General features: G+C 44.0%; 2 protein-coding genes across 2 annotated transcripts; one reads left to right on the forward strand and one right to left on the reverse strand.

Moving 5' to 3' along the window:
* The first annotated feature begins 16713 nt into the window (after positions 1 to 16713).
* Positions 16714 to 21743, forward strand: LOC124665557 (uncharacterized protein DDB_G0286299-like). The gene is made up of 2 exons (XM_047202954.1): positions 16714 to 18387; positions 21443 to 21743. The coding sequence occupies exon 1, from the start codon at positions 16714 to 16716 to the stop codon at positions 18355 to 18357; it is 1644 nt and encodes a 547-aa protein (XP_047058910.1). The 3' UTR covers positions 18358 to 18387; positions 21443 to 21743.
* A 7821-nt stretch (positions 21744 to 29564) lies between these two features.
* On the reverse strand, positions 29565 to 34250 carry LOC124660259 (GDSL esterase/lipase At1g28570-like). Its single transcript, XM_047198065.1, has 5 exons — positions 33989 to 34250; positions 32887 to 33096; positions 31409 to 31557; positions 31053 to 31329; positions 29565 to 30051 (listed from the first exon to the last, which is right to left on the reverse strand). The coding sequence occupies exons 1-5, from the start codon at positions 34248 to 34250 to the stop codon at positions 29744 to 29746; spliced, it is 1206 nt and encodes a 401-aa protein (XP_047054021.1). The 3' UTR covers positions 29565 to 29743.
* Positions 34251 to 72089: the final 37839 nt, after the last annotated feature.

Consider the following 72089-nt stretch of genomic DNA (forward strand, 5'->3'; position numbering starts at 1 on the left):
CAATTGGTATAAGATCAATACTGCGAGATGGAGTAGAAGATGTCTCGTCCAGTTGATCAAGACCTATAATAGACTACATTTTTAAATATCAAAATAGCCACAGTTGGTATAATAACCACAGCTGGTATCAGTTTGTATTACAAATAGTCCACGATTTAATTAGTTGCAACAAAAGTTTGTGAACAAATAAAAATCCTGTCAGCCAAATAGCTAGATCTATAAACATTTAGTCTAAGGATTCACATTGGATGTCCACAATTGAGTGGATACACCACAAAGATTCTTCGTAAAACCATAGAGGAATATAAATCGTAAACTAAACTTATACCAATATTCTAATCATCAGTCCAATAGTTGGAAGAAAAGGAGTTGAAGAACCTAAGTAAACTCTAAGGGGTAGAGTAAAGATTGAGTTGGATTACAATGACTCAATACTTTGAGCAAGATAGAAGAAGAAGGTCTGAACTGAGAGGAAGTTCGATCTTATTTTCATAAGATTGTTGAACATTACTTTCAGAAGGATGTCAGACCAGAAGCCGAGGTTTATACCTCGAGGAAGTAAGAAGTGGACTATCACTTGAGAAGTGAATAGTATTTACTCAGAAGTACGAAAGATCAAGTAAGTTAAGCATAAAGAAGTTGGACGAAGAAAATATCGGAGACCAAATACAGCTTGAGAAGGCCAAAGACCGAAGGATATTTACTATACCAAACCTAAAGATTAATAGAATGATTCCTTTCAGGAACCTAAATAACCCAAAATAGTTATAGGTATCAATTATAAACCATGATTGGATGGACTAAATGAGCCTAATCCATTCCTAGGGAAATAAACCATCACGAACATTTCCATGTTAAGTACCTTACAAGAACCATTATTGCAGTTTTGGTAGTAAGGGAAAACAAAGACCTATTTACCAATTAGGAGAAGGTTATCAAATTAGTCTTCGTTAAGACTAGCAACAACGAAGAAGTCCTAATCATTGAATCTTCAATGAGAAAGGAAACAAGCTTATAGAGTTGGAAGAGATCAATGAATCAAAGTAAGAACCATGGTTCGGAGACAAACCCTAATGGATTCCGGGAAGAATCTGGACAAGGGATATATTCAATTATATCCAGTGAGATCACCATGGAGTTCGAGAAAAGAAGTAGTCTGCATAAGTCAGAACCACACTTCGGAAACGTGAGAGAGTTCAAACTTCGAGGACGAAGTTTAGTTTAAGGGGTAGAGACTGTAATATCCCAGGTAATGGGGTTACAAAAATAGAGGAAATAGATGTGTGCATTGCATTCATGCATAGAAAATCCGGGGAATTTTCGCGCTTTAAAGTAAAACAGTCCATGATAGTCGAAGTTTCACTTGACCTTGGTGGAATTGAAGTAGCTCATCAAGTCAAGCGCTAAAAACCTCAATGTGACTTTGTTAAAACCTTGTTTTGGGAAGAGATGATTTGAACAAAGGGGTTAGATCAAATGGAATTAATAATCAACACAACAACACTTTACTCAATGATCAATTGCTTGATCTTATTAAAGATCATAACATGGTAATCTTTCCCATAACATATGAACATTTATTTAACTATAAATCAAGTAACAATAAAATGAAGAAACCATTCTTCACTTATCTTTTCCATATCTTAAAACTAATCCATGATCCTACCATACACCTCATGGTATTGATTCCACTTAAAACATGGAATCATGACAAGGAGAGCAACTCTAGAAATATATAAATCCTTCTCCATTCCAAATAGTTAAGCATCAAACCTATAGAGGTGAAAGTTCTATTTTAATTATTAGAAAAGCAATAACAAACCTTGAGCTAAACCCTGGATATACATCCAAGTATTCAAATCATCATCTTTAAGAGCAACCCTAGGATGTTAATCAAAACAATCCCTAGAGAGAGAAACCAATTAGGTTAAACATAGATTTTGATGATCACATCAATCTCTATGGAGCCTAACCTCAGGTTAGTATTAAAGTCCTTCCCAAATGAGAGAGAACTATCCATGTGTCCTGATGATTAAATCATCAATTTTTTAGAAGAATCCTAACAGAATATCTCGGACATTCTCCTGGGATATAATCCATTGAGACAACCATGACCATGTCCACCTAAGGAATTATAAGAGAAGTACTATACCTTAGTTGATCAAGACAATACTTGATCATGGAAGTGAGAAACCTATTTAATGAGAGATACATTAGGAATTCAAACATTGATCACTATAAATTGAGTGATGATCATAAACCCTAAGAACTTGAGGTAGAGTTATTAAGAATAAGTTGATCATGCCTAATCCATAATCATGTTCTTGAGGTATTGAGGATAAACCCTAATAGGATAAGTAGATATCATTCACCACATAAAATCATAGGGAGGTAACTAGTAAGCAACCCTAGGCTTATATCCCAACCTTAACTTGTGAACCACTTGGTGATCATAAGTAGAATCCTAGCACATCTATATTTCATTCAATTCTCAACTAAAGAAACTAAGAAAACTTTAGAGTTAAACTCTATACTTTATATGGTGAGAAACCATACATCCATATGACCAAAGTTAACTATAAAAAGAACTATAACCAATTTAGTTACTTCAATGATGAATTAAGAATTCTACTAGAAGTCCAATGGTATAAGATAGAGCCCATTCTCAAATCCTTAGTGATTAGAGAAGCACATAAGATATGAAGCAAGTAACCATATTACCATGGTTAGGGGAGACTAAAACCTAGAAAATACAACATGGTGTCATCTCATCTCTACAACCCAGAATTAAATCTCAACCCTAGTTTGTGTATCACTTGGGTGATCACCAATAAAACCTAAACCACAATTAAGATTCAAACCATGTGTCCTTAGGTAATCAACATTTGAACCCTAATAATTCATTAATCAAATCTTATGCTTCAATTATTAGACATAAGAAACACCTAATGCTCAAATTCCATAATTTAAACACATATGTGGAGATGAAACACTTATCCACCACTTATCCTTATAATTAATATCAAATCATGATTGAAACAATACTTATATCAGATACTTCCAAGGATAAGGTTTATGTTAATCTCAGAAGGGTTAAAATTAGAAACTATTAAACCCTAATAAGTTGGGCACCCATAAATAATATGTAAGTCATTCCATCTTAAATAGAAACCAAGTCTTATGAACAAACCCTAAAATATCTTGAGTTAAAAGGTATCCAAAACCTAACAATACAAACAGATGGAGACAAAATAAGAAAATAACATTAGAATGGGGATATAACATCACATAACATCATGCCTAATGGCTATTTTGAATCACCCATTAGTATGTAACATAATCCAATATGAAATAATTGTTTCAAACAAAATGAAGATGTGTTAGTCATCACACAACATCAAAAATGGATTAACATATAAAAACACCTGCAAATATAACAGAATTCAAATATGAATTCAAATGGTCAAATTAAAAACAGAAAATAAATAAGAAAAAAAGAGAGAAGCTTACCTGGACTTGGCCAGCCGAAGCAGCCCAGCTAGGAAGGCCCAAAAGCAGCCCAGGCCCAGTCCAGCAACACAACCCACCAGCAGCCCACTTACCCCTTCGCTCCAGATAAACACGAGGAGGGGAGCGTCGTCTTCGTCTTCTCCTCTGGGGCGCACAGGGGCTCGCCACCGAGCCAACCATCGCCACGTCCCGCGTTGCCGCCGGCGTTGTTGACCGCCAGCACACGCCTGGGACCCTATAAAATGCGTAGAAGCCCTCAATTTCCTCTCTTTCTGTCTCAATCGACCAAAACATTGGAACCCTAGCTCGCCGGAGACCACACCGCCACACCGATTCCGGTCACCCCTGGAGCCGCCGTTGGGCTCAATAGGAGCGCCTTGATGTCCTCGTTCATCTGGTAAGAGGGCGCGTCAAGGGGAGCTCGGAGGTGGGCGAATTCGGCCTTTCCCTTCCGCAGTACCGCGGGGAAAATGTCGACCGCCGCGACGCCTTCGTCTCCAATCAACGCCGACAACCCTACATCAAGCTTCCAGGTGATCTTGCGCGTCTTTTGAGAATCCTATCAAGCCCTAGCTCGCGCCGTAGCTCGCTCTCACCATCGGCCACCGTGTGCCGCCGTCGGACATGAACGCCACCGCCGCTCCGGCGACCATTAGGGAGCGGCGCCGCCACTATCTTGTTCGTCTCGTCGCCCTGGTTCTAACGAGCCCGCACATGACCCCGCGGGAGACCGCACGCGCCAGCGACGATCCCGTCTGGCCGCCGGCCAGCACCCCCTGGCCACCTTGGCGATTTTGACTTCGGTCAAAGCCACCGTGGCAGGTGACCTGGCCTATGGCCCACGCGTCAGTGACCCTGGGTGAAACTCACCCGGGTGCACTCAATAGTTTCTCTGTTTTAAATTTAAATTCCAGAAAATACTGCAGCTTCAAATAATTCTAGAAAAATCATATTAACTCAGAAAAATAAAAATAAGACATCAAAATTCTTATAAAAGTAAATTCTATTTAAAAATATAATATGAAATCTTTATTTTTAATAAAAAAATTAATTGTTTAATACTTGTTATTTAAAGCCTTTAATTTTAATTCTAAATTCAGTTAAAATTCAATAATTAGGGAAACTTTATACAATAAATAAAAACCAGGTAAGTAAATAAGGAAAACATCAAAATTAATTTTCCTTTTCTATTAACTTATTAAATCCTTATTAGGAGGATTTAAAACCTGATTAATAATTACCCTAAATTATTAATTGTTTAAAAGGAATAAAATGCCAAATTCAATATCAATTAATTTACAAGTTATTAATAACTTCAACTTTAAATTGAAGTTATTAACCATAGAACTATATGGTTAATAGCAAACCCTAGTTCCATATTGATTTATATTACAACCCCATAATTTCATGAAGGATCCTAAAACCCTAATACCATTTAGAACCTAGCTCCATTATTTTATGTGTGAAACCTAAATGGTTTCCAAACCCAAACCCCAAGTAACATGTGATCATGTTACTTCACCAATAAACATAGATTCATATTTAGCAACTAAATACTAGTTCAAATCCACATAAAATATGGGAACCCTATCACTACTAATTAGCATCCCATATGTTCATTTAAATCAAACCTAATTCTTATTACCAAGGATTTTATCTTTACTCTTCCATGCTTAGCATCACACCATTGTGATGAACTCCAATAGTATCTATACCCAATGTCTACCATTAAATAGCCATAGTCCACTGAACCTACAAGTAGTTCATAATTATGAACCATCTTACTTAGGAACCAATTATTCCTTACTTAGTGAATCCATTAAGCAAACCCTAGACAACCTCAACCCTAATTGCAATACTTCTTATTACTTAAGAAGTATGTTCTTCAAAAGTTATTCTTTTGAAGTAAATAAAGAATCATCATCAACCACCGCTTATAAGGACCTATAAACCCTAGCTAGCTATTCCCAATAAGATGAACCAATCTTGATAGCAACCATGTATAAATAATTGCTTAGGAAGCCTAGGCCTAACTCAACCTTACAAGCCCTAGGTGTTAAGGAATCCAACTTTGTTGGGATTCATCTACTACTTACTCCGAAGCGAGTGGAAACCAAAGTAAACCATAGAATCCCACAACCCTAATTATCATACTTGTTCTTTATTAAAGAACATGTTCTTCAAAAGTTATTCTTTTGAAGTATATGATAATTAATCATTAACCATGCCATGTAGTGTTAAAACCAACCACTATTCATTACATGTTAAGATTATACCAAATGTTATAGTTGTGTGCTATTAATCTTATTGTTATTATATATTGCAGACACTCGTTCATGATACCATGTAACCACACCTGAATAAGAACCTTGTTTGTGAATCACCGTAAAAGTGCAACACATTCTAAACAAATCATTTCAATTCACTAATCCTAAATCATCGGGGTTAGGTCACGCTTAGAGCGATTGCATCTCATACTTATGCATTATTGCATCCTTGCCAATCTTTTAAACATCGTCCTTATCGGACGATGATGCTATTTCAGAATTTGGAGTTATTACGTATCGAAGACCTTGTCCGCATAATCTTGCGAGTCAAGAAAGGCAAGTTCATCACTTGCTCATGTCATTTGAGTATTTCTATCAAATTACTTGCAAAGTATTATGGTTATCACTATTGCATAAAAATCAAAACCACTACTTTCATAACTATGAATATGACTATGTGGTGGGCAATGGAACCATGGATTGTGTTGATATGGTGGAGGTTCCATTGCACGGGTTTATATCCATCTAGGATTAAACAACAAATGTCGCCAGTGATTCTTGTGCCGTAATACCCGTGTTAACCATAAGATCCGGAGTGGGACGAAGTAGTCAAAAGTGTTTCCACCTCTCGTTCATCAACGGATGCGCTTTACCGTAGACACTTGTATCCGTCGGGGCAAGCGGTTGGTCGGGGAAGCCTTAAGTCCCCACGGCATAGTCCGTAGACACTTGTCGCTCGAAGTGCAAGCGGTTGGCTGGGGAAGCCTTAAGTCCCCACGGTATTGCGGTCTATGATGGGTTGCGTCTACCGGCGAAGGAGTTTGGTTAACGAGTCCCAAACTGTTGTCGTGGTCGGGGTCCACCCGTGAGTGGGAATAATGGGACCGGCGAGGACCCGGTGGTCGGGGTATGCAACAAAGGGTGGGTGTTCGAGGTAGCGGAGGAACATGATTGGCTAGACCTTATACCGGGCCTCACACCAAAGGAAGTGTGGACAGGAATGTACACCTGGTTGGCACCAAGGTTAAGATCTCTTATGGGTAAAGCAACACACCTCTGCGAGTGTAAAGAACCGTGACATGTCACTCCCTGTTCGGGATATGGAACTGCGAACGCGGCCGGAAAGGAGCTCCATGAAGTTCTAGTAAACCGGTGAAGGCTGACGGACATAGTTCTTCTGAATAAAAGCAACCTTTTGAAGAAATGATTATGAAAACCTGCATTGGTATTAGACTTTCTGGTCTAATGTCGTAGCTAGTGCATTAAACACCTCTTTTCTATAATGAACTTGTTGAGTACGCTCGTACTCATCCCACCCTTAAATCCCCTGCTTAGATATGGAGGCATCGAAGGAGGATATACAGTGCAACTCGAAGGCCGAGGAGTCAACAACTACTTCAAGAGACGAGGAACCCGTCGGAGGAGTCGAATACCACATCCAACAAGAAGAAAACCTAGTTTAGCCATAGAAGGGAACTAGCTTCCTAAACCTAGCTCCTATTTAGCTAGAGTCTATTCTTAGCCTCTGTAGTTAGTGAAATACTCTACAAATAGAGTTCGTGATAGGATTAGACTACGAGTCGTTCTTTTGGAGTTTATTTGCAGATTTACCTCATTGTAAAGTAGGAGGCTATGCTGATCTTATGTAATAGAGTCAGAGTTGTAATTCTATAGACATGCCTTGGACCCGCATATGTTTCTGTTGTACCACTCTGAGCGATATAATACTAGTGGAACGGTGTTTCATTGATGTTGTATCAGACTTGCATACTACACCATGCAGTGGTATGCCGGGTCACCACACCAACGCTCCAAGCAAAGTACATAAGATGTGGCCGAATAAAAATATAGTTTCAGGGGAGGAACCTGATAATGTTGTCGATGAAGAAGGGGATGCCTTGGGCATCCCCAAGCTTAGACGCTTGAGTCTTCTTAGAATATGCAGGGGTGAACCACCGGGGCATCCCCAAGCTTAGAGCTTTCACTCTCCTTGATCATATTGCATCATACTCCTCTCTTGATCCTTGAAAACTTCCTCCACACCAAACTCGAAACAACTCATTAGAGGGTTAGTGCACAATAAAAATTAACATGTTCAGAGGTGACACAATCATTCTTAACACTTCTGGACATTGCATAAAGCTACTGGACATTAATGGATCAAAGAAATTCATCCAACATAGCAAAAGAGGCAATGCGAAATAAAAGGCAGAATCTGTCAAAACAGAACGAGTCCGTAAAGATGGATTTTATTGAGGCACCAGACTTGCTCAAATGAAAATGCCCAAATTGAATGAAAGTTGCGTACATATCTGAGGATCACTCACGTAAATTGGCATAATTTTCTGAGTTACCTACGGAGAATTAGACCCAGATTCGTGACAACAACGAAATCTGTTTCTGCGCGATAATCCAAATCTAGTATTTACTTTACTATCAAAGACTTTACTTGGCACAACAAAACACAAAACTAAGATAAGGGGAGGTTGCTACAGTAGTAAACTACTTCCAAGACTCAAATATAAAACAAAAATACTGTAGTAAAAACATGGGTTGTCTCCCATAAGCGCTTTTCTTTAACGCCTTTCAGCTAGGCGTAGAAAGTGTATATCAAGTAACATCAAGGGATGAAGCATCAACATCATAATTTGTTCTAATAATAGAATCATAGGGTAACTTCATTCTCTTTCTAGGGAAGTGTTCCATACCTTTCTTGAGAGGAAATTGATATTTAATATTACCTTCCTTCATATCAATAGTAGCACCAACGGTTCGAAGAAAAGGTCTTCCCAATATAATGGGGCAAGATGCATTGCATTCAATATCCAAGACAACAAAATCAACGGGGACAAGGTTATTGTTAACCATAATATGAACATTATCAACTCTCCCCAAAGGTTTCTTTTTAGCATTATCAGCGAGATTAACATCCAGATAACAATTTTTCAATGGTGGCAAGTCAAGCATATCATAGACTTTTTTAGGCATAACAGAAATACTTGCACCAAGATCACATAAAGCATTACAATCAAAATCATTGACTCTCATTTTAATGATGGGCTCCCAACCATCCTCTAGCTTTCTAGGAATAGAAGTTTCAAGTTTTAGTTTCTCTTCTCTAGCTTTTATGAGAGCATTTGTAATATGTTTTGTGAAAGCCAAGTTTACAGCGCTAGCATTGGGACTCTTAGCAAGTTTTTGTAAGAACTTTATAACTTCAGAGATGTGGAAATCATCAAAATCTAAATCATTACAATCTAAAGCAATGGGATTATCATCTCCAAGGTTGGAAAAAATTTCAGCAGTTTTATCACAGGCAATTTCAGCAGTTTTAGCAGTTTCAGGCAGTTTTGCGCGCTTTGCACTAGAAGTAGAAACATTGCCAACACCAATTACTTTACCATTAATAGTAGGAGGTGCAGCAACATGTGAATCATTAACATTACTAGTGGTGGTAATAGTCCAAACTTTAGCTACATTTTTCTCTTTAGCTAGTTTTTCATTTTCTTCTCTATCCCACCTAGCACGCAGTTCAGCCATTAATCTTATATTCTCATTAATTCTAACTTGGATGGCATTTGCTGTAGTAAGAATTTTATTTTCAATATCCCTATTAGGCATAACTTTCGATTTCAAAAGATCAACATCAGAAGCAAGACTATCAACCTTAGAAGCAAGAATATCAATTTTATTGAGCTTTTCCTAAACAGATTTGTTAAAGGCAGTTTGTGTACTAATAAATTCTTTAAGCATAGCTTAAAGTCCAGGGGGTGTGTTCCTATTATTATTGTAAGAATTCCCATAAGAATTAGCATAACCGTTACCATTATTATAAGGATATGGCCTATAGTTATTACTAGAATTGTTCCGATAAGCATTGTTGTTGAAATTATTATTTTTAATGAAGTTTACATCAACATGTTCTTCTTGGGCAACCAATGAAGCTAACGGAACATTATTAGGATCAACATTAGTCCTATCATTCACAAGCATAGACATAATAGCATCAATCTTATCATTCAAGGAAGAGGATTCTTCAACAGAATTTACCTTCTTACCTTGTGGAGCTCTCTCCGTGTGCCATTCGGAGTAATTAATCATCATATCATCAAGAAGCTTTGTAGCCGCCCCCAAAGTGATGGACATAAAGGTACCTCCAGCAGCTGAATCCAATAAATTCCGCGAAGAAAAATTTAGTCTTGCATAAAAGGTTTGGATGATCATCCAAGTAGTCAGTCCATGGGTTGGGCAATTTTTAACCAAAGATTTCATTCTTTCCCAAGCTTGAGCAACATGTTCATTATCCAATTGTTTAAAATTCATTATGCTACTGCTGCCGCCACCGACGTCGTCCCTGCCTTTCGGCGGTGTGGGAGTGATGCGTGTAGCTGACACGTCCGTTGGGAACCCCAAGAGGAAGGTGTGATGCGCACAGCGGCAAGTTTCCCTCAGTAAGAAACCAAGGTTTAATCGAACCAGTAGGAGTCAAGAAGCACGTTGAAGGTTGATGGCGGCGGGATGTAGTGCGGCGCAACACCGGAGATTCCGGCGCCAACGTGGAACCCGCACAACACAACCAAAGTACTTTGCCCCAACGAAACAGTGGACGTTGTCAATCTCACCGGCTTGCTGTAACAAAGGGTTAACCGTATTGTGTGGAAGATGATTGTTTGCAAGAAAACGAGTAAAGAACAAGTATTGCAACAGATTTGTATTTCAAGTATAAAAGAATGGACCGGGGTCCACAGTTCACTAGAGGTGTCTCTCCCATAAGATAAAAGCATGTTGGGTGAACAAATTACAGTCGGGCAATTGACAATTAGAGAGGGCATAACAATGCACATACATGTCATGATAAATATAGTGAGATTTAATTGGGCATTACGACAAAGTACATAGACCGCCATCCAGCATGCATCTATGCCTAAAAAGTCCACCTTCGGGTTATCATCCGAACCCCTTCCAGTATTAAGTTGCTAACAACGAGACAATTGCATTAAGTATGGTGCGTAATGTAATCAATAACTACATCCTCGGACATAGCATCAATGTTTTATCCCTAGTGGCAACAGCACATCCACAACCTTAGAACTTTCTCGTCACCGTCCCGGATATCAATGGAGGCATGAACCCACTATCGAGCATAAATACTCCCTCTTGGAGTTAAGAGCAAAAACTTGGCCGAGCCTCTACTAATAACGGAGAGCATGCAAGATCATAAACAACACATAGGTAATAACTTGATAATTAACATAACATAGTATTCTCTATCCATCGGATCCCGACAAACACAACATATAGTATTACGGATAGATGATCTTGATCATGTTAGGCAGCTCACAAGATCCAACAATGAAGCACAATGAGGAGAAGACAACCATCTAGCTACCGCTATGGACCCATAGTCCGGGGGTGAACTACTCACTCATCACTCCGGAGGCGACCATGGCGGTGAAGAGTCCTCCGGGAGATGAATCCCCTCTCCGGTAGGGTGCCGGAGGAGATCTCCGGAATCCCCCGAGATGGGATTGGCGGCGGCGGCGTCTCAGTAAGGTTTTCCGTATCGTGGCTCTCGGTACCGGGGGTTTCGCGACGGAGGCTTTAAGTAGGCGGAAGGGCAACGCGGGGGCCACACGAGGGCCCCACACCATAGGTCGGTGCGGCCGGGGCCGGGGCCGCGCCGCCCTAGTGTGGCGGCGCCTCGTGGCCCCACTTCGACTCCTCTTCGGTCTTCGGAAGCTTCGTGGCAAAATAGGACCACGGGCGTTGATTTCGTCCAATTCCGAGAATATTTCGTTACTAGGATTTCGAAACCAAAAACAGCAGAAAACGAAGAATCGGCTCTTCGGCATCTTGTTAATAGGTTAGTTCCAGAAAATGCACGAATATGACATAAAGTGTGCATAAAACATGTAGATATCATCAATAATGTGGCATGGAACATAAGAAATTATCGATACGTCGGAGACGTATCAGGGAGCGACCTTGGCCCCGGGCTCTACATCGACACCGCCCGGGATGCCCTTCCACCAGGTCCGTTTCCCTCCGTCGCCGTCACCGCTTCCGGCTTGGATCGTGATACGTCCATTTTGCATCACTATTTTATATTATAATTTACTGTTATTCATTGATATATTTCATATTTAGAGATGATACTTATGTTATTTCATCTATTTTGCATGTTTCATGATTATCGGAGAATCGCGCACCGGAGTCAGGATTCTGCTGGAAAAAACACCGTCAGAATGCAATATTTCGGAAGATCAACAATTGACGGAAATTACACGGAAAATCTTATTTTTCCAGAAGACGGAGAGAGCCAAAAGGAGGAGCCAAGGAGGGCCGCCATGGCCCCCGCATAGGCCGGCGCGGGCCCAGGCCTGGCCATGCCGCCTTGTGGGGAGGGGGCCCACAGCCCCCTCTGGCCTCCTCTCCTTCGCGTACTTCTTCGTCCCGAAAACCTAAGCTCCAGGGGATAATCGCGAAGAGTCATAGCCGCCTCTGCGGGGCGGAAAACACCAGAGAGAAAAGAGCTCTCCGGCAGGCTGAAATCTGTCGGGGAAATTCCCTCCCGGAGGGGGGAATCGACGCCATCTTCACCGTCATCGAGCTGGACATCATTGGGATCATCATCACCATCATCGCCGCCATCTCCACTGCTGCACCTCGTCACCGCTGTAACATCTAGGGTTGAATCTTGATTGTTTGGGAGGGGAAACTCTCCCGGTATTGATTACTCCTTGTTATTGATGCTATTGAGTGAAACCATTGAACCAAGGTTTATGTTCAGATTATTATTCATCATCATATCACCTCTGATCACGTTCCATATGGTGTCTCGTGAGTAGTTCGTTTAGTTCTTGAGGACATGGGTGAAGTCTAAATGTTAGTAGTGAATTATGTTGGGTAATATTCAATGTTATGATATTTAAGTTGTGGTGTTATTCTTCTAGTGGTGTCATGTGAACGTCGACTACATGATACTTCATCTTTATGGTCCTAGGGGAATACATCTTGTATTCGTTTGCTAATTGCGGGGTTGCCGGAGTGACAGAAACCTAAACCCCCGTTGGTATATCGATGCAGGAGGGATAGCAGGATCTCAGAGTTTAAGGCTGTGGTTAGATTTATCTTACTTTCTTGTATTTGCGGATGCTTGCAAGGGGTATAATCACAAGTATGTATTAGTACTAGGAAGGGCGGTGCATTAGCATAGGTTCACCCACACAACACTTATCAAAACAATGAAGATTAATCAGCTATATGAAGCGAAAGCACTAGACTAAATTCCCGTGTGTCCTCAAGAACGTTTGGTCATTATAAGTAAACAAACCGGCTTGTCCTTTGTGCTAAAAAGGATTGGGTCACTCGCTGCAATTATTACTCTCGCATTTTACTTACTTGTACTTTATTCATCTACTATATCAAAACCCCCTGAATACTTGTCTGTGAGCATTTACAGTGAATCCTTCATCGAAACTGCTTGTCAACACCTTCTGCTCCTCGTTGGGTTCGACACTCTTATTTATCGAAAGTACTACGATACACCCCCTATACTTGTGGGTCATCAGATCGCTATCCGCCACGTATCGGCGGCGGTGAGGCTGCATGCTGCTGCGCGCGGCCTCCTAGTGCGTCGGCGTGTGCGGGAGATGCGTGATCTGCAGCTGCAGCTCCTCCAAGTTGCGCTTCGTTGCGCAAGGGACCTCGATCTCGTCCGCTGCGTCGGGGATCTTGGGCGTGGGGGAACCCGCACGGGCCGCGGACATGTTGTTTCTCCCGTGGGCAGCGACCTCAAAGTCTGCGCCATCGACAGTCATCCGGCGGGGAGAAGGCATGGTGTCACCGACAGGAGCGCCACCGCGTAGCACCACTCCATTCCGCCGCCGGCCGCCGCGCGAGCTCCTTTTGTCCCGCTGGTTTCCATGTGATCCAGGTGGCTGTACAGGTGCACGTCCGACGGGCGGATGGTGTCCACTTTATGTTCAGGGGTCAACAATAAAGCGTCCTAGTCCATTTCAGGTTGAGAGTAATAAAACAAGCCGAGATGTAAAAGGCTCGTTTTTAGGTGTTAGGTTTGTGTTGCGTTGAGTCATGGTTTGTTTAGGTTACAGCTCGAGGACAAGCTGCATGTCCAGGTGGGGTGTAGTGTTAGAGTACGTAATGGGCTTTGGCTGGCGCTATAGCCCATTAGTCTTAGGGTTAATTAGAGATAAGGGTCGCTTTCTTAGGGGTCAAGTAAACCTCTCTAAATAAGCAGAGGAGACGTATCAATCTAATTAAGCAAGAATTAAGAAGAAAATCTCTTTCCTCTTGCCCGACCGTGGGCAAAAGGCTCCGGCCGGTCTTCTCGCGCCCTCGCAGCTTTCTCTCTCCCTCCCAAACCCTAGCAGCCACATAACACTGAGGTTTGTCATGTGTTTGTTAAGATATGTTGAGCTGTTGTTTGGTAGCATGTGTCTTTTTAGGCATGCTCAGCTTCAGTTTGGATGCAATTGTTCTCGTCAGATTTAGCCTCAGGTTATGTTTCATTTGCAACAACCGCTTACCCAGCAACAGTAGTACAGTACACAATGCACGCAATTTGGTGGAAAGGAGATGGTCTCAGAAATTTGCCCCTAAAAACGTATTTGTTCTTGTCAGATTTAGAGCATCTGTAGCACAGAGCCCGTAAACAGCCGAACTAAAAAGCGGGAGTTTGGTTCACCGATCTTGTGTTTATGGATCGAGAAAGAGGCGGCGCAGAACAGAATCTGTTTTACAGTTTTGGTTTACGGACTCTGTTCCGCGACAACAGCTTCAGAACCTGTAAAGGCAGGATTTATGATAGAATTGGCATATGATGAAACTACCAAATGCAAACAATTCATGCATAGTTCATAGGTTTACATCAAATGACACAATTATAGCAAATCGTTCGTAGTTCATGGCAGAAAGTTGCTCAGTCTCCTCACCATCTCCTCCAACCACCGGCATCAAACAGAGGTAGGACCGTCGTCACCATCATCGCCACCACCTCCATGCGTCACCGATGCACCACCACTTTCCCCTTCACGAGCTAGTCTTTGTCTCTCCATGATCTCCGCCGAGGCGTCCTTCCACCACTCCATTTGTTGCTCATTCATGTTCTTTGTGTTCATCATCATGATCTCCCTCTCGTCAGCCAATAGGTACTTATTGCTTTGGATTTCTTCACATTGATTATCATTGTTCTTTGCTTTCTCTCGGCTGGCTTCAACCTTGACAAGACTCACCTCTTTCTTCTTCTTGATGATTGCAAGCTTTGTCCCCAAAGTCTTGGCCGCTAACACCTCATTCGACTTCATCATTTGATCAAATTTGTCCCTCAACAATGTTGCCTCCCCCTCGAGCTTCAGCCTCTCTTTGGTCTTCTTGTTTCCCTCTGTCTTGTCATTGTTTCGGTGCTCTTTCTCATCCTCGGTATCGTCCAACGTAACCATTGCAGCTTTCTTGGGTGCCCTATATTGCCATTTGGGGAGGTGTTGAAGCACATCAAAGCAATGTCTCATTGTGAAGCTCTTGCCCTTGTTGCTGACCATGTCTCTATACCTAGCATTGGCAATGCGGTCCTACGTTTACAAAATAAAGATGAAATCGTCTAGGTGTGGTCACCAAACCAAACACAAATTATGCAAACAGAAAGCAAGCAAATTCACTCACATATTCATCCACAATTGCGCTGCTAGGAGGATTCGACACCACTTGATCCATTATTGTCGCCCACCGGTTCCATGCCGGTTTAATCGCGTCCCAACGATCTTGGAGGGATCGGTACGTGCGATCGACAGGATGGCGAATGCGAGGCATCAATTTATGGAATTTGCCTCGATGTGTTGTCAGTACCGTTTCCTGGTTTGATTGGTGCTAGACCACATCCATCCCACAGCGGCCCAAGCTTGGCACAAAGTTGCGTCTTCTATTTCCATGTAGTTGTTGGCCCTTATTTTCTTCTTCTTTCCATTGGCCTCGACCTCAACCACACCTTCGTCGCCTTTATCTTCTTCCCCATCGTCCCCTTCTTCCCCTTCATCCTCGTCTTCCTCCTTATCTGCGCCCATCCCAACATCGAACAGAGCGAGTGGAGCAACGTTAACCTCGTCTAACATCTCATGTACGAGGCGTTGCCGTTCCTACCAATAATCGGCCTCAATTTCTGCTCGCTATTTAAAACGATTTGGAGTTGAAAATTTTACCTTGTTGACCCGTCGTCAAGCACATCCTAGGCGTCGTTCGCGTTGGCAACCAGCGGCGGCGACGGGGATGGGAGCAGGGGCGGGCCGCCACGGCTCATCATGCTCTTTGATTCGTCCTCTTCGGCGCCAAAGTCTTGGATTTGGCGCGGGATGTCTTCGGCGCCGTCGGCTTGGCTGCGGCCGCCCCTTCGGCGACTCCGGGACAACACTGGTGGCCGCATCACTAGTTTGCGGGACCACGTGCGTTCCCGCGCGTCACCGCTTGAGGAAGCCCGTGGACCCGACCAGACTGACAATGTCGGTAGGGGTGGCGGGAGCTCCGACAGCCACGGGAGAGGGTGGCGAGGCCTGCGAGCTAGCTACGACAGCCGGTAAGGTCGATTCGAGACTCATGCCGGCGAGATTAGGCAACAACGATGAAGAGGACGGTGAGGGCGCGGATGGTGGCAGCACTCAGGAGGAGGTGAAAGTTTCGTCACGCGCAAAGTAGGAGTTTCGTTCCGGTTGCTCATTCTACCCCTACAAATATAGGAAGAGTTGGGGCATCGATGATGTGCGCCGATTTTGAAACAGGTTTGGCCAAACCACGGGGCGTCGTTCACCCGCATCGCTACCTCTTTCCCCCCATTCATTTTCCAGTCCCCAAACATTCCTTCTTCGCCTCCCTCCCCTCCCCTTCGTGCTCCCCGCCCCCTAAATTCCAAATTCCTATAGCGGCGAGGATGGCCCGCAAGCGTCGCGCGTCTCCGTCGCCGCCGCCACCAGCACCAACGCCTCCACGGGAGGAGTCCTCCTCCGAGGAGGAGGAGGAAGAGGAGGAGGAAGCCGCCCCCGCAACCCAAAAGGCCCCACAAAACCCTAAACCCGCTTCCACCGCCGCATCCGACGCCGATTCATCGGATGGAGACGAGGAGGAGGAGTCCTCCGACGCAGAAATTGGCGCCGAAGCCTACCAGCCGCGCCAGGTCGCCCGCTCCCCGGGCAAGCCGTCGGCTGCGGCTTCCAAACCCAGGTCCGACGCAGACGAGGAGGCGGCGGCGAGGAAACCCAAGGCCCAGGCCGGGAAGAAGAAGAAGAAGAGACAGGCCGCTGAGTCCCCTCCGTCTGGTAAGGCCAAGAAAGCCAAGACTGATGTGGAGGAGAAGGCGGCGCCTGAGCCCGCTCTGCCGGGCAAGGCCAAGAAGAAGGCACGGGCGGACAAGGCGTCTTCTGAGCCCAATCCCTCCAGCAGCAAGGGTAAGAAGCACAAGGCCCTAGCGGAACCGGATGTGCCGGATCACTCGCCGTCCTCCAAGCCTGCGTCAAGGCAACGCTGGACAACTGAGGACGAGATCAAGGTGCTTGAGGCTCTTGCCAGCCACATCAAGACCAATGGCACCGAGCCTAGTGCTGCTGACCTTATTGCTGCTGTCGGTGACAGCCTTGAAAGAAAGAACTGTAGCAAGTCGGATGTGTATGAGAAGGTTCGGAAGCTTAAGCGGCGACATGAGGCTGCCACCAAGAAAGTAGCGAGTACAGGCACCCTGCCGGGTAATGGCGATGAGCTCCGCAAGTTCAATCTCTCGGAGGCGGTCTGGGGAGAAAGGGCAAGCAAGGTTGCTGCAGCGCCAATATCTCAAAATGATGGTCCTTCCTCAAAGAGCAAGAAAGGGCGGACTAACAAAGAGAAAGCAGATGGCCATTCAAAGTTTGGTGGTACAGCAAAGGAAACCGCCAGTGCCGTGAAAGAAAATGCCGGAACTCTGACTGGGAGTAGTAAGGGTCAGGCCACCAAAGAGAAGGTAGATGGAGATATCAAGGGCAGTTTATCAGAAAAGGCTACCACTGCTGATACTCCTGTTAAGAGTAAGAAGCGGGGAAATCATAAGGAGGAACTGAAAGACCATGCAAAAGCTGGCACTACAAAGGAGGCCACCAGTAGTGCTGCCACTCAAAACGGTACCACATCGGTTAGGAGCAAGAGTGGAAAGTCTGACAATAAGGAGAAAAGGAATAGAGATGCAGAGAGCCTCGGACCAAAGGAGGCCACAGCGGTCACTCAAAATGGTGGCAGTCTTGCTCTGCTTCAAAATGGGGAAACTCATGAAGAGAAAATGGACACGGATCCTAATGTGAAAAGCATGCGCAAAGGGTTTGAGGAATTGCAGAATTTGTACCCAAACCTTACCTCTTATGTGGAGAGCATCCAGGCCCAGCATCCATGTGGGGAGACACTGAAAAGAGCATTTGGGTTCATTGCTGAGGACAAGGCTTGTGCTTTGGAATCCAAGATCAAGAAGCAAAGAGTAGCTGAGATGAAGATGGAGAATCGCCGAGCTGACACCAAGAAGGAGGTGACCAACATGCTCATACGATTGCTGGACTAAACCCTTTGGTGTTATCAAACCATTTATGTGGTATACCTCTCTTCTTACCCTTGTGTTTTTATGTTTTCTCGTGATGATATATGCAAGATTACCTAATATGAACTGAGTTAATGTGCTTCTGAATGCCACTTTTGAAATTTGAAACAATTTAACTATCCTACTTCTATGCAGTGTACTGCAAGTAAGTCTAGCTTTATATCTCTCCAATAAAATTTTTACACAACTTAGCAAACTATGGAGATATTAAGTAGATGCAGATGATCTAGAAGCTTGGTTGTACATATACCAAGTGCATTTTTGTGCGGGTATTCAGGGGCAGTGAATTTGTGGCGAACTGAAACAAGGACAAAGGACGTGAGATGGATGACACATCTCATGACTTATGCTCCTACCTAAATATGGTTATACCTTATTTTAATACACGGCATTGGTTTCACTAGATTATTGTCTATAGTAAGTTATAGTGCATTGAATGTCCACTCATGAACAATCAGTTTTTGGGTTAGCATTTTGCAGTACTCATTTGTAAAAATCTCCTGCAATTATTGATTAAAATAATGATCTTTGAGTGATAGCTACACAAGCACATATTGTTTTTGCCCTTTAAATATTGTATATATTTAATATATATTGTATTTGTGAGTTCCTGACAGTGAAAATATTGTTCGGGACTGAACTATTGGTATCTTTGATTGTTAATACCGAGTTTCTAGTTATCCCATTTGTGAGTTTGTGACAGTGAAAACATTTTTAAGGACTATTGCCATTTAGAACATGTTTGGTTCTCACATCTCTGTCTGTTATCCCATAAGACCGCAATTTTATACTATTAACCCTGTTTGTTTCACTTTGCCCGTAGATAAAACCTGTGTAAACGAGTGCCATCAAATCCGTTACCAGCCAGTCCCCACTGTAAACAAATCACGCTAATGATCCTGAACGAGTTGAGCGAACCCTCCCAGCCCCGATCTCCTGACTACTCCACCTCTGCCGAGTCGCCAAGCTGGCATCAGCGCCAGTGACGGTAAATGTCCACAAACTGCTCCTTCACTTCCTACTTCAACGTCAGTGGCGCCTCACGAGGATAAGTGGCTGCGGTGCCAATCGAGGAGCAGCAGCCACAGCCATTCCCCATGTTCTCCTCTGGTGACTGGCCATCCAACATCTCTCCCTCCAGATGTAGGTTAGGGGTTTTTTTCATTCTTGATTGGGTGGGCACATAGTGTTCATATTGTGTCCTTTATTCTGTACATACCTTTATGTGTTTGCTCATTGGTGTGAGAGCAATAAAAGAAAATTTCTTCTTGTTATTTGATCAAATTCGCGATATACCACTAGGAATATTGCAGACTAAATTGGTTAGGTTGATGCAACTTTTGCATCTGTTATAGCCTGGTATGTTAGCTATTGATCAGATTCAGCTTATGCTGCTGTGTTTATATCAAGGATTACCAGTCAACGAGTTGATCCGAGTCCCCAGGGTGCCGACTCATAAACCTGTTGCGACTAGTCGACTAGTGCTTGACGACTTGTAGTCGAGCAACAGCTAGTACAAAGCATCATAGTAGTCAACTACTAATACTACTAGAACATAACAATAGAGTTTGAAGGCATGGGAGTGGAGCAGGGAAGCAATGGCGCCAGCTGTGGAGCCTGTCGTGCAAAGAGCTAGGTTTTCCAGGGGCATACACCACGGGCAGATCCTTATGCTCCAAGGCATATCTGACAAGTCAGCTTTTTCATGAGTCGTTTGAACCTAGACTATCCAAAAATAGACGATGACTTGTCAGCCGGTCGATCGTCTACGCCCAGGAGTCGAGTCGACACCCTATTAGTTACTAGCAGACTGGTCAGTGTTTTGCAAATTAAAAGAAATCTATGGTTGATATTGTTATTACCATCTCCAGATGTTGCAAAAGAATTTATTCTTTCCATCTACCATGGTGTGCACGAATCTCGAGGAATAAATGGACGGTGACGGAAACACCCACACCCATGCGTGTGTGTACAAAAGTATTTCCATTTGTGTTCACCTTTATATTCAGGAGTGAATAACCTGATACTATGTCACATGCCAAATTGCTTTGACAATAACTTGAGTTTACTTCGATGTCTAGCTCTGGTTAGAAGATTTGTGATATTTGTTTTCCATGTTGATTTAATTTGCGACATCCATGTTATTTATTTGCAGCATCCATGCTGATTTAATTTGCAATACCCATGTTGATTTAATTACCAGCGTTTGAACTAGCAAGAGTGATACTATTCATAGCAAAAGCAAGTATGGAACTATCTTTTAAGGTGGCACTTTTAGGTTGATTTAATTTGCAAAATCCAACTCAGCTTAACTAGGAAGTCTCTAGATGTAGTTTGTTTCTCATCCATTAAGTATAGTTATTATTTGCATTGGCTTACAAAAGGAAATATTGGAAACGTGAGAGGCTTAGAATTAGAGAGCTTAAAGGAGAGCACTTGTATCAACTAATTAATGAAAAGTAATTTTGAAAAGGCATGAACCTTTTGTCCCAGTTAAACATGACTGAATTTTCAGATGACCTAACAAGAAGATACTGCAGGAACAGTTATCTACTACCTCCATTCCATAAAACAAGGCATATAAATTTAGTCAAAAGTCAACTTTGCTTAAGTTTGACTAAGTATAAAGACAAAAAATAGGAGTATCTCGAATACCAAATCTATATCAATAGATCCACAATAAGATGCTTTGACTTTTGACTAAAAATCTATTTTCATAGTGTATTCATTCACATAGTTACATTTTTGTGTAAAGCTTCAGTCAAACTTGATATGCTTTGACTTTTGACTAAAAATACTCGCCTTTTTTTTAAACGGAGGTACTATCTCCCTGGAAATTGTTGCATCCGTAATCTGCAATCTGAAACTTAAGTTACTTCACGCGCTAGCTCCAACCATATATATTGCTTAGTCATCTATATCCTCCTTGATTAAACAAAGCATCTATTTGTGTCGTGTAGATGAAATATCACAACAAGGCCAAAGAAATATACTACTATTTTGTGTGTGACTGTATTAAGCTTATACATCTTCTCCTGTTCATTGGTAGATGAAGAAAACATGAGAGGCTGATAACGAAGTTGCTTTGGAAGACTGGACCAAGATCATTGAAGTTTGCTTTTGCTCTTGATGCTTATAAAGTGATCATTGCAATCATTCAGCGCCTTTTGAAGTGTAGTTAAATTCTGACCTTGTAGTGGCTTAGACACTTTCGACATGTGAAGTGCTCTCAAATTCTTAGTTTATGTTTACTTAATCCCATACTTAATTTGTAGTTATGCCTTGAGATTGCGATGCATTAGTGTTGATACATGTTAAATTAAAGTTATGAAGCGTGGCAGTTTGACTTCCGTACTTGAGCATTGTACCAGTAGCATTTGAGAATTTTTGGGTGTGTTTACCTGTCGTGCAGCTTCCTTGATCAAACACTGTTTTTTCCCGATAAAAGGCACTTTATTACTTAAATGATTTAAGCATTACATGTGGTCTCTACATAACTAAGTTGTACCCAGGTGGAAGGGATGGCGCTGGCCGGCATCTACCAGGGGATTCTGTTGTAGTATTGAGAGAAGAGACACAAAGGAATGAACAAAGGAATGAAGCAAATGATTCTCTTGTTTGATTGCAATGTGGGAGACCCACTTATATACAGGGTGAAGGGGTGTGTTGGGGAGACACCTCTTCCTCAACAGACACCTCCTCCTGGGAGGCATCCCTCCCAATACATTTGATCACATGTTTTATTTTACAACACTCCCCCTTGATCAATTCGTCATCTGTATATTGCAATCCAAAAACTCCTAAAAATTCCTGTGGGAAAAATTGAGGAGAATATTATAACGATATACCACCGAAAATTCCTTTAAAACCCAGTGGAAAAAATTAAGAAGAAACCAGGTGTCATACGTCCGCACTTGTATTTATATTGTCTCGTTAAAAACCTTATATGAGAAACCTTAGGAGAAAACTCATAAAGGGAAAAAGAGTACAATATCAGTGATAAGAAGATCATCAACGAGTTATAACTAGGGATTTTACTCCCCCTCAACATTGCAAACCTAAAGGTTGTCTCATACCAATTCCACAAACTTAATTATGAAATACAACTGTTGGTAGAGATACTGTGAATATCACAATATTTTATTTGCAAATTATCCTCTTACATTTCTGTAATGTATGAGGATAAATATAACTCATAAGAAATACAGGTGACATTATCTTGGTAGATAATGATAGGTGATTCGAATGAATCTCCACATGTACTCACATGTGGCCAATCATTCTCTGAATTCATACACATCTTGTGATGCTTTATATGATTTTTGCAGAATGACCACCGGAAGGACCCATTTAGAGTCTATTCTGAAGGCTTCCTTCTGAATACTCTTCCAGTAAATCCAGTCTTTGATATGGCACTGTTGGGATCAGATAATTAGCCACTATCATATATCACACATTGGTCCCATCTTGATTTTCATACTAGAATTAATCAAGAGTTTTGTGCCTTGGATATATCTTAGAATAATCCATACATAAACCTTATACCTTTCGGGGGATTGCACTCTCAATAAATTGTCAACAAACATAATGTCAGGCCTGACGTATTTTGCAAGATATCTCAGTGCTCTGATGGTAGATATGGAACTTCAGCTCCATCTATCACTTTCCCATCTTCCCACCTTTCCAAGGATTGGTATCCCATATTAGGTATACTATGACCATATGTGTCTCTGATATTATATATCTGTATTGAACTTATTCAATATTTTGGGATATATGAAGACTGATATACATTTATTCCTTGGGGAACAAGCTCAAGTTAAAACTTAAGCACGATTTGGTTTGACCCAAATTCCGTCTTAAAATGTGTATCTCAAATGTCTCGCATAAAGACATTGATGATAAGATTATCAACACCACTTAGGTGACGTAAAATCTAATTAAGGATTTATCCATGAGTACACATCAACAATCATTGATATTAGAGTTATCCTTATCATGGAATAACTCACACAGTCGGTTGTACCACATAATTATCTCTGACTACTTCAAGTCATAGAATGACTCCAGAAGTTTCACACACACATGTTGTGATTTTCCTTTGGATTCAGAATATTAAGTCCTTCAATGACTTCAATATATAAGTCCAAATTGAGTGATCAGTGAGAGTATGCAGGCACAACTACATACATCAACCACATGGATCAGTACTGCCAATGAAATTTAGTATCGAAACATAATTCCACTCATACCAAGATGGTATGCCACATCATGACTGATGTCGGGTTTCTGCGAAAAACCCTAGTGCTACAAAAACCTCGCTTTATCACCACCTCATTCCCTCTTCCCTATGGGAGATACTTATGAGGAGAAGGTTTTACTATCGTAAATACCTCTCTCTGATGAGCGAGCACTATTCTTCCTCAACTGCTTCCTTTCATTTGAACCAATATAAGTGCAACAACACTCTCCATGGATTTTGGTTCAGGGTCCCAAAAAGATTTTAGCAATTGCCAGGAAGATTTATATGTCGACATATGTAGACTTTCTCATATACGATTCTCATGAATCAGTATCATCAGTGGAATTTTCATTGTGCTTCTCAACTCATTGTGACTTCCCATAACAACAGAGTCAAGATGTTTCGATGTCCCAACACACAAAAATGTGTGCACACTGTGCTGGGTCCTGGATGATACACATCCTACTGGTGTCATCCAACCTCAGGTTGAACCACATTTAATGATTGGGAGACCATCTCTTTTGTTCCAACAAAAACAAAGAGAACTTAGTCTCATATGATCAGAATTCTCCCCCTATCGCTCTCATATGGGGAGACGAGTGGTTTATTAGGTACCTCCACTCAATCCGATACATGACCAAAATGACACCTTTCTCACTAGTAAATATATTGGCAGATTATTTGCAATAAAATGCAAATTTCTCATAACCTGAACCTCTAGTTCAGTTTCTTAAGTACGTGGTCAAATGTCAACGACATTTCTTAGCCATTTCCTGGCATTCCGTGTGGTACACATCTCCCCCTAATGCCAGAAAATGTCCTTATTGCAAAAGCAATCAGCGTATAGGCCCCTAACTCACTTTTCAGGGTTAAGGTATGTGACGGATTAACAATCATACCACAGTTATTCCTCACATAGATCCCAAATATATGTGAGGGCCCATAACATACGCCGGGGTGGTGATATCGGATGCAACCGATTACCACAGATGGGAAATTCTATTTCCACGTACAAACTGCAAGGGGACGCAATATTAAACATGCGGCATGTGATTCCGCATGTTACCACCAACTAAATGTTGGCAAATCACAATTCTGTAACATTGACCGTGCAACTTTGACTCTCTTTCAGAAGAGATCTAGCCAAACCATTGTGGGTATGTACAAAATATACTGAATATGACCATTGGATGTTCGTGAATCAAATTCAATGAAAATTCCATTCCAATGGCATTATCCCACGTTAGGATACTTTGCTCTAAATTCGTTAATTTGAGCACTTAATTCAGTATTCACATGGTTTTGTGTGAATGATACACACATAAGACCATCTTCAAGATGCATCTGTACAACCACGAAGCACCAACATAACCCACACAATGGTTGAGTAATCCACATACATTCTTGAATGCTTTCAAGAGTAATGTGTGGCTCATTCTGAATTTTAAGGTGAGAGTGCCTTAAAATTAATTCCCTTATGGCACATCCAGTGCACATAAAATCTTATGGTTGTTGGGAATATTGCAACAGTCAAGTGTTGGTAAACAGAATTTTCAATAATTTCTCTAACTTCCCATACCATGGTGATAAAGTAGGAAAAATTATTGTGTACGCAACAAAATTGAGTATGAAATGATTCATACACTCAATTTTCTCAACTATCATGTCCTCGGGACATAATGTTGTGAATTATACTACATGTAGTAGTACAATCAGAGGCTAATGATATTTGGGATAACCAGGAGACTACACGAGATCTCCAGGACATCTTGGGAATAATCATCCACAAGCATATCATCATTGTAAAAGAGTTATTTTCCTTCTACAATGCCAGGATATTTCTGGTTGTTCCTTTGAAGTTGAACTTCAATCTTATCCCATTGAACTCATTTGCCTTCTCCGATAAGGAGTTGGTGGTATATTCATTCCAATACTTGACATATTGGTAGCCATTTGTACGATATTTCGTACTACCACCCCTTTGACAAACTTGAGAGTTGTCATTGCGATCATTTTTCTTAAATGATCCATTCCCTTTTGAGATATATACTCCATTTTTATTTGTCATTTTGCCTTCACTTTCCATTCAACTCTCCGTGGTTTTTAACCTAAATTGCTTAGCACTAAGAGCGCAAGCATGAATTTCAGGCAATGGTATAACACCCATTGAACATGACGATTTTTCATAAGAAGTTCATCATATTTTCGCACTGAAATAAAAATGATATTTATATTTACCATCATAGGAGAATGTAAAGTGCAGTAAGGGCTTACAATCAGATACGTATATGAAATTGCCTTATCATATAATCTCAACCCAATGTTGATTTATAGACAAAAAGACTTATAAGCCTTAACGGACTTGCAGTCCCAAACACGAATCAACAGTCATAAACGTGTGATGCTTATAACAATATATCTCCTTAAGGGGTGTCCAAAAAAGGACAATGGATATTCACCATCCATTTAAATACTCAATTTAAGAATCGAGTCATTGTGATTATGCTATCTTATAAAAAGCCATGGCATTATCTACATGTGGAGTTTCTGTGACGACATGGCCACGGGTCGACAAAATCATCAATGTCCAGGACCCATGTTAAATGATTACTCCCAAATAATGTCATCTCATCGCACTACCTTTCGAGAAAAGTCAGCCATATGATGCATGAAATATTCATGCATTAATTTACCATCAGTAAATTAAGTAGGATGAAAATGCTATGACTGAGCATAATCATGGTCATGGTGATTCATAGTGACCCATAGGTCAAGCCTTCCACAAGAACGTCACAATATGGTGTAGATCTTCAAATTAAATTTAGTCACCTCAAAAGGGACAAACCTTTAATTTCCTTAAAACACATGGAGGTAGTCAACCACCTAGTGGTGCCTCACTCTTATGGACATTCTCATCGATCATAGCCTCCACAACCTTATGTTATTTATAACACATGAAAGTAATCACCACAAAATGGTGTTAAAACTCTCAGTTGTGCCTGAAAATTAATTCGTAGCTATGATGATGTCTCATAAATTGTGTTTCCATGGAAGGTAATCACCAAATTATGCAAGTATTTTGCATAATTCTCTTCATAGCATAACATGACGATGTTATCGTCGCCAATGTATTGGTTCCACATTTGATGGAGTACGTGACACTAAAGTCACAACCAATGACAAATGCTATGAAGTTGCGAAGCATTTGGAAAAACTTCATCAAGGTAGTCACCAGATGTATAGACATCATAGTTTTAAACAAAAAATATTTCGTTGCTATGATACTATGCCATAACTATTGCGCCTTCATTTTTGCTTGAAACATATGGAGATAATCACTACTAAGTAGTGTAGACCTCACTCTTATGGAGCTTTTTCAACCTTGTGTTAATTAAAACACATTGAAGGTAATCACCGCATGGCGGTGTAGACCTCGCAGTTGAGAACGAAATAAATTCGTTGTCATCATGCAATCCATAAGTTGTGTGCAAAATTGAAGGGGTCATTATGTCATAATGACATAATTTAGACCTTAAGGTAACGGTGCATAATCTACAGTTAAGTAGTAGATGCCACATATCAATTACCTTCTAATTGACAAGTATAAACTTGACATAGTTATGCAAGTGTTATACACTTTGCTACCTGATGTTTTCCAAATTTGCAAGCAAATTCCATATTCTATAAGAATAATGGAGCCACATTGCTTTGCAACATTATTACCCATATAATACATACGTCATTTTACATGCGTAAAATGATGCATAATTAATTATTATGCAATTTAGCATGACCAATAATTTATTTGTGTATTTGCTCTCAAGCCTCGCAAAATATCAATCAATAACTTAATGGTCGAACTGTTGAAAACAGCAAGAGTCCAACGAGACTCGATTGCAATTTCTCTAAGTTCAAGAGGTAGATCTCAAGATCTGAAAAATTCTGGCGGTGAATCAGAAATTCCATGGACTTTTGTGAATACCAAAGAATTTATGGGCTGATCACAAATCCTTCTCCCGTGCGGTTACAGAATTCTCCAATGAGAAATAACCGCCACCGCCGGGACTGGCTCTCGCCGGCTCGCAGCCAGTCTGTATGAGGCCGTTACGCCACGGGCAGGCCGCAGACCCGCCATGCCTCCACGGCTGCACGCTGCCGTGCGGGGTGGCCGTCGGCTTCCGCGCCAGAGCCCGTTGCTCGTTTGTCTGCCTCTTGGAGACAAGGCCACGCCGGGCGGAGGAAACGCCGCCGCCCTGAGAGCCTAGCAGCGTCGCGCATGACCTTAGCCGACGCCGGGCTCAAACACCCGCGCCGGTTCGGGAGCGCACTTGCCGCTGTGGAGAGCGCCGTACCGGCGTTCGATTACGGCCTTTGCCTCGGGCCTGGCCGGTGCCGGGAGTATCCCGTGTTCCAGCGCCGTCGCTCTTGGCCACGGCTACACTGATGTCTGCTAGCCCTTGGCCGCCGCCGCGCACGAGCACGTGCGCCAGGTTGGTAGTGCGATGGCCGCCATTGCCTCAGGCCGATGGCCGTGTCGCTACAGGCTAGTGGAGTGGCGCTACGCGCCTTTGCCGCTACCACTGCTGCTGGATGAAGTTCCGTGAAGTTCCGGTAGTGGTTGATGCCGCTGATGGCCTCCGTCGGTGTCGCCTCGGCGAAGGCAAGGCCACCGCACCAGTTCATCCGTTCCGCTTATTTGATGCAAGGCAAACAATGCAATGGTTAGTTCACCCGTTCCAACAGTAGACATTAAACTAACGAATCGAAAGCGGTGACCGGTGAGTATTAAATCCGTGCATGCAACACGCATTGATCATAGCAGAACGCATTGCCAGTTTTCAGTGCCAGTTTTCAGTTTTTCAGATTTTCCTCAGCATTGCCAGTTTTCAGTGCGTGCGTCGGCGAGTTCGTCACGCATTGATCATAGCAGAACGCAGTAGTAGTTCAAGCCACGAAGCAGTCTGTGGGATTGTTTCCAGAATCCAAGTTGATGCATGTGCATATTGCGCCGCCGCACAACAATCTCCGATGAGGTTTACTGCTCACAGTAGAATCTACGTGCTGATAACGTGTTGTAGTATTAAGAGAAGAGACACAAAGGAATGAAGCAAATGATTCTCTTGTTTGATTGCAATGTGAGAGACCCATTTATATACAGGATGAAGGGTGTGTTGGGGAAGAGGTGTCTCCCCAACAGACACCTCCTTGGAGGCATCCCTTTCAATACAATTGATCACATGTTTTATTTCACAACAGATTCCCGGGACAGTGATGGCCAGGCAGGCGTGGGAGGTGCTGGAGAGGATGTACCTGGGCGAGGCTCGGGTCAGGGAGGTGAAGGTGAGAACCTTGAAGACGGAGCTTGAGGTGCTCAACATGGGGGAGACGATCTGCGAACTCTCGAGGAAGGTGAGACGCATCCTTGGCACGATCCATTTCTTGTGTAGGGAGGTTGATGAGGCGTAATCACCAAAATCCTCAAGGCGGTGCCATTGAGATTCACAGACACCATGGCCGCGATGGATCAAGCTGGGACAAGGACCGTGGAGGTCATTGAGAGGCTACAGGTCCACGAGGAGGTCATCCATCGCTGCCTGCTCATTAGAAGTCTAACCCCTTGAAGAGAAGACCAACGACAGCGAACTCATGATGGCTGTGCACGAGGATCTCATCCCAGACTTCATGTTTTACGAACATTAGCACCGAATGACATTGATACAGAATGCTGAAGAAGCAAGCTTTAGAAAGTATATGATTTTTATCTGTCATATATATAGTGTAGTTAGTACTGAATACATTGCCATCGGGATGATGATCACAACTCTAGTTTCCTACATAGAAACGCCAATATAATCTGTGCTATATAGGGAGTACTTCCTATTTGATGTTGCAGGCAGTTGCTAATATATATAAGGAGCCGCACAAAGCATTCGAATCAGCAGCAGTGATTTTCAGTCTGCTCTACAAAATCTCTTTCCCCTATAGAAGTACAGGCTTCCTCACTGCTGCTCTTTCTCGACTTTGAGAAGAGTCCAAAAGGTGATCTCTGGAACCCTGTGACATCTATATATTGTTCTTGAGACTCTACATGCGCCAGAGATCACATGATCAAATAAAAGAGCTCATGGAATCGTATGTTACAGTGTTTGTAGGATTGTTATCTGTACAAAGATGAAGTTGGGAGATTTTGTACTCTCCACCCCGACAGGTTTCTGAAAGAGGAGGAACAGCATACGACCCCAGCACTCCTTGGATGATAATTTTGTACGTCGCCTCGGTGAAGTGTAGTCCGTCCCATGAGATGTACTTTGATGGGTCAGGGCACACAGTAGATCCAGGGTTTCCACACATTACCGACAGAGAACAGTTATGCGGGGCATCGCTTCCGCAGCATGAGTTCCGTGGGACAGTAAAGCCTGCAACACCATTAGTCTTTTGTTAGTACCTGTGTGTGCTCAGCCCTGCTTAGACACATGGAACTAAAAGGTTGGAATACAATATCAGATTGCTAGTGAAAGCTGGTATGTCTTATGTTCCATGTGGATACGCTCAACATGCTCAGGCTTAGATTTGACTGGCTACTATGCGTTGCTCCCTCCGTCCCATAATATAAGATGTTATTTATATCAACTCCTATATTGGTTGTAATGACATTTTATACTACGGGACAGAGGGAGTAGAACTTAAGATATCTGAAACATGTAGCAAGGCTATGTGCAGGAGAAACAAAACAAGGTCGATTTAGATCTCTGCTTATAGAACCGCAGGATGGGTTACACCATTAGGATCATAATTAGCTAAAGATAAACAAAGTAACAGCAAATATTAAACTGCACGGTATTGCCAGGTAAAAGGAGTGATTCTCATTGTGCCATCCATTGGGAACGAATTATCCCAGATTCACTAGTCAAAACAGAATCCAAAATGATATACTACTTAACAACCGCTTCGCTATTGTTCTTTAACGTATTATCGACTACCCCAGTTTAGCTCAATGTAGCTGCTAGCCAGTTACAGACATGTTATTTTTTTACAGATTATTACTGTGGCTGGTTTACAGATTCACGTCTAGAAAACATGCTTTCCCATATTGATTAAAGATTGTGTATCATGAAGGCCAATATGCAGGTTCTATGGGCAGTCAATAACCATGGGTTCAACCTTAAGCAATACCACTAGCATACAGTCACATACTATCAAATATGTCTTGCCTATTAATGCTGTCACCATCAGTTTTCCCTAAGCGATGTTCATTGACAAAGTTAACAAACTACATTCCAGTTTTGGCAAAAACTTTTTGAGGTCCGTTTGAGTCACCGAAGGCCTATATGAGCAATAACATTGTCTTAAATATTTTTACCACTTCACAGCATGCTCCCTATTTTATTATTGCTATATGCTTGGAGGCAGAACTCACCAAACTGGAGTGGGGCACGAAATATGTTCATGGTAGCACCATAATAATCAGCATAAACGATAGATACATCAGGATGAAGATTCCTGATTTTCTCCAATTCTTCCTGGAGCAACTGATTGTGTAACTCGGTAAATTCATTTAACCACTCGATGCACTCTGTTTCTTTATTATAGTAACCCTCCTTTTCGCTTGGAAATATTGCGAGATACAGTGGGACACATCCTATTGGAAAATTTCCAGGAACAACAAATTTCTTTGCTCCAAGATTTATAAGCTCCTGCAAAATAAATTGTGAATACAGATACATGCAGGCTTCCCACTAAGACCTCGCAGGAAAGGCATGTGCATCTACGTACCGTGATAGCTGAGCCTATGGCGCCAATAACATTAGGAACAAGCTCATGTAGCTCATCAAGTGATTTTCCCCTGACAATTAGATGGTTGTAATCATTCCCACCTACCTCTCCAAGTAGGAAAAGCGATTTGGACATCATATCACTGCGTTCTGCACAGAAGTAAAAAACTAATGGATTTAGTAATTTGATGTTACCCCGTATTTGATATTAATTACACTACAAAGACAAGTGAAAATTATACTCATGGTATTAAAGCAAGAAATAATGTGGTAACATCATAGATGGAACAAATTGGGATCACGGTATCAACTTGGCTGTAAGTTTTGTGTCTTTATCATGCATGCAATTTGCAGCTATTCAATAAGACAATCAGACGATATGGCTTTACTTTGTAAACTTAACAAGCACTTTCTAACATGGTGCTTCCTGAATAATAGATATCTTCTACCAATGTGCCTCAAATAACTCTGCGGAAGCTCTCAACCCAACAAACTTAAGGACAACCATGTTACACCTCATCAGAAGGCTCAAACTAGATAATTGCAGCACCATTTATATTTGAAATTTCTCTTTCAATAGTCACTAACACGGTGTGACCCTAAAATAGTGTGGCAACTATCAACTGTAACACATGCATCTTTTTGGTTGCCATTAAATACAGCAAATTAATCCTATTGAACAGAGATTCAGGCCAGCTTTTCAGCATGGTTGACACTGTTTGAGTCTATTTTCTAACACAGTGTTTCATAAATAATACTCCCACCAATGTGTCACAAATAACTCCGCAGAAAGCTCTGAACCCAACAAACTTAAAGGACAGCCATGTTCCACCTCATCAGAAGGCTCAAACTAGATAATTGCAGCACCATTTATATTTGAAATTTCTCTTTCAATAGTCACTAACACGGTGTGACCCTAAAACAGTGTGGCAACTATCAACTGTAACACATGCACCTTTTTGGTAGCCAGTAAATACAGCAAATTAATCCCATTGAACAGAGATTCAGGCCAGCTTTTCAGCATGGTTGCCACTGTTTGAGTCTATTTTCTAACACAGTGTTTCATAAATAATACTCCCACCAATGTGTCACAAATAACTCCACAGAAAGCTCTGAACCCAAGAAACTTAAGGACAGCCATGTTACACCTCATCAGAAGGCTCAAAGTAGATAATTGCAGCACCATTTTATCTTTGAAATTTCGCTTTGAATAGTCAACATACACAGTGTGACAACTATCAACTGTAACATACGCCTTTTTGGTTTCCACTAAATGCAGAAAATTAATCTCATTGAAAAGACCACTGTGTGGGTTCCCAATCGGCCCGAGAGCCTGTATCTCTTGCTTTACATTTATTTCTAAATCTGTAAACAGGCAATGGTTGCATACTGCGGAATTTCACCGCACACTTGGCTGCAATAAGAAGTTTTGGCCAAACAGGATAAGCATAACAAAAACTCAGGAAGGCGCGTACATACCCGACTCAGTCGAGGCGATGGACGGAAGCAGCTTCTTGAACCACTGCATTTGCTCATTAAGGGAGTGTGGTGTCCATGTAGGCTCCACCCCACGCTCCCGGAAGAAGGAGTAATCGAGTGCAGTTGCCCCGCCAACCGCAAAATTGGCACCATTCAGGAATTCACCGCCGCCGAGATAGGGTGGCACGTACGGCAGCCCAAATGCTTCAGCTGGTGATAAGTCATAAACAAGCACACGTCAGGGGACCATTTGAGGAAAGTGGGTAAGATTCAGAGAACAGGATGAAGAGGCACCCAAAAAGCAAATGAAAACAGGAACGCTGAAAGCCTGTTATGGAAAGGGTTGACCACGTGATGGGGCGAAGGGGGATACACCGGTGGACGGTGGTTGGAGCAACCAAATTGTATGGCTGTTCACGGAGATATCAGATATGCCATGATGGTCCAGTGGTTGGGGAGAAACTTTTGGGGATACAATACACCCTGTATAAGCTTTGGTATTTGCGTTTAATTTGTTTCCTCCCACCTGTTCACGGCCCACGGACCTGTTTCGCCAGTACTACACTAGAAAAACTGAAGGTACTATGGAGTACCACTAATTAAACTCTGGAAGTATATCTGGAAAAGCATAACAAAAACATAGCTATGTATTGTCAGCAGACCCCGCCTGCAGCGGCGCCTAAGAGGGAGGAAATGATGGTGAGGAATAACATTACTTGAAGAGAAATGAAGCGCGTGGCGACTCCCCCGTCACCGCCCACCCCACAAGGGATGGGTGGAGTATTCAGGGAAGGGGACAGAGGAGCTAATCGCGTCTGTTACCCTTGAGCAGAATCCGCCATCATTGAGAAATTAGGGATTAAACTCTTGAGGCATTTTTTGCGTGAACTAGAAAACTCTGTGGAGCAATGAAGTTGGATGATCCAACAACGCGAGCAGAAGAAACAACAATAGAATCAAAGCATGCTAGGAATATATGTGAATGGCGCCCCGGAACAGGAATACAGTAGAGAGGGGATAATCGATGAGAGAGAAGAAGCAAGTCAAAGTCAGGAAACAGGTAGTAGCAGTAGAGGTTATCTTATTATATTAAAACAATTACCGAAGAAATCGAGTAGGTTTCGGCCGTCGGAGTATCGTCCGGATGGGCGGCCGAAGAAGGTCTGGCCGTAGGGGAGGCGCTTGGCGGGGTCCGGGAAGTCCTCCGGCACGGAGAGGATGAAGTTGCCGGTGTCAGTGAGCGAGTCCCCGAAGCTGAATATCCTGTCGAAGCACACCCCTCCCGCCGCCGCCGGGGCCGGCATCAGCGCCGCCAGCGCGCCGGCGACGAGTGCGGAGGCGGCGAGGCGCGCCGCGAATGCCATGGGCGGCCCGGCGGGACGGAGCCGCGCCCCCGGATTCGTGGGAGGAGGAGGAGGGAAGGGAGGAATGGGGAGGAGCAGGGTTGGCCGTTGACGTAGGGGACAGGGAGGGGGTCGCGATTTTAAAGGGGATCCCCTGCCTTCCCCTTCCTCCAGTTGCTTCGCTGCTTCGATTTGGGATTTCTTTCCTTTTATTTTACGATGTTGTTAGTAATTTATTTGGGGTTCCGGGCCCAGCTGTCCGTTGCGTGGCGGGCGGGGGTTGGCCGGCGGCGTTGGCCGTCGCCCCACCCCATGCGCTGACTGGCCGCTGCCCAGCCATGGTTGGGGTTCTCCGCCCACGGCGTTCTTCCGCGTCGTTTCAGCCGCGCACATTCATCTCATGCTTGTCACGCAGCTCGCCGTCGCGCTCCGCGTAGGAGCAATCTGCCATGGATGATGGATCCTATACTGCTCTCCACTTTGTACCTAGCTGATTCGTACTACCCCTACGTTTCTAAAAAGACACAAGCGGACATTTCGAACGCGTTCGGTAGGATGCATGTCTTTTGATCCGTATTGGGCCAGCATTTTTCGGGCGTTTGGTTGTCTGGGATGAGCCGCGTTCTTACAGGAACCGGTTCTCAAAGCAGTGTCGGGCCAGGTCCTGAAGAAACGCCCGGTTTGGCAGTTTCCAGCGGTGTAGGCAAATCTCCACGTCCGCTGATGCAAAAGGGAACGGCGCACGCGCGGAGACGAGAATGGAGATGGCGGGAGCTGCGGCGCGCATCGGCGAAAAACGAAAAGTGGGGCAAGAAGGATTTCGTCACCTCCCGCCGTGCCCCATGGCCTATTTCTACCCCCTCCTCCACTGTCCCCCCAAATTTCGAGCTCCTCCTCCCGTCGGCAAGCATGTAAGAGGTGCACGCATCTCCGGTCGACGACGGTTGCAGCGCCGGCGGCGGGCGAGTACATCTGGACTGCTTCATCTACTTACTGGTCCAGCGCATCTTTACCTCCGGCGATGATTGTAAGCCATCTCTTATCCCGGTACCGTGGTAATGTTTAGATCTAGGTTAGGAGTAGTCAGATCTTGTCTAGGGTTTGGTCTTGTAGCAGGGGTTAGTTTGGATTGTGGTGAGCTATCATGATCTTACTAGGGTTCGACATTTCCGGTTGCTACTTTGTCCCAAATGTGCTCACCTGCCATGATCTTGCAAGGGTTTGTGCTATTCACCGTTGCAATGAACTCCTTGTCTGATTTAGGATGATTGTTGGTATGGTTTGTGCTATTCACATGTCTTTGTTTCCAAGCAGATTCACGTTATATGTACTACGATGTGTATAAGACTCCTTATGTGATGACTTTAGCCAGGCGCTTGTCTGCGTTGGCGACTCTCAGATCCCTTCGCAAGTTCCCGATTCACGGCCCTCCTATGGCCCCAAGGTGGCGGTCACCCCTCTGCATGTGTCTAACCTGGTGGCTCAGGTAGCGGCAGAGGTCACGGCTAGGTTGGCCACCACAAAGAAGAACAAGAACCGTAGGGAAGCGGAGAGGGCCTTGAAGACCGGGCAGGAAAGGAATGCCACCATGAAATGGCTTCCATTCATGTACAGCTTCGTGTTGGAGAAGATGTGCAGCTTGATCCAGAGCGGAGTGACAATTGACAAATGATTCAAGGAAGTCCATCTCAATGCTGTGGCGAAGGGCCTTTTTGACCACTGTGGTGTCTCCGTGTGCTCCACTCAGGTGTACAACCACCTGAGGAAGTGGAGGCGGAGGTGGCTCACCATTAGCAGGCTCTGCGATCTAAGCAGGGCTCAGTCGTGCGAGGATACCAAATGCATCATCCTTGAGGGTAAGCACTACTGCGTGCACGTCATCGTGAGCACCTCACTAACCGAGTCCACCTCACTAACTCTTTTGATCAACCACGAGCAGAACTAACATCATTGTCCCTTCGTATCGTAGGATCACCCAAAGGACGCGGAGTCCCTAAATGTTCCCATTGCCAACTACGACTAGATGCATACCATCTTCTCCTTCGGCCTCGCCACCGGCAAGTACACCATGGGATCCAGTGAGCCCCTAGGCTCGGCTGCAGCAAATCCTGCACCTGAGGATGCTGAAACCCAGGAGTCTGAAACGGTCAACCTCGATGGGGCACCTGAGAAGGCTACCGACGCGCCTGAGAAGGTGAGCGCCGACAAGAGGAAGAGAGGCGCCTTCACCGACGATGAGCCGGTGGCCTTCACCAACATGACTGTTGCTGTGAAGGACGTCGCACAGGCCATCAGGGACAATGATACGTCCCAAACGTATCTATAATTTCTTATGTTCCATGCTACTTTTATGATGATACTCACATGTTTTATACACATTATATGTCATATTTATGCGTTTTCCGGAACTAACCTATTGACGAGATGCCGAAGGGCCAGTTGTTGTTTTCTGCTGTTTTTGGTTTCGTAAATCCTAGTAAGGAAATATTCTCGGAATCGGACGAAATCAACGCCCATCATCTTAGAATTCCACGAAGCTTCCGGAACACCCGAGAGCCGGCGAGAGGAGGGCCACGGGGCCACCGGATGACAGGGTGGCGCGGCCGAGGCACGGGCCGCGCCCCTATTGTGTGGCTGCCCCGTCGGCCCTCCGACTCCGCCTCTTCGCCTATTTAAAGGTCCCCGACCTAAAACCTCGAGACGGAAAAGCCACGGTACGAGAAACCTTCCGGAGCCGCCGCCATCGCGAAGCCAAGATGCGGGGGACAGGAGTCTCCGTCCGGCACGCCGCCGGGACGGGGAAGTGCCCCCGGAAGGCTCCTCCATCGACACCACCGCCATCTTCATCAACGCTGCTGTCTCCCATGAGGAGGGAGTAGTTCTCCATCGAGGCTAAGGGCTGTACCGATAGCTATGTGGTTAATCTCTCTCCTATGTACTTCAATACAATGATCTCATGAGCTGCCTTACATGATTGAGATTCATATGAGTTTTGTATCACTATTCATCTATGTGTTACTCTAGTGATGTTATTAAAGTACTCTATTCCTCCTCCATGGTGTAACGGTGACAGTGTGTGCATCATGTAGTACTTGGCGTAGGCTATGATTGTAATCTCTTGTAGATTATGAAGTTAATTATTGCTATGATAGTATTGATGTGATCTATTCCTCCTTCATAGTGTGATGGTGACAATGTGCATGCTATGTTAGTACTTGGTGTAATTGCAATGATCTATCATGCACTCTAAGGTTATTTAAATATGAACATCGAATGTTGTGGAGCTTGTTAACTCCGGCATTGAGGTGCTCTTGTAGCCCTACGCAATTAGTGGTGTTCATCATCCAACAAAAGAGTGTAGAGTGGTTTTATTATGTGATCAATGTTGAGAGTGTCCACTAGTGAAAGTATGATCTCTAGGCCTTGTTTCTAAGCATCGAAGCTCCGTTTATTTGCTGTTCTGTTGCATGTTTACTCGCTGCCATATTTTATTCAGATTGTTATTACCACTCATATCCATCCATATTACTTGTATTTCACTATCTCTTCGCCGAACTAGTGCACCTATACATCTGACAAGTGTATTAGGTGTGTTGGGGACACAAGAGACTTCTTGTATCGTGATTGCGAGGGTTGCTTGAGAGGGATATCTTTGACCTCTTCCTCCCTGAGTTCGATAAACCTTGGGTGATCCACTTAAGGGAAACTTGCTGCTGTTCTACAAACCTCTGCTCTTGGAGGCCCAACACTGTCTACAAGAATAGAAGCACCCGTAGACATCAGACAACAAGCCCACGGACATGCACCCTGACCTGTACAATGCGGTCATGGACATGCTTGGCTTCGCCGAGGACTTTCTCATGGCCGCCCTGAGCCACTGATACGTCTCCGACGTATCGATAATTTCTTATGTTCTATGCCATATTATTGATGATACCTACATGTTTTATGCACACTTTATGTCATATTCGTGCATTTTCTGGAACTAACCTATTAACAAGATGCCGAAGTGCCGGTTCTCGTTTTCTGCTGTTTTTGGTTTTAGAAATCCTAGTAACGAAATATTCTCGGAATCGAACGAAATCAAGACCCGGGTTCCTATTTTCACCGGAAGCATCCGGAACACCCGGGAAGGACCGGAGGGGGGCACTCGGGCCCCCGGACCATAGGCCGGCGCGGCCCAGGCCCTGGCCGCGCCGCCATATGGTGTGGCCACCCCTTCGACCCTCCTGCACCGCCTCTTCGCCTATATAAAGCCTCCGTCGCGAAAACCCTGATACGAAAAACCACGATACGGAAAACCTTCCAGAGCCGCCGCCATCGCGAAGCCAAGATCTGGGGGACAGGAGTCTCGTTCCGGCACCTGCCGGAGCGGGGAAGTGCCCCGGAAGGCTTCTCCATCGACACCGCTGCCATCTCCACCGCCATCTTCATCACCGCTGCTGCTCCCATGAGGAGGGAGTAGTTCTCCATCGAGGCTCGGGGCTGTACCGGTAGCTATGTGGTTCATCTCTCTCCTATGTACTTCAATACAATAATCTCATGAGCTGCCTTACATGATTGAGATTCATATGATGATGCTTGTAATCTAGATGTCATTGTGCTAGTCAAGTGAGTTTTACTTATGTGATCTCCGGAGACTCCTTGTCCCACGTGTGTAAAGGTGACGAGTGTGTGCACCGTGTGGGTCTCTTAGGCTATATTTCACGGAATACTTACTCATCGTTATGAATGGCGTAGTGAAGTGCTTATTTATATCTCTTTATGATTGCAATGTGTTTTGTATCACAATTTATCTATGTGCTACTCTAGTGATGTGTTATTAAAGTAGTTTATTCCTCCTGCACGTGTGCAAAGGTGACAGTGTGTGCACCGTGTTAGTACTTGGTTTATGCTATGATCATGATCTCTTGTAGATTGCGAAGTTAACTATTGCTATGATAGTATTGATGTGATCTATTCCTCCTACATATGCATGAAGGTGACAGTGTGCATGCTATGTTAGTACTTGGTTTAGTCTTTTGATCTATCTTACACTAAAGGTTACTAAAATATGAGCATTATTGTGGAGCTTGTTAACTCCGGCATTGAGGGTTCGTGTAATCCTACGCAATGTGTTCATCATCCAACAAGAGTGTAGAGTATGCATTTATCTATTCTGTTATGTGATCAATGTTGAGAGTGTCCACTAGTGAAAGTCTAATCCCTAGGCCTTGTTCCTAAATATCGCTATCGCTGCTTGTTTCTTGTTTCTTTGTGTTACTCTCTGCTGCATTACTACTTGCTTGTTTCTTGTCCTGGGCAAAGCACTTTTCTGGTGCCGTTGCTACTACTTATTCATACCACCTGTATTTCACTATCTCTTCGCCGAACTAGTGCACCTATTGGGTGTGTTGGGGACACAAGAGACTTCTTGCTTAGTGGTTGCTAGGGATGGCACCCGCAGGGTATGGGTACGGGTAGAGCTATCCCATACCCGTACCCGTCGCCTTAAATCTTACCCATCACCCATACCCATACCCATCAATGGGTACAAGTTTTTCCCATACCCGTCACCCGACAGGGTAAATGGGTACCCGTGGGTAAAAAATACCCGTGCTTACAACACATCTAATTGATCAAAAAAAATATGACATGAGGTGAACCGATCCTAAATATGAGTCTAATCCTCACTAACCTACCGAAGATTGTGAGACTGGAAAGCGTGAGGTTCAACCTAGCAACGTGAAGGCGTGATTAGGAGGGAATTAAGTAGGTTTAGAATATTACAATGACCCACTAGTTAAATTTAGATGGGTAAATGGGTATGTGGGTATGGGTTCTACCATCCCATACCCGTACCCGCTCTATCCGATGGGTACGATATTTTCCCATTTACAAACCCATGGGTAATATTTTATCCCATACCCGTAGTCTTATTGGGTTTTTACCCGGTGGGTAGGCGGGTCATGGGTACCCGGTGGTTGCAGGGTTGCATGAGAGGGATATCTTTGACCTCTTCCTCCCTGAGATCGATAAACCTTGGGTAATCCACTTAAGGGAAACTTGCTGCTGTTCTACAAACCTCTGCTCTTGGAGGCCCAACACTGTCTACAAGAATAGAAGCTCCCGTAGACATCAAGCATTTTTCTGGCGCCGTTGCCGGGGAGGAAAGGTAAACGGCACTCACACACCGGCAACCCCGGCAACTAGCCACTTTTCTGGCGCCGTTGCCGGGGAGGAAAGGTAAAAAGGCACTCATACTCCGGTCCCAGGTAAAGTACTTTTCTGTTGCCATTGTGTTTGTGCTCGAAGCTATTTCCTTTAGATCCTGCAATTGCATCTTTTTGTTTCTTGTTTACACTAGTTTGGCATAATGGACAACAATGAGCTTCTTATTCTATTTCCTGATTTAAAACATGGATTGTTTGGTGCGAAAATTAAAAAACCTATGAAATCTTATTTGCATGCTGGTAGTAATATTAGTATGAACGCTTTGAACACCATTGTTGATAATAATATAGAAAGTTCTAAGCTTGGGGAAGCTGGTTTTCATGATCTTTTTAGTCCCCCAAGCATTGAGGAGAAAATTTTCTTTGATGATACTTTGCCTCCTATTTCTGATGATTATGATGATAGTGGTCTTTTGGTGCCACTTACTGCGGAGAGCAAATTTTGTTGTGATTATACTATGCCTCCTACACTTGATGAGAATAATAATGATAGCTACTTCGTTGAATTTGCTCCCACTATTACTAATAAAATTGACTATGCCTATGTGGAGAGTAATAATTTTATGCATGAGACTCATGATAAGAATGCTTTATGTGATAGTTATATTGTTGAGTTTGCTCATGATGCTACTGAAAGTTATTATGAGAGAGGAAAATATGGTTGTAGAAATTTTCATGTTACTAAAACACCTCTCTATGTGCTGAAATTTTTGATGCTACACTTGTTTTATCTTCCTATGCTTGTTACTTTGCTCTTCATGAACTTGTTTATTTACAAGATTCCTATGCATAGGAAGCATGTTAGACTTAAATGTGTTTTGAATTTGCCTCTTGATGCTTTCTTTTGCTTCAAATACTATTTCTTGCGAGTGCATCATTAAAGCTGCTGAGCCCATCTTAATGGCTATAAAGAAAGAACTTCTTGGGAGATAACCCATGTGTTATTTTGCTACAGTACTTTGTTTTATATTTGTGTCTTGGAAGTTGTTTACTACTGTAGCAACCTCTCCTTATCTTAGTTTTATGTTTTGTTGTGCCAAGTAAAGTCTTTGATAGTAAAGTAAGTACTAGATTTGGATTACTGCGCGAGTTACAGATTTCTTTGCTGTCACGAATCTGGGTCTACCTCCCTGTAGGTAGCTCAGAAAATTAAGCCAATTTACGTGCATGATCCTCAGATATGTACGCAACTTTCATTCAATTTGGGCATTTTCATTTGAGCAAGTCTGGTGCCCTTTTAAAATTCGTCTTTACGGATCTGTTCTGTTTTGACAGATTCTGCCTTTTATTTCGCATTGCTTCTTTCGCTGTGTTGGGTGGATTTCTTTGTTCCATTACCTTCCAGTAGCTTTGAGCAATGTCCAGAAGTATTAAGAATGATTGTGTCACCTCTGAACATGTGAGTTTTTGATTATGCACTAACCCTCTAATGAGTTTGTTTCGAGTTTGGTGTGGAGGAAGTTTTCAAGGGTCAAGAGAGGAGGATGATATACTATGATCAAGGAGAGTGAAAGCTCTAAGCTTGGGGATGCCCCGGTGGTTCACCCCTGCATATTCTAAGAAGACTCAAGCGTCTAAGCTTGGGGATGCCCAAGGCATCCCCTTCTTCATCGACAAATTATCGGGTTCCTTCTCTTGAAACTATATTTTTATTCGGCCACATCTTATGTACTTTACTTGGAGCGTCTGTGTGCTTTTGTTTTTGTTTTTGTTTTTGTTTGAATAAATGCTTGTGTGGGAGAGAGACACGCTCCGCTGGTTCATATGAACACATGTGTTCTTTGCTTTATCTTTTAGTGTTCATGGCGAAGTTTCTTCTTCGTTAAATTGTTATATGGTTGGAATTGGAAAATGCTACATGTAGTAACTCTAAAATGTCTTGGATAATTTGATACTTGGCAATTGTTGTGCTCATGTTTAAGCTCTTGCATCATATACTTTGCACCCATTAATGAAGAAATACTTAGAGCTTGCTAATTTGGTTTGCATATTTGGTTTCTCTAGAGTCTAGATAACATCTAGTATTGAGTTTTGAATAACAAGGAAGACGGTATGGAGTCTTATAATGTTTACAATATGTCTTTTATGTGAGTTTTGCTTGTACCGTTCATCCTTGTGTTTGTTTCAAATAACCTTGCTAGCCTAAACCTTGTATCGAGAGGGAATACTTCTCATGCATCCAAAATACTTGAGCCAACCACTATGCCATTTGTGTCCACCAAACCTACCTACTACATGGTATTTCTCCGCCATTCCAAAGTAAATTGCTTGAGTGCTACCTTTAAATAATTCAAAATTTATCACCTCTTATTTGTGTCAATGTTTTATAGCTCATGAGGAAGTATGTGGTGTTTATCTTTCGATCTTGTCATTTACTTCGGACGGACTTTCACCAATGGACTAGTGGCTCATCCGCTTATCCAATAATTTTGCAAAAAGAGCTGGCAATGGGGTTCCCAGCCCCGATTAATTAACTTGCATTAATAATTCTCTTCACATGTTTTGCTCCGATTCATCGGTAAGCAACTTAATTTTGCAAATAGACACTCCTTCATGGTATGTGATTGTTGGAAGGCACCCGAGGATTCGGTTAGCCATGGCTTGTGTAAGCAAAAGGTTGGGAGGAGTGTCATCCATAAATAAAGAAAAACTAAACTAAAGTACATGTGTAAACAAAAGAGAAGAGGGATGATCTACCTTGCTGGTAGAGATAACGTCCTTCATGGGAGCCGCTCTTGAAAGTCCGGTTGATAAGGTAGTTAGAGTGCCCACTACCATTCGTTGACAACAACAAACACCTCTCAAAATTTTACTTTTATGCTCTCTTTATGTTTTCAAAACCAAAGCTCTAGCACAAATATAGCAATCGATGCTTTCCTCTTTGAAGGACCATTCTTTTTACTTTTATGTTGAGTCAGTTCACCTATTTCTCTCCACCTCAAGAAGCAAACACTTGTGTGAACTGTGCATTGATTCCTACATACTTGCATATTGTACTTGTTATATTACTCTATGTTGACAATTATCCATGAGATATACTTGTTACAAGTTGAAAGCAACCGCTGAAACTTAATCTTCCTTTGTGTTGCTTCAATACCTTTACTTTGATTTATTGCTTTATGAGTTAACTCTTATGCAAGACTTATTGATACTTGTCTTGAAGTACTATTCATGAAAAGTCTTTGCTTTATGATTCACTTGTTTACTCATGTCATTACCATTGTTTTGATCGCTGCATCCACTACATATGTTTACAAATAGTATGATCAAGGTTATGATGGCATATCACTTCAGAAATTATCTTTGTTATCGTTTTACCTGCTCGGGACGAGCGGAACTAAGCTTGGGGATGCTTGATACGTCTCCGACGTATCGATAATTTCTTATGTTCTATGCCATATTATTGATGATACCTACATGTTTTATGCACACTTTATGTCATATTCGTGCATTTTCACGGAACTAACCTATTAACAAGATGCCGAAGTGCCGGTTCTCGTTTTCTCGCTGTTTTTGGTTTCGGAAATCCTAGTAACGAAATATTCTCGGAATCGGACGAAATCAAGACCCGGGTTCCTATTTTCACCGGAAGCATCCGAACACCCGGGAAGGACCGGAGGGGGCACTCGGGCCCCCGGACCATAGGCCGGCGCGGCCCGGGCCCCGGCCGCGCCGCCATATGGTGTGGCCACCCCTTCGACCCTCCTCGCACCGCCTCTTCGCCTATATAAAGCCTCCGTCGCGAAAACCACGATACGAAAAACCACGATACGGAAAACCTTCCGGAGCCGCCGCCATCGCGAAGCCAAGATCCGGGGGACGGAGTCTCTGTTCCGGCACCCTGCCGGAGCGGGGAAGTGCCCCGGAAGGCTTCTCCATCGACACCGCTGCCATCTCCACCGCCATCTTCATCACCGCTGCTGCTCCCATGAGGAGGGAGTAGTTCTCCATCGAGGCTCGGGGCATGTACCGGTAGCTATGTGGTTCATCTCTCTCCTATGTACTTCAATACAATAATCTCATGAGCTGCCTTACATGATTGAGATTCATATGATGATGCTTGTAATCTAGATGTCATTGTGCTAGTCAAGTGAGTTTTACTTATGTGATCTCCGGAGACTCCTTGTCCCACGTGTGTAAAGGTGACGAGTGTGTGCACCGTGTGGGTCTCTTAGGCTATATTTCACGAGAATACTTACTCACTGTTATGAATGGCGTAGTGAAGTGCTTATTTATATCTCTTTATGATTGCAATGTGTTTTGTATCACAATTTATCTATGTGCTACTCTAGTGATGTGTTATTAAAGTAGTTTATTCCTCCTGCACGTGTGCAAAGGTGACGAGTGTGTGCACCGTGTTAGTACTTGGTTTATGCTATGATCATGATCTCTTGTAGATTGCGAAGTTAACTATTGCTATGATAGTATTGATGTGATCTATTCCTCCTACATATGCATGAAGGTGACGAGTGTGCATGCTATGTTAGTACTTGGTTTAGTCTTTTGATCTATCTTACACTAAAGGTTACTAAAATATGAGCATTATTGTGGAGCTTGTTAACTCCGGCATTGAGGGTTCGTGTAATCCTACGCAATGTGTTCATCATCCAACAAGAGTGTAGAGTATGCATTTATCTATTCCGTTATGTGATCAATGTTGAGAGTGTCCACTAGTGAAAGTCTAATCCCTAGGCCTTGTTCCTAAATATCGCTATCGCTGCTTGTTTACTTGTTTTACTTGTGTTACTACTGCTGCATTACTACTGCTTGTTTACTTGTCTCGGGCAAAGCACTTTTCACGGTGCCGTTGCTACTACTTATTCATACCACCTGTATTTCACTATCTCTTCGCCGAACTAGTGCACCTATTGGGTGTGTTGGGGACACAAGAGACTTCTTGCTTAGTGGTTGCAGGGTTGCATGAGAGGGATATCTTTGACCTCTTCCTCCCTGAGATCGATAAACCTTGGGTAATCCACTTAAGGGAAACTTGCTGCTGTTCTACAAACCTCTGCTCTTGGAGGCCCAACACTGTCTACAAGAATAGAAGCTCCCGTAGACATCAGCCACCTCGTCGACCACAAGGCCGAGGGTTCCAGCTTCGTCGACATGATCGAGCCACACCGCATCCTCTAGATGAGGAACCACCTTGGCAGGTACCACTCAAATGTGTAGTGGTGCCCTTGAGGGGTGGTTCAGGGATGCATGCATGGAGCTGGTGATGATGATGATGATGTAAATTCTAGTAGTAGCTAGGATGAAAAATATTTGATGGCCCCCTTTTGTAACTATGATGAGGTGGTATATACTAACCCCTCAGGTGATGGTGAACTTGCGGTGTTAGGATGACACCCACTTTTGTTGTGGTGGTAGGATGACACCATGGTAGTGTAGGATGAACTTGTGATCCACTCTTGGAATGATCATGCATGCCCCTGTTAGTTTATCATTTGATGTCAACACTTGTGTTGTTCTATTGCTCTTTTCTGAATTGCTTCATGGTTGTGATTGATAACTTCTTCTTGTTATGCCATGCTAGTGGTATGTGGTGTTCCGCGGACGGGTTCGAGGAATCTACAGCTCATGGAGAGTCTGTCAAGATCAGGTCAATGGCTACTCCAACAACAGCTACCGAGGGTATGAAACATTGGAGGAGGCACAACAAGAGTACCTCACCTTCCTGGAAGAGGAGTTCCTGGAAGATCAAGCCATCGATGAGGCAGTGCCATTAGCACAGCTGCCGCCGGAGGAAGTACATGCTCTACATGGAGCACCGTCGGAGGTACGTCCCAGCCGGGTCAAAGATTACATCATTGCCTTCCTCATCATGGTGATCGTGAGGATCTTGTTCTTCTGAGTGGTCTCTGATCGTATGTAAGATGCAATGGCATGGTAATCTCACCCTATTTGAATTGTGGTAAGGATATGGAACTGTGATTTGAGCAACCAAACAGCAGATTCTTGTTTTCATGCGTGCAAGTTGGGCTGGAAACGGGCAACCAAACGATGGGGCTTGGGTTCCTTCTTCGGCGTGCAAAAGGCCGCACAGGCTACCAAACGACCCGGCTTTCATGGCCCATGGCCCGTTCACGACGCGTAGGTGAGCCCATCTCGCTGGCCCAGTGAGCCATGATTTCAATGCAGGCAATCAAACGCGCCCTTCGTGCCGGCCTAACTGTCAAGCGTCACAGGGTACCGTACCCGTAGGGCTGTCAAGCAAGAGCCCGCGTAGAACTGCCTATTGAGATAGAATTTAGAACATGCTATCATCTAGCTTCATAGGTACAAATTTACTTCTGCAGAAAGACTGATTCATTTAAATTATATCGATATGAGGACCTAACTCCCTTGCATTGCCAGGCGAGTTGATCTCCGTGTTTCTCTCATGGTACCAATAGGATAGTACTACTAACCAATTCTAATATATAGATAATCAAAATTAAAAAAACCATCATTTGTGTATACTTTTCCCGTTATATTGCTACCACATGTATTATGCAATCGATCGGATCGTATCGATATCCCTTCAATATAACATAGGTCATTGAAAAGATCTTGGACGACTCACTAGAGCCTAAAAGCAGGTGCGTTTGGTAGGCTACACGCTTTTCTTGGCTCAGTCTGGCAGTGCTGGGGTGGGCATGGTTAGGAAAAAACATGGACTAGGGCATCTTAGAGTATCTCTCACTCGCCCTCCCCAAAGGCCCCCAATAGATGATTTGGAGGCGCCGGCGCGGAAACAGGCACCCAGCCACGGCCCCCAAGTTTGTTTTTCCTCCGGCGCGACCCAACTCTTCACCCGGCGCCCCCAGGCTGAACCCAATCTACGGGGGGGGGGGGGGCTAGCGGGGGCGCCGGCGGGGCAACAAAACGCCGCGGGCCAGCCCTGTCAGTGACCAGAGCCAAAAACAGCCAAACATTTCCCCCCTTCTCGCCCCACGACCACTGTCACCGCCTGACATAAGTATGCCTAACGGGCAGACCACGAGTGTACTCCTGTGTATATTCTTGAGTTCAAGTTGGTGGACCCGAAGACCTGGAGGCCCACGAAGCCGAAGATGTGAAGCCCAAGAAAGTAGAGTCAATATAGGGAAACTTGTAATAGTAAGGAAAGGCCCAATACGGCCCGATATTGTATGTACTTGTACAAGACGGAAAGCTTCGGCTTCGCCTCCTATATAAAGGTGAAGTCGAGGGCGAGAAGAGGATCAATCATTGCAAACCCCGAGCCACCGTATTTTCAATAGTTGTACGCCTTTATTTGTCTGACCACCTTCGAGTTCTACTTGCCCTTTATTTTCCACGAAACCCTAAGTCTACAATCCGTAGGCATTGACGAGTCAATACCTCGTCAATTGGCGCCGTCTGTGTGAATTGGAGGTAGCAAGGTCCTAATATTGATGGCAACGTCATCATCATCATCGGCAACAAGCAACGCGATGGAAGGAAGTAAACATATCCAATATGGTCTTGTCGATTTTGTTCCTCACCCTCTAGCCTGTTTGCATGCATATTCCAACTTGGAAGAAGCAATGGAGATGACGTCCGGGAGCTTCCACTTCCTCATCGGGAAAGAAGGATCACACCGCTTTTTGGCACCAATTTTTTTGGGACCATTGGCGGCCGGGCCTGATTCCTCGGGATCGTCAAGAACGTCCGTTGAGTCAGGAGACGAGGAGGTCTTGCCACCATGCATCACCAAGCCCGCTGACAGCGGAAAACTCGCAGATCTATTCGGCGGGATGACTTTCGGCTCGGTCATGGAAACCGATCTGCTCCAAGATAGCGACTCTGATAGCTTCACCAAGTTCGACTTCACCAGCAACACCAACTTCACCGCCAGCAGGGACGTCTTCTCCGATCTGTACGACGGTGTCACCTATCCTATGCATAATGCGCGGGGTGCTAAGCTTAGCATCACGCATTAAGAACTCGACAATTCAAGACCCCGAGCTCGACGATAGTGCAAACTCGACATACCATCAAATCTGCGTGCTCACGGTGTCGGGTCGCGAGGTAGAAGAAGTAGAGCAATCTGAGGCTTTCGACAAACTAGGCAACCCCTATGTCGATCCCGCAGATCTCACGAGGGGAACATGAAACAAGTATGTTGGATCCCAACCAAGAGAGAAGGTGCAGCTGCCTCAAGCTGCTTGGGATAGAGCCACAAGGGCTATAAACGGCACAGAGCCGATGAAAACACAAGCATCTGCATCAGAGCTAACATCGTATTAATATAAACTCAGTCATGCAAGACGCGAGTTACAAAAGCTGCAATAGAAACTTGATGAAAGGAAAGCTGCGATGGACGCTTCTAGCGAATGTAGAGCTAACCTGAGCACGCACTAGGGGATTTCAGCAAACAACCACATAGACCATCACGGAAGAGCAAGATCTTAGATGCAGGCATACCCGAAGCTGAGCGAGGAGAACATCTGGTTCAAGATCCATACATGTCCTCTATGTTGATAGATACGAGAGGACATATAATACCCAAAACGCCAGAAGCAGGTTACATGGCAACACATGCATACTTGATGGCAACCAGGCTACCCCAGGGCGATCCTCGAGCATCTTTATACCAAACTGCTATGGCAGGTATTGGTGTTATGGGAGCAACAATAGCCGGTAGAGAAGTAATACCACCACCCGCAAGATCTCCACGCCTTAATAGTCCAAGACAACATAATCCTCGACACACAGCGGCGGCGACTCGAGACATCCAGAGAGAAGGTGATGCGACGAACACCACGGCCTATGATCGGGTCGACAGAGCACGAGAAGAAAGAGGTCGTGCAAATAGAGTCCGAGAAAATCGCCAAACAACAGAGGATAGTGAAGAGGAACTATGTGGACTCCCTTGCTTTACCCGTAGGGTTCGCAAGACTCGAGTACCTACTTGTTTTAAACAAACCGGTAGTTATAAAAAGTTCGACAGACTTCAAGATCTAGAAGATTGGTTGGTTGACTATCTAGAAACGATGAAGCTAATGGGTGGAACGAGAGCGACGGCCATGCAAAGCATTCAGGTCTACCCCAGCGGAGCCGCAATATCTTGGATGAGGAAATTACCGGAGGGGTCCATTGATAGTTGGGAAAATTTCAAGACGCTGTTTGTGCAAAACTTTAGGTCCACATTAAAAAACCAGCATCGATCGAGCAGCTGAGAACTTGCACGAAAAATCAGGCGAATCAATGCAAGCATATATCTAGCGGTGGAGTCTTACAAAAAATCGGCTAAGCATGTGTCTGACGAGAGAGAAATCGACGCATTCATCGGAGGCATCCGTAGAAGGGACCTCATGGAAGAGATGGGAAGATCCAACCCGAGAATGGTGGCAGAACTCATGGAAACAGTAAATAGATGGGCTGATGGCGAAGATGTTGTCCAAAATAAGCGGCCTCGCTCACCCGAAGAAGATTGTAACATGAGCAACAACCAACATAGGCGATGGTTCCGTAGGTTTGTGGAATACGATGGTCCTAGCCAAGTTTCGGCTGACTTCCGTAGTAATAATGGTAGCAACCATCACGACGATTATCGTAGGAGCAATGAGCAGCGAAGTGACGATAGAGATGCACCAAGTTCTAGTAGGCAAAATAATCGGCCTAGGTATCCACGACCATATAATATGTCACCCGAGAAAATATTGAATGGGCCATGCCAGATGCATTTTTACATAGATTCTGAAGGGAGGAAACAATCAGGTCACCTCCAAAAGGATTATCGAACGTTTCAGGCTCTACGAAGGATCACAGAGAATACGCAAGCTGAAGCGGTCAACAGGGGATATGCGCAAGGACGAAGGAGCGAGGTGCACGTGCCATTGCCACCACCACCAACAACAATTACCAATGGAATCCAACGTCAGTTGCAAATTACGGGTCCTCCAAACGCTAACGGGGAGTTCACACAAATTAAGGGAGTGGTAACAATGATCCAGAAGGGCAGATCGTCGAACAGGTGGCAAAAGCTGATTACTTGGCAGGTAAACATGGCAGTACTGGCACCACCGCCAACTATCGAGTACCTCAATTGGCCGGGTCAACCAATAGGATTCAGCATAGAAGATCACCCACCCCAGGTGTCGTGGCCAGGACATTCAGCGCTGGTGTACCAGCAGTTATCAGAGGATATGATGTGATGAGCGTGCTCCCTGGCAATGCCCACCATGAGGGGCTTAGGGTTGACGGAATCCTGTAGGCTGACACGAGACATCGGATACCAAACAAACGGGGAGAGAGATTTACCCAGGTTCGGGGCCCTCGATGAGGTAAAACCCTTACTTCCTGCTTGTATGATCTTGATTATCAAATATATCGGGTTACAATGAGGCAGCCGATAGGCTGTGGTGGTTTTCTCGTCGAGGGGCTAAGATTCTAGGGTTCTAGCTCTTGACTTGCGGTGAATCTATGTGTTGAAGTTATGTGTCTCGGCATACCCTCTCCTTGCCATTATATAGCAGGCCAGGTCCCGAGAGTTCTGTCCGGACTCGACTAGGTTACAAAGAGATCTATTCTAATCTTTCCTTGTATATTTTTCTTGCCTTGTTCATCAAAAATCCTTCTTCGGGTAAGTCTCCTTCACTGGAACCGACGTATAGGCCCACCTTGGTTGTTGGGAAATCTTCATGGGCCCCTGGTTGGGCCAAAGGAGGTAGGCTAATGTTGGTTACCCAAAGGGTAATGCCCACATCAGTATCCCCCGAGTGACTGGCCGAAGTAAAGCTTCGGGTAGGGACTATAATTGTATTCATCCGAATCTTCATAGTTGTTGAAAAAACTTGATCTTTCTTTGCCATATTGAAGTTGAAACTGCTTGATATCGGGTGCGCGTCCAGCGCTCCCAATGGGAGTAGCCCCCGAGTCTACGGACGGATGCTTGCAACCGTGCGTAAACTCAAGTTGTACCACTCGAAGGTTCTGATGCCGATGCTTTCTGAATTGTCTTCATCACCCGATATCTTTTTATATCCCGGGTGTTCTAAAACTTCGAGTGAAGCCATTTAATATGATAGTACGTAAGGGATAAAAGTAACGTGCCCAGTCTTACCCGATAAATCGATGCTAGTAAACTGCCGATGGCAAAACAACGTTACTTTACTCAAGATTAAGTCCCCGGGATTGATCCTGGATCTTCTAAAACCTTCGGATGAATTTTCTTTTGTCTTCAATAATTTTGATCGGGTGCGCGTCCAGAGCCCCGATGGGAGTAGTCCCCGAGTCTTGGGACGGATGTTTGCAACCGTGCGTAGACTCAAGTCGAGCAACTCAATGTTGTAAATTCCTTCGGATGCTTCACAAATGAGGAGTCGATACTTTTGATGACATCATCAGTGACGTGGCTTCTGCGGAAGCTTGATTGACAGGACGTGACCTAACAGGCCCACCCTACTTCTACGGTCAGTTAGGAAATGATTGATCCTTGCATGTTGACCGAGGCGCCTCCTCGATTTCCGCGTGTAGTGGGGGTAATTGTCCTTTGGCGTGATGGTCATAGTGACACGTGGTGACCTAGCGCAGATCCTCTGGACCAAATCTTTGATAACTCCCCCTTCTATAAAGAAAAACATAGATTTTACTCTCTTCGTTCTCCCTCTTATTACTTTCTTCTTCCTCTGTTCTTGCATCTCACAACCACTACGCCGCCACCACCGTCGTGCTTCAACCACCGTTACTTCTAAACATATCCCAAGATGGTGAAGAAGAAGGGCTCCACTACCGCCGCCGACGTTTCTACGAGCACCACCGTCCCCAAGGCTATCACTGATGCAATGAAGAAGGTCGCACCGGAGGCTTCCGCTGCAGTGGCCAAGGATGCCCCCGGCGACTAGCCTGCCTCGACAATGTCGAAGCGCGGCGAGAAGAAAGCGCGCAACCTCGGCCTGATCCCTGCTGAAGAAGGGAACATCATCCTACCAGGTTCAACCTTGTTCCCCAATCCTCCTGCTGGTTTTACTGTAATGTTCTTTGAATTTTTGTACCATGGGCTATCTCTGCCAGCACACGAGTTTCTTCGGCGTCTTTTGCTCTTGTACGGGATCCAACTCTGGCAATTAACTCCAAACTCTATTCTCCACCTTGCGATTTTTATCACTCTTTGTGAGGATTTTCTGGGCATTGATCCTCAATGGGTTTTATGGAAGAAGATTCTTCGTTAAATGTTACAATAGTAGCCATGGATCCTTTGTTACTGCTGGAGTTGGCTTTGTTGTCCGAAAAGAGATGAATTACTTCAACTTCCCAATGATAGAATCAGTCCAGGGATGGAGGTTGAAGTGCTTCTATCTTAGAGATCCAACGACAGCTGGCCGCAACACGTGTCTGCCGAAGTTTATTGACGTCCTTGAAGCTATAACAAAGAAATCCTAGAAGAACATACTGACAGCCGAAGAAAAGTCAGTAGTCGACAAGTTGTTTGAGAGAGTACCGCAGATAAAGGAATCCGGTGGTCAAATGATGATCGGCACTGAAGTTGTTGCTATGTTCATGAAGCGTCGCATCCAGCCAGTTATGTCCAGAGCTCATCAAATGTGGCTATATTCGGGTCCTAAGGATGAAACTCTAATCAATGTTGCAGAATTGTCTGAAAAAGAACTGCTAGATGAGGTCAGGCGTTTGACCCATTTTAGCCAAGAAGACTCGATTCCCCCTCTGGCCCTTCATGAGCCCTATGGCCTCGATCACCAACCATCTAAGGTAATCCTTTTAGTCTCTTTCCTGCTCATGCTAACGCTTGCATCTGATATATTTTGTTTTGCCTTATCAAGTCTTTGCTTAATCTAGCAGATCCCACCAACTGCCGAATACTTTCCGATCGTATCCGAATATGAAAAAAAAATCCTAAAGAAGGTGGTTCTCCCGCCAACATAGAATCTTGTGCTGAAATCGTTGAAGACAGTGAAGCCATCAAAGAAGAGGATAATGATCCTACCAAACCTGAAGCTTCTTCTGCCGATCATAGAATCCTTGATGATGAACTAACCGATACAACAGAGTCGAATCATGACAATGATGCCAATCGTGCTCCCTTTGTTCATGCAGCTCCGGAGAAATCCAGCGCCCAACCGCCAAAGAGGCCCTCTGGCGGCTTTGCCGATGTGGATGACTTGCTTTTTTATTTGTAAGTTTCTTTTGCTTCTCCCGAAGTTGATTTGTACTTTCTTTTTAACTTAACGATCCGTATGCCTGCAGCGAGGAGGGATTTGTAGATCCTCCTTCGAAGAAGGCGAAGGCCAGACCCAGCAGGCCAACTCCCGCATCATCTGAAGCTTCAGTTCTGCTAACAGTTCCTTCGGCTCCTTCTTCGCTCCCGAAGGGAAAAGAGGTTCCTTCGGCAACCGCTATTTCCCCTTCTCCTCGCGGGGAACCCGTAAGTATTTGAACCTTTGCTTTTCTTGATAATGGTTTCCTATCTTCCATCCCCCCGAGTATACATTCGACTACTTGTAATCGAGTGTGGACTCAAAAGGTGTTTCTTTTAAACGTTAATGTAATACTGCTCGGCTTTGTCTTTTTTTTCCTTTTTATAGGGCATTCAAACTGCCATTACCATCTTGAAGGACTTCGCCTCTCAATTTTTTTCGCTCCAAGTCGATAACTCTCGGCTCCAAGAGGATGTTCTATCGACGTCTTCTAAGCTTGATCAAGCAGTGAAAATAACTGCCACCACCAGTCAGGATGCAGACTCTTTGAGAAAAGTTTGGTCATTTGAAGAAGAAGCTGAAGGAGGAGGAGAAGGAGAAGTCCGAAGCCCAATCCCAAAGGAAGGAGAGGGAGGATCTTCTGCATAAATACACAATGGCCTTGTTTGGTAATTTTACTGTTTTGTCTTTGAATTCTTTTTATTTAATTCATTGGCTTCTAACTTCTGCTCTTACTTTTTGTAGAAGTTGCTGATATTCCTTTCAATTCTGTAGGCAAGCTCCCGACTGATTCTTCTGCCGATGCCATCTCTTTGGCAATTGAGTCCGGCGACCTCGTCCGAGCTCTTCTCCAGAAGAATAGGGTCGTCATGTCGAGATTTCACGCCATGATCTTCCGAAAGACGGATCAGTAGAGGACACTGGGGCAGCTGGCGTTCACTTTCTCCGTCAACACCAAAGGCACCATCGAGGTATTCAAACGTACCTCGCATACCTACCGCGCTCTCCTTGCTTTTCCAGCTTCTGATGGGGAACAACTTCAAAGCCGAGATGGAGTTGCTGACAAATGAGCTGCCGAAGGATGAAGATGGGTTGGCTATCGACCTTAGCCCCTTCAAGGCTTCAGCGTGCAAATGCGTGCTGCAGCTTCTTGAACTGGTGACAGCTAATAAACCAGCTGCCGGAGGAGCTGCCCCAAGCTTGTCGACGCAGACTCAAGCTCCTTGAATTTTTCTTTTACTGAATTCTAATTTGTCATTTGCTTCAAACAATGCCTTTTCTAAAGCCTTCATCTGCAATGAATTCAGAGCTACCAATGTTGCCAGTTCTCCCTTTTCAACTGAGATGTTCTTATTTCTGACTACGTGCTACCGATGGGAGTAAAATCCGTTGATATTGTGTATATTCCTTGACACACTCGATGGTGTACTTTTTGCTGGTGACTCATGTGCCTTCCTTTGTCGAAGGTTCTTCGGCTGATGACTCTGAAAATGATCGGCTTCAATGTATGAAGACCCGAATTTCTCAGATGGAGAGAGACATGCGGGGTATCCATGCCATGGCCGTTATTATAAAGAAAAAGGGCGAACTAGCCATTGATGCAGAGTGATATGCACTAGGCGAGCTGCAAAAAGCTACAGAAAGCTTGAACTGTTAGTGTTTGATACTCCTTCAATTCTTTCGGTTGCTATGATAAATCTCTTTTTCTGATATTTGCATCATTGTCTTTGTCGGTCATAGCTCTGAATTTATCTGGAGAAAACAAGCGAGTGCATGAACGCGTAGATGCTTTGAGCAATCTCTCACAATTCAATGAAGTTTTCTGGACAGACAAGTTGAAAGCTGCAACCATTGCAAAGTTTTAGAATCGGGTCCAACAGGTGCATCGATTCTTTGACAAGTGCCATGCAAGTTTGAAGATGATCTGGAAAACTATGTTTCCGCTCAATCAAGTTCCTCCAACACTATTGCCTTTAATATCAAACTTCAGGAACGCCAAAAGAGTTCGTGAGTTGGTTTTCTACCAGCTTCTTGCAGGAGCCGAATCAGCTTTTGCTTTTGTGCCGTCCCAAAATCCTTCATTGGATTTGATAGCAATCGCACAAGCTGATGGAAACATAAGTCAATTTTACCATGCTGTAAAAACCATGCCTCCATTGTAGTTGATAGGTGGAAAACAATAGAAAAGTAGATGACACAGTAGGAATTCCACATGAATAACTTTGATGACATTGTAACTCTGTTGTAATTATAACTTATGCTTCTGACAATTTTCTGCACCCGAATGTTCGGATGCATTGGGTACAAATTTATTCATGTGCATCATGTAATTTGTTTGCCCAATTTTAAAGAACTTTTGTAAGGATGAATGACTTGATCGAGACGACATGTTTGCCACTTTTTGACAAAGTATCGATGCCTCACAAGATTGTTTTCAAATGTCGGTGGCAATTTTTCTGATGTATTCATCGACTAAGCTACAAATCTTGCTGCACTAGTTCTTTTGGCATCGGTATTGTGATGCTTCTTATGAAAAGTATCGGCAGGAAATTTTTTGAGTGATCAGCTCATGTTGCGGGTCCAAAGAACCCGTAGTAATCGCAACTTTGCTACAACCGACAATGTATGTGTTTTAGCGGCAACCCCCGAGAAAATCAAGGAAACTATGCTCGCCATTGACTTCGTTGCTCTTATTACCTCCTTGTTTGATGTACTAGCATGGGCCTTCCATAAGTTATATTATCCTTGCCATTAGCAGCGCTCGCATGCTCCCTGAGGCTTTGGCAGAGGACAACATGTACTGTTATTTTATAGGACCCTTTGATTATCATCCGTTGCAGCACTCGCATTTTCCCTGAGGCTTAGATGATAATTTTGGGTATAACCAGTACAGGTGACTCTCTATCTTTTTTATCGAGTGCCCTTACTGTACTCATATTTCGAAGTCGATGTTCGCGGTATTATGAGAAAAAAATCTTGGAAAAAAGTTGTTCGGGTGTCCCGAATCAATCATAAGCTCGTATAAACGAAACTTGAACCTTTATTAATAAGTATATGACGATAAGATAAGCTAATATTGCTATGGCTTAAGAAAGCCTTATTGAAAATAAAATCCTATGAAGATAAAGATGTATGCCACGCTCGTCTTCTTTAAGTAAGAGGAGGGTCCTTCTTCTCTTGATCCACGCCTGAGCTGCCGATGGCTTCCGAAGTGCCGATGATCTCCGGGACGGTGCCGATAGTTTCCGTAGAAGCACTGGCAATCACTGCCAAAGATTTAGCACCTTCGACTTAGGCTTTGTCATCTGCTGCCAAAGTTTTGACAGTTGGTACTACTGCAGGATCGTCCAACTGTTTCTTTGCCTTCTTGCCGTTGTTGTCCTCGGTAAGCTTAGAGTCTTTGCCTTGAAGAGCCAACTTCTTGGAACGGAAGTCGATAGTTTTAACCTCTTGCTTTCTTCCATACTTAGAAGCAATCTTCTGGAACTCTCGATCACAATTATCTAAACAAGAGAAACTTCCATGAACCGTAATGTTGCTTCCATTGTTGCGTGGCATCTTAAGCTTTAGGTACGCATAGTGCAGTACAACCATGAACTTAGTGTAAGCTGGCCTCCCGAGGATGTCGTGGTACTGCGATTCCCAATTTACTACCTCGAACTCAATCCTTTCTTTCCTAAAATTGTCGGGTTTTCCGAAGACTACATTCAAGGAAATTTTGCCAAGAGGGTATGCTGGCAAGGTAGGAACAATGCCATGAAAACATGTATCGGACTCCTGCAACATATTGGTTGTGATGCCCATATTCTTGACTGTGCTTGCGAATATCAGGTTCAATCCACTTCCACCATACTTGAATACTTTGCTCATGCTGAATCCTCATATATGTGCTTCGACTACCAAAGCTGCATGACATGGTCTTGGGATAGTCATCAGGTGATCGGCCCTGTTGAACAGGATGCTCTACGCAGACCAATCGATAAATTCTGGAACGTTAGCCATGGTGCTCTCTTGAAGGTTAATCTCTTGTGTAAGCGTTTTCATCTCTCTTCTGGAAACGCCAGTTTTATGAATCATGCTCATCTGCCCCCGAGGTGGAGGGAAAGCTTCGTTAGAGGTACGTGTTTGAACTTGCTGAACTTGATGCTGAGGTGGCGGTGGTGGGTTCGGGAGCTGTGTCTGTCCCTTACCCGACTCGTAAAACTTCTGAATATCGATAAACTGTCGACATTCCCTGAGCAATTGGCTTGACTTTTTGTTGTTATCCTTGGGGTCGATGTACGTGTGTATGTAATAGGGAGCGTTTAGTTGTTCAGCAAACGGTAATTCCAGGAACCGTGGTGGCCGCTCTCTGTAGTTGCCGCGATTTCCTCCATAACCGATGCGGTTATTATCCCGACGATCATCACGTGTATCACCGCGCTGATCATCGTACCGATTATCACATCGATCGGAATATCCGGTAGCTAAAATATTGGTGTCTTCATACTCGTGGTCGCTTCTCTTTTTGCGGCGGTCACGTCGATGACCCGAATCATGCTTCTGGTCATCATCTTCTTCATCACTGCGCGGGCGCGGTTTCCTCACGTGATCTTCTCCATCAGCCCAACTGTTGGCAATCTCCATAAGCTTAGTTATAGTCATTGGCTTTTTCCGGCCAAGTTCTTCGATGTAGGATTCAAGTCGGATGCCATCACCAAATTCATCGATTGCTCTATCGACGGAAACATCTTCAGAAGCGTTTAGGAGTTCGGTAAAACATCCAATGTACGCGCGCACTGATTCCTTCAGCTTCTGCTGGCAGTGACGCAACTCTTCGATTCCAACAGGCCTTTTGTATGTGGCCTGGAAATTTTTGACGAAAGCATCAACCAAATCTTCCTAGGACTTAACAGATCCTTTCGGCAGGCCTCTCAACCATGCTCATGCCGAATCCTTCAGGTAAAGTTGCAGGCACTGCATTGCTTCTATTTGATTTCCCTTATGCAAGATCACGGTTTGAAGATAATCGTCTATCCAAGACCTCTGCTCCTGCTACCCATCATACTTGGCAGCGTCAGTGGGAGTAGGCTTGAATCTCTTCGGTGGCATTGTCTCCCGAATTTTGTAGCTCAAACAATCGGCTCCTCGGAGCTCACCATCGTACTCCTGAGTTTCGTCGGAATCATCACTGTCATATCCTTCCCTCGCGGCACACCGACGACGAGCTTTGTCAATCTTACTCTGTGTAATATCATCGCGAGCATCTTTCGAACGATGCTTGGATTCATTGCCCTGATGCGCAGTTTTCTCCTTCCTACGGGTGAGTTTATCTCCAAGGATCGCAAGGCTTTCCAAAGCACCCCGATGAGCTTGCGCCATTGAATCATTGGCCGCCGGCTGGTGATTGATCAAGTAAGCTGTGAGATTAGCTATCGCCCCTTCATCAGTTTTTAGCCTGGGCATGCCCGCGGTGTCCATAGTCATAAAGGAATTAGAGAGATTCGAAGTGATCTCCCTTGCATCATCTTCTGAAAGATGAGGAATTCGTGGCCGAAACCTCCCCGAACCTTGGTTCCTGCGAGACGCGCTTCCATGCTACGCCCTTCGTCGCTCACTTGATTGGTCAGCTGCACGCCGATGTTGATTGAGGTCGGCTTGCTCATTTGCTAACCGAACCCGGTTCCTTTCCAAAATAGTATGACATGCATTGAGGGTCCCTGCCGAAACTCCAGAGGGGACCCGAGTGTTATTGGCTACTGCAATGCGGGCTATCTCCCACTCTTCCTCGGTGATGGTGTAAGCACTATCATCGTTGCTGGCGCTATTCTCAACGTTGCGGCGTCCACCACGATTGACGCGTGGGGTATGTTCACCTTCAGAAGGTCCTTCTCCATTGACTGAGTTGAGGATAGCGTAAATTTGGTGATGCACCACTCTCCAAGTGACTATCCTGGTAATGCTGTCGATGATTTCGTCATCAAAGGAGTACTTGGCGCTAAAGATGGATGGGGTGTCATCAGAACCTAGCATGTGCCTGGTGTCGCAGTTGAGGCAATAGTATGATGTCAGATCGGACGATGCATAATCGTCGGATCCAACGGACATAGGCGATGTCGAACGGCGTGAAGACGATGATGGCGAAGATGTCGGAGTTGATGCCGATAACATGGCGGGAAGACCGACCGAGATCGGAGTCGATGCAGTCGATCGTGCACCCGATGAAGTCACAGTCCTTGAAGTGCTAGGGGAGAACGGATCGGGCAGCTGAAGGATGCCCTCAGCATCGACGCAGTAGTGGACGCTCCCGAACGTCATATCCAACCCGCCGCGTATCCCCGAGAAAACCGAACGAGACTAGTCGGTATGCGGAGTAAACTCGAAGGACCCGAAACGAATTGAGTTCCCCAAACTTGGCGATGAAGGGGCCGATGATGTTGTCGACGATGCTGATGGAGTCGTGGTCGAAGCAGCCGATGATGTGCCTAGTACCAACAAGTTTCCCACATAGGGTGCTCCCCGGCAATGCCCACCATGAGGGGCTTAGGGTTGATGAAATCCCGCAGACTGACACGAGACATCGGATTCCAAACAAACGGGAGAGAGATTTACCCAGGTTCGGGGCCCTCGATGAGGTAAAACCCTTACTTCTTGCTTGTCTGATCTTGATTATCGAATATATCGAGTTACAATGGGGCAGCTGATAGGCTATGGTGGTTGTCTCGTCGAGAGGCTAAGATTCTAGGGTTCTAGCTCTTGACTTGCGGTGAATCTATGTGTTGAAGTTGTGTGTCTCGGCAGACCCTCTCCGGGCCTTTATATAGCAGGCCAGGTCCCGAGAGTTCTGTCCGGACTCGATTAGGTTACAAAGAGATATATTCTAATCTTTCCTTGTATAACGTCTTCTCGCCTTGTTCCTCAAGAGTCCTTCCTCGGGTAAGTCTCCTTCACTGGAACCGACGTATAGGCCCACCTTGGTTGTTGGGCAATCTTCATTGACCCCTGGTTGGGCCAAAGGAGGTAGTCTAATGTTGGTTACCCGAAGGGTAATGCCCACATCATGACGTCTCTCGAGTATTCATCGATGGAGGGAGTAGTATAAACCTCATCTACGCGGATACATTGAGAAAGCTGAACATTTAGAAAGCTAATCTGATGCCAACACACAAGCGTTTTCACAGAATAACACCCGAGAAACCAACTTATCCCTTGGGCAAGATAGCACTCGACGTGCAGTTTGGAACAGTAGAAAACTTCAGAAAAGAAAAGCCCGAGTTCAAAGTCATAGACTGGCCGTCACAATATCATGTCCTCTTGGGATGACCCGTGTATGCCAGATTCATGGCAGTACCGCATTACACATATCTATTATGGAGGATTCTTGGACCCAAGGGGCCAATAACGGTCAAGGGAAGTTTCACCATGTCAGATAAGTGCGACAGGGAGTTTCACAAGCTTTCTGTGTCATTTGGAATGAAAGCGGAGTACGAGGCCACCAAAGTCACCACCAACCATGATGTGTTGCCAGACGAAGGTTGATCCTTGCAAGAGCAAGCTTTCAGCACCTCTAAGGATTCCAAAGAAGTACAAGTCCACCTGATAGATCTCAAGAAGACAACATCCATCGCGGCTAACCTGGATAGCGCATAGGAAAGCACGCTCGTCAAGTTCCTCCGTGAGCGCTGGGAAATCTTCGCATGGTGTCCAACTGACATGCCAAGAGTGCCCAGGGAACTTGTCGAGCACGCGCTTAATCTGGATCCAAGAGCTAGACCAATTCGACAACCTTTGCGCCGTTTCTCCGAGCCAAATCGCAAAGCCATGTTGTCAGAAATTCATCGACTTGAAGACACTGGGTTCATCAAGGAAATGAAAACTGAGGCCACTTGGGTTGCTAATCCAGTGCTAGTCCCGAAGAAAAACATTGAGGTCCTTCGCATGTGCGTCGACTTCAAGTGTCTCAGTAACCATTGTCCAAAGGATCAATTCCCCCTCCCTAGGATCGATCAGATCATCAACTCCATGGCAGGTTGCGAATGTCTTTCCTTCCTAGATGCATACTCTGGTTACAACCAGATCCAATTGAAAGAAGAGGATGAAGTTAAAACGGCTTTCATAACCCCTTATTGCGTGTTCGGTTAAAGAACAATGCCGTTCGGGTTGAAAAACGCAGGAGCAACATATCAGCGGATGATGCAGAAGTGCCTCGCAACACAAATTGGCAAGAATGTCCAAGTATACATCGATGATGTGGTCATCACGACAAAAAAAAGGGTCATCCTTAATCGATGATCTTCGTGAAACATTCGACAAGCTCGACGCATCAAGTGAACCTGACAAAATGTCCCTTTGGTGTTCATGCAGGGGAACTCCTCGGATACTTTGTGTCGGCTAGAGGGATCAAAGCAAATCCAAAAAAGATGCAGGCCATCTTGACAATGAAGAAACCAACCAAGATTAAGGAGATACACCAACTAACAGGACGAGTCACAGCTTTAAGTAGATTTGTCACCAGGTTGGGCGAAAAAACATTGCCTTTCTACGCGCTTATAAAACAAGGAGAAAAATTCGAGTGGAACGAAGAAGCAGATAAAGCGTTCGAGCACCCGAAGCGCACTATTTCAACACCACCAGTGCTAGTAGCGCCACTGGAGAAAGAACCTTTGTTGTTATATATCGCAGCCACACCACAGGTGGTCAGTACGGTCCTTGTCGTAGAACACGAACAAGAGGAAAAAAATCCATGGAGTTCAACACTTTATATTTCCTTAGCGAAGTTTTATCCCCGTCCAAGTAGCGGTACCCACATTACCAAAACCTAGCATATGGAGTATTCATGTAAGCAAGAAAGTTAAGGAACTACTTTTTGGCACACCCCGATCGTAGTAGTCAATGAGGCGCCCCTCTCGAATATCCTGAACAACTTGGAAGCCACGGGACGTGTCTCCCTTTGGGGAATAGAACTTTCTTCTTGGGACATGACGTATGAAAAAACAAAAGAAATCAAATCGCAGATTTTGCCAGATTTCATAGCAGAATGGATGGAGATCCAGAACACAAGACCACCGGATTTATCGAGTACCCGGCACATGAATTTATACGGGTCCAAGAGAACAGAAGGAGTAGGAGGTAGGGTTATACTTACCTCTCTGCAAGGTGACAGGATGAAGTATATATTGGACCTTCCCCAATGCATCAAACAATGAAGCAGAATATGAGGCTCTACTCCATGGGATGAGGATGGCAAAAGCATGCGGCGCAACACGCCTAAAAATCTTTGGAGATTCTCAGCTGGTAGCGCAACAAGTGATGAACAAGTGCGATGTGGTCAACGACAGCATGATGGCATACAAAGACGCATATAATGAACTCAAAAAACTTTCTACAGGTGTGAAGTAAACCATGTGAGCAGATTCAACAATGATGAAACCGATGTTCTCGCAAATATCGGATCACAGTGTCTACCCATACCACCAGGAGTATTTTCGGAGGAAAACAGCGAGAGATCCACCCAGCCAAAGAAAATCGCAGCACAAAAGCAACCAAAGAAAAAAGATAAGCTCAAGAAAGCCTCGGGGGCTGTAGCAGCCCCAGAACCGTCAACTTCAGATGAAGATGATGAGCCAGAAGAGGTGATGATGATACAAGTCCCATGGATGCAAGCGTATCTAGCGTATATCACAAAGAAAGAAATACCGAAGACCAAGTGGAGGCTTGCAGAATCATCAGGCGATCCAAAGCATTTACAGTGGTCAAAGGGGAACTATATAAACGTAGCATATCGGATGTTCTGCAGAGATGTGTTACACCCGAAGAAGGACGGCTTATACTCAAGGATATACATGAAAGAATATGTGGCCACCATGCAACTGGCCAAGCATTTGCAGCCAAGGCTTTTAGAGATGGATTCTATTGGCTCTCAGCCATAGACGATGCGAAGAACATCATGTGCACCTGTGAAGCGTATCAAAGATTCACCTCCAAGCCACATGCTCCAACAGCCGAGTTAATGCCAATACCTTTGGCATGGCCGTTTGCCCAGTGGGGACTAGACATGGTGGGAAAATTACGCAAGTCTTGGCCAGGAGGACACATTTATTTACTTGTAGTAGTCAACAGATTCACCAAGTGGGTTGAAGCGAAACCAGTGACAACATCAGACTTCACAGCAGCCGTGAACTTCATCAAGGGCATCGTTTTTAGGTTTGGCGTCCCAAACAACATAGTAACATACAATGGTAGTAACTTTACCTCCCACGAGTTCAAAGATTATTGCAAAGGACTGGGCATCAAACTACAGTTTGCGTCAGTAGCACATCCACAAACCAATTTCCAAGTCGAAAAAAAACGGTCTCATCTGCAATGGCATCAAGAAGCGCTTATTAGCGCCACTTGAAAAATAAAGACACACTTGGGTTGACGAGTTACCTTCCGTTTTGTGGAGCCTGCGAACAACACCAAACACAACAACTCAAGAGAATCCTTTCTTTATGGTCTATGGTGTCGAAACCGTGCTTCCGGTGGAATTAGCGCATGATTCTCCTCGAGTCGCATAATATGATGAAGAAGCATCGTAGAAAGAACTAGAAGATGACATTGATGTAGTCGATGATGCAAGAGATTTCATGTTGTCAAGAGTAAGTGCATACCAACAGAACCTCAAGAATTATCACAGCCGTCGACCACGACCCAGATCTGTTGAAGTTGGAGATTTAGTTCTTCGACTCAAGCAAGATGGCCATGAGAAGCTGGAATCTCCATGGTTGGGGCCATACATAGTCACAGAAGTTATTCCAAACGGAGCCTATCGACTCAAAGATAAGAAGACAGACAAAGATGAAGGAAACCCATGGAACGTTGCACAATTGCGACATTTTTACGCTTAGAAAGCAGTCAATTTAGAAATGACCATGTAAAAATACAATGTATCTGAACAGCTCGCAAGTTTTCAGACGCACTCTTTTCCTTTCAGGGTACCAAGTGAGACTGAAAGGTTTTTAATGACGCAAACTTGCTTTGCTAAAATATAGCATGGTTTGAATAAAAATAGTGATATCGAAATTCTTGTCTATTATTCTTTGCAAGTAATGCTCGGGGGCTAAACCCGCAAGTTCAATATAGTTTAACTCGCCAAATATCATAATATATTTGCTTTGTCTTTGCATAAGTCTCGCGCGCAAATTGCAACCAAATAACTATCGCCACCCGACATTCGGGGGGTTGGTTGAAAACCTAAGTGTTGTAACAACTGGGTTACCACAATCAAAATTCGCCCTGACTATACGGAAGTCTCGCGAAATCATAAAAATAGCAGGATAACAAAGTGTGCACAAGAAATGACTCTTGCCATAAGATGACAGGAAGCTCACGCGATTGTATACAACATAAACAATATATGTGTAAAATGTGCGTTTTAGTCTGAGATGAACCTTACGCACAATTCAATATAGTTATACAAAGTTACACAGGAATATTACATCCATCTATCAACATTTTGTTGGGAGGAGTCATCATGCTGGGAACCCTCTAAAATCAGAATCCAGCCTAAGCAGCTTGTCAACTATTTGTGCGACATGACCATGTACCGCTTCAATATGACGATCAAGGTTTATTCTCCTCTTCGAGCACTTCAAAAGGATCCCCTTCACAACATCGTCAAGATCAATCTTTGGGTGACGGATTTTAACCCAGATAAGAGCAAACTTCGCCCCAACTATCATTTGCGCCTTCACAAGGCCATGAATAGCTTGTACATTGTTGAACCTCTCTATCAGGTCAGTGAATTGTTCGGGCTGGGATTGCGAGGAAACATGGTCATATAAACCATGCCCAATGTATCACAACATAGGTCAATAAATACTCGAGTTTGAGCAGTGATACGTTCAAAATGTATCTACTTTTCCGAACATTTTTTGCTGTTGTTTGCCCTCCATCTTGTGTGTTTTGAATACAACTAACGCGGAATAACGCTATTTTCAACAGAATTGCTCTGGTGTCTCGTTTTTGTGCAGAAATCCAACTTTCAGGAAAATTCCCGAAAAATATCGCAAAACTCATATGTCACCTAAAGACTCACGGAGCCACAAGACGAGATGGAGGGGGGCCACGAGGGGCCCACGCCTACCCTAGGCGCGGGCCAGGCCTTGGCCGCGCCTAGGGGTGGTCTGGCAGCCTCGGCCACCCCCTCGACCTCTCCTTCGCACTATAAGAAGCCCCTGACCTGAAAATACCGGGGGGGGGGGGTTCTACGTTTATCCAGAAAGAGTTCCGCTGCTCCGCCGCCACCAGAAACCCCAATCCGGGACTAGAAACTCTGTTCTGGCACCCTGCCGGGACGGGGATTTGGAGGAGATCATTGCCATCGCCATCACCGACGCCTCTCCATCAACCATCCATGATTCCCCCATCCATGTGTGAGTAATTTCCCGCTGTAGGCTGTAGGGGATGGTAGGGATTGGATGAGATTGGTCATGTAATAGCTATAAGATTGTTATGGGCATAGTGCCTAGTATCTGTTGTTAGTATTTTTGACATTGTTGCAACTTGCTATGCTTAAGGCTTGTCACTTTGGGCCCGAATGCCATGATCTCAGATTTGAACATGTTATTGATTCACGATGATAATTATTGTTTTTGATCATATATGCAAGTTCTATACATATATTGTTGTCCGGAACCCGAGGCCCCAAAGTGACAGAAATTGGGATAACCGGAGGGGATGGGTATGATGTGAGGATCACGTGTGTTCACGGAGTGTTAATGCTTTGCTCTAGTACTCTATTAAAAGGAGTATCTTAATTACCAGTAGTTTCTCTTGATACCCCGCTGCAACGGGCTGGTAGGACAAAAGATGTCGTGCAAGTTTCTCACTACGAGCACGCACGACTAAATAGGAACACACGCATATGGTTATATTATACTAGGATACTTATATCATTATTACTTGCAATGCCTATGTCTTGCTATAATATGGACTATCTCATTCATGCATCATCCGTTCATCCATCCTTGTGCCTACAGTATTTTAATCCTGCTATCAACTGCAATCATCGCTACTACTATTTTTATTTCATTACTGCTATTACTTCACTACTATCACTGCTATAAAACTGTTACTACTGATAATCTGTTGCGAGAAAGTATATTTCCAGGTGCAGGTGAATTGAAAACTCATATGTTAAAGCTTATAAATATTCTTTGGCTCCCCTTGTGTGGAATCAATAAATTTGAGTTTTACTTCCCTCGAAGACTGTTGCGATCCCCTATATTTGTGGGTCATCAAGCAGCACAGTCTTGAAACTGGACAATACGGCGACAGTGTGTTTCGTCCGCCCAGAAATCAACATTGGCCTCAATAGCAAGTCGCATGAGACCCCTGACCCGCATGTTTACTCTCTGACCTTCGGCAGCAACATTTAAAAAGGAACCTATGAAGAAAATGAAGAGCAATATAGTAAGTAATCGATAGGGAAAGTTTATCTATCTTGAAGGAGAAAAGGAAGCACACCAACCATATATTGACTTGCATAAGTCATAAGGTCGAGCATATAATTCTCGCGTTCAGCAGAACGAGTGGCCTTGGAAGAAGCAGCCTTTTTCAAATTAAGGGATTCTTGTGTGCTTGAAGAAGAGCAGCTTGTTCGTGATCAGATGATTTTCTTGCTTGGTCTAGGGCGGTCATAGTTTGTTTCTTCAACAATTATAATTGTTGTCGAAGATCTTCCATCTCCCTTTTTATCGAGTCAGGTACTGCCGATACACCTGAGTGAGCATTCTCAGGAATCTCTGCGGATTGTGGTGCATCACGAGAAGTATCGGGACACCCAGTCTCGATATAGTCATCAAAAAATAACTAGAAAATATAAAACGTTCGATATCAATTACTCGGCAAGTTGAATTTTTCATTCATCATCAAGTGATATTACAAAACGGAGTTCAAAAGATTGCAGCCAACAAGGTGCTTACAAGATAGTCGAAAACAACAAAACGATAAAAATCTACAAAAGAGGAGGCACAAGGTTGTCTACTTGACCTCCGTTTGAGCAGTGGTAGCAGAGCAAGAAGCTGTTGGGTCGATGATGGCAATAAGATTCTTGGAGAAGGCCTTTGCACTCCTTAGAAGAGCAGTCCACTCACTACAAGAAAAGTTGCCATGGCCGACGAAGTTGAAGTCGCGCCGTGGTTGCTGGTGTACCATGGCCGACGATTTTTGGTCCCTCCGTGGTGCATGTCAAAACTTTTTTTTCTCGTTTTTGAGGCCACCTAGCCCGACGAAAGCGGCCAAAACGTCGCGTATGGTGGCCCGGGACGTGGTGCATCTCGAACTCTCGGGTTCGCCGGCCAAGTCAACGCAAATCCGCACCGCCGAGGGATGTAGGGCCCAGATGGCAGCCTCTCTGGCATTGTTTTTTTTCTCGATCGCGCCATCTCGTTCAACGTTCTCCGATCGAGCCGTTTACGATGCAGGATCATGGGTCCCGCATGTCATCCTCTATGAACCAAAATTCTTTCTATTCTTGGATTTTTTTGACCCCCGATTTCTCGGCTACTTCCTTTTTCTTTTGATCCCTTGCCGCCATGGAAACGTTGAGACCGCCGGTCGCTAAATGGGACCCGCATGTCATCCTCTATGTGCAATCAACTTTCTTTTCTTGGAGTTTTTTTTGGCACCTCAAATTTGGTCACTTGCCTTTTTCTTTCGATCCCCTGCCGCCTCTCAAACGGTGATACCGCCGCTGCTAAATGGGACCCACATGTCATCCTCTATGTACTATAAAACTTTCTTTTCTTGGAGTTTTTTTTGGCACCTCATATTTGGTCACTTACCTTTTTCTTTCGATCCCCCGCCGCCTCTCAAACGGTGATACCGCTCGTCGCTAAATGGGACTCGCATGTCATCCTCATATATGTACTATAAAACTTTCTTTTCTTGGAGTTTTTTTTGGCACCTCAAATTTGGTCACTTGCCTTTTTCTTTCGATCCCCTGCCGCCTCTCAAACGGTGATACCGCTGCTGCTAACTCGGGACCCGCATGTCATCCTCTATGTACTATAAAACTTTCTTTTCTTGAATTATTTTTGGCACCTCATATTTGGTCACTTACCTTTTTCTTTCGATCTCATGCCACGTTTGAAACGTTGAGGAACCCGCAGGCTCATGGGACCCGCATGTCATCCTCTATGTACTATAAAAGTTTATTTTCTTGGTTTTTTTTCACCCTCTGATTTTTGGCAATTTCTTTTTTCTTTTGATCCCCGCCGCCTCTCAAACGGTGATACCGCCGCTCGCTAAATGGGACCCGCATGTCATCCTCTATGTACTATAAAACTTTCTTTTCTTGAATTATTTTTGGCTCCTCATATTTTTTCACTTGCCTTTTTCTTTCGATCTCATGCCACGTTTGAAACGTTGAGGAACCTGCAGGCTCATGGGACCCGCATGTCATCCTCTATGTACTATAAAAGTTCATTTTCTTGGTTTTTTTTTCACCCTCTGATTTTTGGCAATTTCTTTTTTCTTTTGATCCCCTGCCGCCTCTCAAACGGTGATACCGCCGTCGCTAAATGGGACCCGCATGTCATCCTCTATGTACTATAAAACTTTCTTTTCTTGAATTATTTTTGGCTCCTCATATTTTTTCACTTGCCTTTTTCTTTCGATCTCATGCCACGTTTGAAACGTTGAGGAACCTGCAGGCTCATGGGACCCGCATGTCATCCTTTATGTACTATAAAAGTTCATTTTCTTGGTTTTTTTTCACCCTCTGATTTTTGGCAATTTCTTTTTTCTTTTGATCCCCCGCCGCCTCTCAAACGGTGATACCGCCGCTCGCTAAATGGGACCCGCATGTCATCCTCTATGTACTATAAAACTTTCTTTTCTTGAATTATTTTTGGCTGCTCATATTTTTTCACTTGCCTTTTTCTTTCGATCCCCCGCCGCCTCTCAAACGGTGATACCGCTCGTTGCTAAATGGGACCCGCATGTCATCCTCTATGTACTATAAAACTTTCTTTTCTTGAATTATTTTTGGCTCCCGATATTTTTTCACTTGCCTTTTTCTTTCGATCTCATGCCACGTTTGAAACGTTGAGAGACCCGCCGGCTCATGGGACCCGCATGTCATCCTCTATGTGCTATAAAAGTTTCCTTTGTTGGATTTTTTTTCACCCTCTCGATTTTTGGCTTGCCTTTTTCTTTTGATCCCCTCGCCCCTTTGAAACGTTGAGTAAGTCGTTGGCTCAAGGGACCCGCATGTCATCCTCTATGTCCATCAACTTTCTTTTCTTGGATTTTTTTTCACCCCCTAATTACTAGCTACTTTCTTTTTCTTTTGATCTCAAGCCGCATTACAAACATTGAGACCGCCGCTGCAATATGGGACCCATATGTCATCCTCTATGTACAATAAATCTTGGATTATTTTTGGCTCCTGATATTTGGTCACTTGCCTTTTTCTTTCGATCTCATGCCACCTTTGAAACGTTGAGTAAGCCGCTGGCTCATGGGTCCCGCATGTCATCCTCTACGAACAATAAAAGTTTCCTTTCTTGGAGTTATTTTTGACCCCTAATTTCTGGCTATTTGCCTTTTTCTTTTGATCCCCTGCCCCCTTTGAAACGATGAGGACGCTCGTTGGCGGGTCGGTCCCACATGTCATCCTCTATGAACAATAAAAGTTTCCTTCGATGGATTTATTTTTGACCCCTAATTAATTTCTCGGCTATTTCCTTTTTTTCTTTTGATCCCCTGCCGCCTTGGAATTGTTGAGAATGCTGCCGCCTCATTTTTCTTTTGGTCCTGTGCCGCCTTGGAAACGTTGAGACCGCTACAAAATGGGACCCGCATGTCATCCTCTATGTACAATAAAGTTTCTTTTCTTGGATTATTTTTGGCTCCTGATATTATGTCACTTGGCTTTTTCTTTCGATCTCATGCCGACTTTGAAACGTTGAGGATGCCGCTGCCTCATGGGTCCCGCATGTCATCCTCTCAGAACGATAAATGTTTTCTTTTCTTGTATTTTTTTACCAACTGATTTTTGGCTTTTTTTTATTTTCGATCCCCTGCCGCCTTTGAAACGTTGACGACGCCGCTGGCTCATGGGTCCCCGATGTCAGCCTCCCCGTACAAGAAACATGTGATATTTTATTTTGCGTACAATAAACGTTGTATTTCGCTCTGAGCTATTGCAAACGGATAAATTAAATCTTTATATCTACATAAACAAACTTATATGTTGAATCTCCTTGTTTTTTGTTTTTGCGAAGCATAGGACTTTCCTGTTTTTTTTTTGAGAAAAATTCGACCTTTCCTGTTTTGGAGTGGGCTGAAATTGTACGAGTCAAAAGGCCCAAGCAGGATAGTTCGAAGGCCCGGATGTCCGGATACATGCCCAATTGAAATCTTTCTTTTCTTGGATTTTTTTTCACACCCCGATTTCTCGGCTACTTCATTTTTCTTTCGGTCCCGTGCCGCCTTGGAAGCGTTGAGACCGCTGCTATAAAATGGGACCCGCATGTCATCCTCTATGTACAATAAAGTTTCTTTTCTTGGATTATTTTTGGCTCCCGATATTATGTCACTTGCCTTTTTCTTTCAATCTCATGCCGACTTTGAAACGTTGAGGAAGCTGCTGGCTCATGGGTCCCGCATGTCATCCTCTATGAACAATAAAAGTTTCCTTTGTTGGATTTATTTTTTTCCCCTAATTTCTCGCTATTTGCCTTTTTCTTTTGATCCCCCGCCCCCTTTGAAACGATGACGACGCAGCTTGGCAAGTCGGTCCCACATGTCATCCTCTATGAACAATAAAAGTTTCCTTTGATGGATTTATTTTTGACCCTAATTAATTTCTGGCTATTTCCTTTTTTTCTTTTGATCCCCTGCCGCCTTGAAATAGTTGAGGATGTTGCTGCCTCATGGGTCCCGCATGTCATCCTCTCAGAAAGGTAAATGTTTCTTTTCTTGAATTTGTTTACCAACTGATTTTTGGCTTATTTTTTCTTTCGATCTCCTGCCACCTTTAAAACGTTGACGACGCCGTCGGCTCATGGGTCCCCAATGTCAGCCTCCCCATACCGCAAATCCTCTTTCCGCAAAGGTTGTATTTCTAGATAGATAAGGTGGATTCGAATCTGCCATGGTTCGAGCAGCTCGGTAAGCCTTCTTGCACCGATTAATGGAAGTAGTGTATAGCAAGGTCAAGACATGTGGCTCGGTGTAATGAATCTATTTGAATCATGTTGTGGGTTCAATCTCGATAGTTCTCTAACAGGTCAGCCAAAATAGAAATTAAGTTTTTTTCTAAAACGGAAATGCAAATTAAGATGAACACAAACATTAGTTATCATAATAGCTGATCATACATACATACTTGCTAAGAGCAAAAGCTTGCCATAGTTTTACCACCCATACAATTAATTAGCAGTTCATATAAGATAACCTTATATAAGTATAACTACAAATGCATTTGCTAAGGGCTCATGGGGCAACAGAACTAGACAACCGCGAACTTTATGACC

The sequence above is a fragment of the Lolium rigidum genome, chromosome 6 (genome assembly GCF_022539505.1).
Source record: "Lolium rigidum isolate FL_2022 chromosome 6, APGP_CSIRO_Lrig_0.1, whole genome shotgun sequence".
NCBI classification, from domain to species: domain Eukaryota; kingdom Viridiplantae; phylum Streptophyta; class Magnoliopsida; order Poales; family Poaceae; genus Lolium; species Lolium rigidum.

Excerpts from the sequence above, each read along its gene's own strand:
- LOC124665557 (XM_047202954.1), top strand. The coding sequence starts at position 16,714 with ATGGCCCGCAAGCGTCGCGCGTCTCCGTCGCCGCCGCCACCAGCACCA.
- LOC124660259 (XM_047198065.1), bottom strand. The coding sequence starts at position 34,250 with ATGGCATTCGCGGCGCGCCTCGCCGCCTCCGCACTCGTCGCCGGCGCG. Across the intron at positions 33,097-33,988 it reads AAACCTACTCGATTTCTTCG|CTGAAGCATTTGGGCTGCCG; the intron begins GTAATTGTTTTA and ends ACTTATCACCAG. Across the intron at positions 30,052-31,052 it reads TCGTGCCCCACTCCAGTTTG|GCTTTACTGTCCCACGGAAC; the intron begins GTGAGTTCTGCC and ends ATGGTGTTGCAG.